The sequence below is a fragment of the Mobula birostris genome, unplaced genomic scaffold, assembly GCF_030028105.1.
Source record: "Mobula birostris isolate sMobBir1 unplaced genomic scaffold, sMobBir1.hap1 scaffold_2013, whole genome shotgun sequence".
NCBI classification, from domain to species: Eukaryota; Metazoa; Chordata; class Chondrichthyes; order Myliobatiformes; family Myliobatidae; genus Mobula; species Mobula birostris.
In genome coordinates, this window is record NW_027275061.1 from 1 (window position 1) to 69411 (window position 69411).

At 51.8% G+C, this 69411-nt stretch overlaps 1 protein-coding gene across 1 annotated transcript; it reads right to left on the reverse strand.

The window, feature by feature from the left end:
- Nucleotides 1-18362: 18362 nt before the first annotated feature.
- Nucleotides 18363-53897, reverse strand: LOC140192651 (uncharacterized). Its single transcript, XM_072250182.1, has 8 exons — nt 53795-53897; nt 49960-50193; nt 31586-31691; nt 30524-30783; nt 30191-30366; nt 22486-22539; nt 21789-21845; nt 18363-18374 (listed from the first exon to the last, which is right to left on the reverse strand). The coding sequence occupies exons 1-8, from the start codon at nt 53895-53897 to the stop codon at nt 18363-18365; spliced, it is 1002 nt and encodes a 333-aa protein (XP_072106283.1).
- Nucleotides 53898-69411: the final 15514 nt, after the last annotated feature.

The following is a 69411-nucleotide window of genomic DNA, read 5'->3' on the forward strand; positions in this document are numbered from 1 at the left end:
GAGGGGAAGGGGAACGGTTAGACAGAGGTGATGGGAACGGTCAGTCAGAGAGTGAGAGGACACGGTCGGTCAGAGGGAGAGGGGAACGGTCAGTCAGAGAGGGAGAGAGGAATGGTCAGTCAGAGGGTGAGGGGAACGGTCAGTCAGAGGGAGACGGGAACGGTCAGTCAGAGGGAGAGAAACGGTCAGTCAGGGGAAGGGGACGGTTAGACAGAGGTGAGGGGAACGGTCAGTCAGAGAGTGAGAGGAACGGTCGGTCAGAGGTGGAGGGGAAAGTTCAGTCAGAGGTGAGGGGAACGGTCAGTCAGAGGGGTGAGAGGAATGGTCAGTCAGAGGGTGAGAGGAACGTTCAGTCCGAGGGGAGAGGAACGGTTAGTCAGAGGGGGAGGGAAGCAGTCAGTCAGAGGGGGAGGGGAACGGTCAGTCACAGGGTGAGAGGAACAGACAGTCAGAGGGTGAGTGGAACGGTCAGTCAGATGTTGACAGGAATGGTCAGTCAGAGGGGGAGGGAACCCTCAGTCAGAGGGGGAGGGGAACGTTCAATCCGAGGGGGAGGGGAACGGTCAGTCCGAGGGGGAGAGGAATGGTCAGTCAGAGGCGCGAGAGGAACAGTCAGTCAGAGGGTGAGGGGAACGGTCAGTCAGAAGGGGAGAGACACATTCAGTCAGAGGGTGAGGGGAATGGTCAGTCAGAGGGGGAGAGGAGCTGTCAGTCAGCGGGAGAGTGGAACGGTCATTCAGAGGGTGAGAGGAACGGTCAGTCAGAGGGGGAGGGGAATGGTCTGTCAGAGGTGAGGGGAACGGTCAGTCGGAGTGTGAGAGAAACGGTCATTCATAGTCTGAGGGGATCGGTCAGTCAGAGGGTGAGAGGAATGGTCAGTCAGACAGCGAAGGGAACGGTCAGTCAGAGGGAGAGAGGAACGGTCCAAATCAGAGGGGCTGGGGAATGGTCAGTCTGAGGGGGAGAGGAACTGTCTGTAAGAGGGGTGGGAGGAATGGTCAGTCAGAGGGTGAGGGGAACGGTCAGTCAGAGGAGGAGAGAGGAAGGTAGGTCAGTCAAGTCGAGAGAAACGATCAGTCAGAGGGGGTGGGGAACGGTCAGCCAGAGCGGGAGAGGAACAGTCAGTCAGAGGGTGAGGGGAACGGTCAGTCAGAGAGGGAGAGGAACGGTCAGTCAGAGGGTGAGGGGAACGGTCAGTCAGAGGGGGAGAGGAACGGTCAGTCAGAGGGAGAGGAGAACGGTCAGTTAGAGGGTGAGAGGAACAGTCAGTCAGAGGGTGAGGGGAATGGTCAGACGGAAGGGGAGAGGAACGGTCAGTCTGAGGGGGAGAGGAACAGTCAGCTGAGGGGGAGAGGTACGGTCACTCAGAGGTTGAGAGGAGAGAGGAACTGTCAGGCAGAGGGGGGTGAGAGGAACGGTCTTTCAGAGGGGAGGGGAACGGTCAGTCAGAGGGGGAGAGGAGCAGTCAGTCAGACGGTGAGGGGAATGGTCAGTCAGAGGGTGAGGGGAACAGTCATTCAGAGGGTGAGAGGAATGGTCAGTCCGAGGGGGAAAGGAACGGTCAGTCAGATGGGGAGAGGAACCGTCAATCAGATGGTGAGAGAAACCGTCAGTCAGAGGGTGAGGGGAACAGTCAGTCAGAGGTTGACTGAACGGTCAGTCAGAGGGGGAGGGGAACCATCACTCAGAGGGGGAGGGGAACGGTCAGTCAGAGGGGGAGGGGAATGGTCAGTCAGAGGGGGAGGGGAACGGTCAGTCAGAGGGTGAGAGGAATGGTCAGTCAGAGGGTGAGAGAAATGGTCAGTCAGAGGGTGAGGGGAACAGACAGTCAGAGGGGGAGAGGAACGCTCAGTCAGAGGGAGAGGGGAATGGTCATTCAGTGGGTGAGAGGAACGGTTGGTCAGATGGCGATGGGAATTGTCAGTCAGAGGGTGAGGGGAATGGTCAGTCAGAGGGGTGAGAGAAATGGTCAGTCAGAGGGTGAGAGGAACGGTCAGTCTGAGGGGAGAGGAACGGCCAGTCAGAGGGGGAGGGGAACAGTCAGTCAGAGGGGGAGGGGAACGGTCAGTCAGAGGGTGAGAAGAACGGTCAGTCAGAGGGTGAGTGGAACGGTCAGTCAGAGGGAGAGGGGAACGGTCAGTCAGAGGGAGAGAAACGGTCAGTCAGAGGGTGAGGGGAATGGTCAGTCGGAGAGGGGAACGGTCAGTCAGAGGGAGAGAGGAACGGACAGTCAGAGGGAGATGGGAACGGTCAGTCTGAAGGAGAGAAACGGTCAGTCAGAGGGGAAGGGGAACGGTTAGACAGAGGTGAGGGGAACGGTCAGTCAGAGAGTGAGAGGAACGGTCGGTCAGAGGGAGAGGGGAACGGTCAGTCAGAGGGGGAGAGAGGAATGGTCAGTCAGAGGGTGAGGGGAACGGTCAGTCAGAGGGAGACGGGAACGGTCAGTCAGAGGGAGAGAAACGGTCAGTCAGGGGAAGGGGACGGTTAGACAGAGGTGAGGGGAACGGTCAGTCAGAGGGAGAGGGGAATGGTCATTCAGTGGGTGAGAGGAACGGTCGGTCAGATGGCGATGGGAATTGTCAGTCAGAGGGTGAGGGGAATGGTCAGTCAGAGGGGTGAGAGAAATGGTCAGTCAGAGGGTGAGAGGAACGGTCAGTCTGAGGGGGAGAGGAACGGCCAGTCAGAGGGGGAGGGGAACAGTCAGTCAGAGGGGGAGGGGAACGGTCAGTCAGAGGGTGAGAAGAACGGTCAGTCAGAGGGTGAGTGGAACGGTCAGTCAGAGGGAGAGGGGAACGGTCAGTCAGAGGGAGAGAAACGGTCAGTCAGAGGGTGAGGGGAATGGTCAGTCGGAGAGGGGAACGGTCAGTCAGGGGGAGAGAGGAACGGACAGTCAGAGGGAGATGGGAACGGTCAGTCTGAAGGAGAGAAACGGTCAGTCAGAGGGGAAGGGGAATGGTTAGACAGAGGTGAGGGAACGGTCAGTCAGAGAGTGAGAGGAACGGTCGGTCAGAGGGAGAGGGGAACGGTCAGTCAGAGGGGGAGAGAGGAATGGTCAGTCAGAGGGTGAGGGGAACGGTCAGTCAGAGGGAGACGGGAACGGTCAGTCAGAGGGAGAGAAACGGTCAGTCAGGGGAAGGGGACGGTTAGACAGAGGTGAGGGGAACGGTCAGTCAGAGAGTGAGAGGAACGGTCGGTCAGAGATGGAGGGGAAAGTTCAGTCAGAGGTGAGGGGAACGGTCAGTCAGAGGGGTGAGAGGAATGGTCAGTCAGAGGGTGAGAGGAACGTTCAGTCCGAGGGGGAGAGGAACGGTTAGTCAGAGGGGAGGGAGCAGTCAGTCAGAGGGGGAGGGGAACGGTCAGTCACAGGGTGAGAGGAACAGACAGTCAGAGGGTGAGTGGAACGGTCAGTCAGATGTTGACAGGAATGGTCAGTCAGAGGGGGAGGGGAACCCTCAGACAGAGGGGGAGGGGAACGTTCAATCCGAGGGGGAGAGGAATGGTCAGTCAGAGGCGCGAGAGGAACAGTCAGTCAGAGGGTGAGGGGAACGGTCAGTCAGAAGGGGAGAGACACATTCAGTCAGAGGGTGAGGGGAATGGTCAGTCAGAGGGGGAGAGGAGCTGTCAGTCAACGGGAGAGTGAACGGTCATTCAGAGGGTGAGAGGAACGGTCAGTCAGAGGGGGAGGGGAATGGTCTGTCAGAGGTGAGGGAACGGTCAGTCGGAGTGTGAGAGAAACGGTCATTCATAGTCTGAGGGATCGGTCAGTCAGAGGGTGAGAGGAATGGTCAGTCAGACAGCGAAGGGAACGGTCAGTCAGAGGGAGAGAGGAACGGTCAATCAGAGGGGCTGGGGAATGGTCAGTCTGAGGGGGAGAGGAACTGTCTGTAAGAGGGGTGGGAGGAATGGTCAGTCAGAGGGTGAGGGGAACGGTCAGTCAGAGGAGGAGAGGAAAGGTCAGTCAGAAGTCGAGAGAAACGATCAGTCAGAGGGGGTGGGGAACGGTCAGCCAGAGCGGGAGAGGAACAGTCAGTCAGAGGGTGAGGGGAACGGTCAGTCAGAGAGGGAGAGGAACGGTCAGTCAGAGGGTGAGGGGAACGGTCAGTCAGAGGGTGAGGGGAACGGTCAGTCAGAGGGGGAGAGGAACGGTCAGTCAGAGGGAGAGGGGAATGGTCAGACGGAAGGGGAGAGGAACGGTCAGTCTGAGGGGGAGAGGAACAGTCAGGCTGAGAGGGAGAGGTACGGTCACTCAGAGGTTGAGAGGAACTGTCAGGCAGAGGGGGGTGAGAGGAACGGTCTTTCAGAGGGAGGGAACGGTCAGTCAGAGGTGGAGAGGAGCAGTCAGTCAGACGGTGAGGGGAATGGTCAGTCAGAGGGTGAGGGGAACAGTCATTCAGAGGGTGAGAGAAATGGTCAGTCCGAGGGGGAAAGGAACGGTCAGTCAGATGGGGAGAGGAACCGTCAATCAGACGGTGAGAGAAACCGTCAGTCAGAGGGTGAGGGAACAGTCAGTCAGAGGTTGACTGGAACGGTCAGTCAGAGGGGGAGGGGAACCGTCACTCAGAGGGGGAGGGGAACGGTCAGTCAGAGGGGGAGGGGAACAGTCAGTCAGAGGGTGAGAGGAATGGTCAGTCAGAGGGTGAGGGGAACAGACAGTCAGAGGGGGAGAGGAACGCTCAGTCAGAGGGAGAGGGGAATGGTCATTCAGTGGGTGAGAGGAACGGTCGGTCAGAGGGGAGGGGAATGGTCAGTCAGAGTGTGAGAGGAACGGTCAGTCAGAGGGTGAGAGAAATGGTCAGTCAGAGGGTGAGGGGAACAGACAGTCAGAGGGGGAGAGGAACGCTCAGTCAGAGGGAGAGGGGAATGGTCATTCAGTGGGTGAGAGGAACGGTCGGTCAGATGGCGATGGGAAATGTCAGTCAGAGGGTGAGGGAATGGTCAGTCAGAGGGGTGAGAGAAATGGTCAGTCAGAGGGTGAGAGGAACGGTCAGTCTGAGGGGGAGAGGAACGGCCAGTCAGAGGGGGAGGGGAACAGTCAGTCAGAGGGGGAGGGGAACGGTCAGTCAGAGGGTGAGAAGAACGGTCAGTCAGAGGGTGAGTGGAACGGTCAGTCAGAGGGGGAGGGGAACCGTCAGTCAGAGGGGGAGGGGAACGTTCAATCCGAGGGGGAGGGGAACGGTCAGTCCGAGGGGGAGAGGAATGGTCAGTCAGGCGTGAGAGGAACGGTCAGTCAGAAGGGGAGAGACACATTCAGTCAGAGGGTGAGGGGAATGGTCAGTCAGAGGGGGAGAGGAGCTGTCAGTCAGCGGGAGAGTGGAACGGTCATTCAGAGGGTGAGGGGAACAGTCAGTCTGAGGGAGAGGGAAACAGTTAGTCAGAAGGTGAGAGGAACGGTCAGTCAGAGGGGGAGGGGAATGGTCCGTCAGAGGTGAGGGGAACGGTCAGTCGGAGTGTGAGAGAAACGGTCATTCATAGTCTGAGGGAACGGTCAGTCAGACAGCGAAGGGAACGGTCAGTCAGAGGGAGAGAGGAACGGTCAATCAGAGGGGCTGGGGAACGGTCAGTCTGAGGGGAGAGGAACTGTCTGTAAGAGGGGAAAGGTAATGTCTGGTACAGGAGGCAGGGATCTGTAGCACTGATAATGTTCTCAAACGATTCCATGAAGAATGCAATACAATCACACGATAAGCTGCCCAGGAAGACCCTATACTTGTCATAATCAGCTGTCCAGAGGATCTCCTGTTGCATTCTCAATAGAGTGGAATTGTTGACTGGTCTGTGAAAGAGTTGCTTTGCATATGTGACACGTGGCCAAGTGGTTAAGCTTCGGTCTGGTGATGTGAAGGTCGCTAGTTCGAGCCTTAGCTGATGCAACGTGTTGTGTCGTTGAGCAAGGCACTTAACCATACATTGCTCTGCGACGACAACAGTGCCAAGCTCTATGGGTCCTAATGCCCTTCCCTTGGACAACATAGGTGGTGTGGAGAGGGGAGACTTGCAGCATGGACAACTGCCAGTCTTCCATACAACCTTGCCCAGGCCTCAGTTATCATCGAAAATTGATGGACAGCCGAAGAGGAGAAGAAGATGATCAGGGACCACATGTGCAGGAAGATCTTCATCATTTTGAGTTTTGTTGAGAAATTGTTGGGCTTTCAGTTCTCTGGTGGGACACTGTGATCATCAGTTTGGGAGCTGTGTATTAATGTATTCATTTCTCTTTTTTATTAGCACTCTGCATTATTTAGATATTGCCCCCATCAAGCCAAGCCTCACTACCAGCTACATCCATGGTGCCACCAACATGCCGCTTGTCAGCAAGACGATCGGGCAATATTTTGATGAGACTGTGGACAAGCACCCTGATAAAGAGGCACTGGTGTTTGTGCGGGATGGAGTCAGGAAGACATTTGGGCAACTGAAACAGGAGGTGAGATCATGTCTTGTCAGTAATGGCCACTCCAATTTCCCTTTGCATGTTGAATGCTATTTGATCTGATGTTCTGATTGCATCTTCCTGTTGGGAAGAGGCTGGAATTTAGGGAAGCTACTGGGGAAAGAGTTGGTCTGTCTGGTTTGGAGATGAGACCAGTACATTTTGTAATTTGCATTAACAATCTGGGTTTAAAAATGGGAGGACGGAAAGCGCTATTTACAAGCAGAAGTGATTAATACTAAAGGGAACAGAGATTAATAATCATTAGAATCAGAATCAGAATCAGGTTTATTACCACCGGCATGTGACGTGAAATTTGTTAACTTAGCAGCAGCAGTTCAATGCAATACATAATCTAGCAGGGAGAGAGAAAAAAAATAAAACAATAATAAATAAACAAATAAATGAATTACGTATATTGGATATTAAAAATGTGCAAAAACAGAAATACTGTATATTAAAAAAACTGAGGTAGTGTCCAAAGCTTCAAAGTCCATTCAGGAATTGGAGGGGAAGAAGCTGTTCCTGAATCACTGAGTGTGTGCCTTCAGGCTTCTGTACCTCCTACCTGATGGTAACAGTGAGAAAAGTGCATGTCCTGAGTGCTAGAGGTCTTTAATAATGGACGCTGCCTTTCTGAGACACCGCTCCCTAAAGATGTCCTGGGTACTTTGTAGGCTAGTACTCAAGATGGAGCTGACTAGATTTACAACCCTCTGTAGCTTCTTTCGGTCCTGTGCAGTAGCCCCTCCATACCAGACAGTGATGCAGCCTGTCAGAATGCTCTCCACAGTACAACTATAGAAGTTTTTGAGTGTGTTTGTTGACATGCCAAATAAACTGCTAATGAAGTACTAGCATCAATGTGCTGGGACCAGGTTAGATCCTCAGAGATCTTGACACCCAGGAACTTGAAGCTGCTCACTGTCTCCACTTCTGATCTCTCTATGAGGATTGGTGTGTGTCCCTTCATCTCACCCTTCCTGAAGTCCACAATCAGCTCTTTCATCTTACTGACGTTGAGTGCCAGGTTGTTGCTACAGCACCACTCCACTAGTTGGCATATCTCACTCCTGTACGCCCTCTCATCACCACCTGAGATTCTACCAACAATGGTTGTATCATCAGCAAATTTGCGGATGGTATTTGAGCTATGCCTAGCCACAGTCATGTGTATAGAGAGTAGAGCAGTGGGCTAAGCTCACACCCCTGAGGTGCACCAGTGTTGATCATCAGCGAGGAGGAGATGTCATCACCAATCCGCACAGATTGTGGTCTTCCGGTTAGGAAGTCGAGGAACCAATTACAGAGGGAGGTACAGAGGCCCAGGTTCTACAACTTCTCAATCAGGATTGTGGGAATGATGGTGTTAGATACTGAGCTAGAGTTGATGAACAGCATCCTGACGTAGGTGTTTGTGTTGTCCAAGTGGTCTAAAGCCGTGTGGAGAGCCATTAAGATTGCATCTGCCATTGACCTGTTGTGGTGATGGGCAAATTGCAATGGGTCCAGCACTCTGCTGAAGCAGGAGTTCAGTCTGGTCATGACCAACCTCTCAAAGCATTTCATCACTGTCGACGTGAGTGCTACTGGGCAATAGTCATTAAGGCAGCTCACACTATTTTTCTTAGTTACAGGTATAATTGTTGCCTTTTTGAAGTAAGGAGGACTTCTGCCCTTAGCAGTGAGAGGTTGAAAATGCCCTTGAGTACTCTTGCTAGTTGGTTGGCACAGGTTTTCAGAGCCTGACCCGGTATCCAATCGAGACCTTCTGCCTTGTGAGGGTTCACTCTCTTTTGGCCTCTGAGACAGAGATCACAGGGTCATCAGGCGCAGCAGGGATTTTCACAGCTGTCATTGTGTTCTCCATTTCGAATTGTGCATAGAAGGCGTTGAGTTCATCTGTGTTGCCAAGAACGGGTGAACTCAAATGCAGGACACTGGCACGGAGATAGAGTTGGGGTGCAGACGAGGGCATGAGCGTGGCTGGAGCTGAACAGAAAGGCAGGCGGCAGGCAATACTCATCTTGACACGGAGAGACAGAGTTAACACAGGGAAACCACAGTGCTGAAACAAAACTTAGGATACACAATCCTAAGCGGCCGGGAACGTGAATTACCACACTTTCTGAAACAACAATCTGGCGACGAGTGGATGCAAAGCCGGGATATTTATGCTGCAGGTTTAGATGAGGATAGGGAGATGCAATCAAGGAGCCCGGGAGAACACGGGGAAAAGGGAATTAGGAGAATATGAGGAATCAACGGTCGGAACTGTGACAATCTGGTAGTGAAGCATCACCATTGGGTTTCACTTTGCAGGAAGTAATGTCTTGCAGACCCTGCCAGAGTTGCTGTGCATCTGATGTCGCCTCCAACCTCATTCGAAATTGTCCCTTCACCCTTGAAATAGCCCTCTGCAAATCATACCTGGTTTTCTGGTACAGGCCTGGGTTGCCAGACTTGAATGCCACAGATCTGGCCTTCAGCAGATGACATACCTCCTGGTTCATCCACGGCTTTTGGTTTGGGAATGTACTTTGTAGTTTTCGTAGGCACACACTCATCCACACAGGTTTTAATGAATTCAGTAACAACTGCAGCAAACTCATCCAGGTTCGAAGATGAATCTCTGAATACAGTCCAGTCCACTGATTCAAGGCAGTCCTGTAGGTGCTCCTGTGCTTCCCTTGTCCAAATCTTCTTGGTCCTTACTACTGGTGCTGCAGTCTTCAGTCTCTGCCTATACTCAGGGAGTAGAAGTACAGCCAGGTGATCAGACTTCCCGAAGTGAGGGCGTGGAATAGCACGGTAGGCATTCCTGATGGTGATGTACCAATGGTTCCAGTGTGTTGTTTCCTCTGGTATTGCAAGTGATCTATTGATGGTAGTTGCTTAGTGATTTTTTTCAGACTGGCCTGGCTAAAATCTCCCAAAACAATAGTGAAGGCGTTAGAGTGTGCTGTTTCATGCATGTTGATCCCATTGCTCAGATCATCTGAAGCCTGACTGACACTGGCCTGAGGTGGAATGTAAACTGCCACCAAAATGACCCCAGAGAACTCCCGTTGTAGATAAAAAGGACAACACTTTACTGCTAGATATTCCTGGTCTGGTGAGCAGAACTGGGACAGCACTGATATATTTGTGCACCAAGAAGAGTTGATCATGAGGCATACTCCTCCACCTCTGCTTTTGAGATACTCTATAGATCTCTCCTGACCATGTATAGTAAACCCGTTGATCTGAATCGCTGCATCCAGTATGGAAGGGGTTAACCAGGATTCTGTGAAACAAAGGACACACGCAGTCCTAATGTCCCTCTGATTCAGCACCCTGGCTCTGAGATCATCGATTTTATTCACCAGGCACTGCATTTTTGCCAGCAAGATAGTCGCTTTAGGGAGTTGTGACGAGAATACACGTAGATTAAGATGTTAGCTGTCCTGTGCTGGCACCAGTGGGATCAGCGGTTGGTCTGCCACCTGTCTTCAGGAGAAAGAGAGATAAGGAAAACAATGGAGCAGCATTTGGAGATGTTAATTAAGGGACGGAAGGAGAGCTGTCAAGAGCACCCCCCCCCCCTTTGAACCCTGAACTGTTTGAAGTGATGGACAGGTGATACCCCAGCAGGAGGATAAAAAGGGACAGGTTCGCTAAGGCAGGACACACACGACACCTGAGGTAACGAGACCCTGGAAGCGGTGCGCCTCCCACAAGTCGGTGGGAAGTTTGGACGGCTGATCGCGGGACCAAGCCATAGACGCACAGGGTGAAAGGTACAATCGGCGGGAACCTGGTGTGCGTCCACCCTTGCCTGGGTGCCAGGTTCACCGCAGAGAAACGATCGTATCTGGAAACGGTGGGGTCACGGTCGGTGACCTCAGAAAACATCACAAAGGGCTCGCCCGAAAGCTGACTGCGAAGAATATCAAAGGTCTGTGTGGAAGCCGTTTGAATATTCATTCGTTTTGCTCTCTCTCTCCTCCCCCCCACTGTCCATCTCCCACAGCAGTGATTACTGTGAACTGAACTGAACTAAATTGAACTGAACTTTGCGTCACTTTGAAACTGGTCATTTACCCCTAGACGACGATAGAGCTTGATTGATCCTGTTATCTTAATTCTGTGTACATGTGTGTTTATCATTACTGAACTGTTGCATTCATTATCCTTTTGATTAGAGTACTGTGTTGCTTGTTTCTTTAATAAAACTTTCTTAGTTCTAGTAATCCAGACTCCAACTGGGTGACCCATTTCTGCTGGTTTGGCAACCCAGTTACGGGGTACTTAACAGAGTTTAAAACCCCGTTTCCTTAAATGCACTTGTAATCCTGATCTTCGCCCACGCTTTCTCCAAGGTTTTCTCCGTGAGCACTTCTGACCACAGACTGTGTTGTTTCCATCGGTTTTAAGCAGCGATAGTTTGTTTAAATGCGTTAAGACATCTTTGTTGACTGTACTGACCTTGGAAGCAGTTGTGCTTTTTCGCTGTAACGGGCTGAAATGGGAGTATTGAATCGTATCCATTGAGAGTACTGCTGCTACTCGAGTCGCGCCTGGGCGCCCTGGAGGTAAAATGATCTAGAATATTAAGATGGTATACAGGTAAATGTCTCCCCCAGTGCTGTGACATGTAAGTAAGTGTGATGTGGTGGAGGGAGATGTAGTCCAGCTGTACCTTTGAAAACAATGGGTTACAAACAAACCTGTCAGTAAACCAGTTCCAGAGCCACAAAATGGAAGCGAAAAGTGTCGGGATAATTTGCAATTACACAGATTAGGAGAAAGGAGATTTGCTTATCAAGAATCTGTCTGAGTCTGCCAGCAACCCTGGATGAAGAATGTTCCAAAGATTCAGCACCCTCTAAAAGAAAAACAAATGCCTAATCTCTGATTTAACTGTGCATGCCCTTATGTTTAAACAGTGAAGTCAACATCATCTCCTCTTCCCCCTTAACTGCGCACTCCCTTATGTTTAAACAGCAATCTCTAGTCCTAGTTTCAAATGTTTTTATTGTGAAGCAACATCAGTTTAACCACAACCGACAATGTCCTAAAGTACAATGCTTCTTTGTTCTTATAACAACGTAATGAAAATCAAATGAATGTATGGATAGTAAACAAGCAAAAAGCAAAGGAAACCCTACCACCCCGTCTCCTTTCCCCTTCCCAGCCCTACCCTCCCCTCACCCCTCCCATATGTGCTGTTTAGGTCCTACCCCACCCCCCCACACACACACTCAGTTCAGCTGTTGGTCTCTTCTAAAAACAACAGTAATGGTTGCCAGATTTTTTTCAAATTCCTTGAGTCTGTTCTTGATAACGTATCTTATCCTCTCTAGATGCAGAGTATCCATTAATGCAGCCAGCCACTGTCTGAGTGATGGAGTTTCCTGTTTTTTCCAGAACATCAGTATGAGTTTCTTTCCATTAAGTATGCCGTAGGTCAGGAGTTGTTGCTGGGTAGCCTGGAATTTATTTGACCTCACAGAAATTCCAAAAATTATTAAAATGGGGTCTGGTATCTGAACCTTTAGTACCTTCGATAGGACCTCAAATATTTGCTTCCAATACTCCTGTATCCTGGGACATAAAGCATGACTATGTAACAAATTTGCCTCTGAGGACTTGCATTTCTCACACACTGGGGACAACTTTGGGAATATTTTATGAATCCTTACTTTTGAAAAATGTAGTCTATGTAGGATTTTAAATTGTATTAAACAATGCCTGGCATTGATGGAACAGGAGTTAACAAACTCCAAAGCCTCATTCCATATAACCTCCTCTATCTCTGTACCCAACTCCTTTTCCCACTCTCTTTTAATATTATCCATTGTTGTATGACACTTGTCTTGTATGGCATCATACAGATAGGCGATGATTGTGTTCTGTCCCTAAACATGATCTTAAGTGATTATCTAACTTATCAGGTTCTGCTGTCTCAAAACCAGAAAGATGTGACCTTATATAGTGCCTTAGCTGGAGATACCTGAAAAAATGACTCTTTTGCAATCTGAATTTGTCCTGGTGTCGACGGTGATCAATCCGACGTAATGAAACACGTTGATTCTTTTCCACCTTTATTAGTAACAAGCTACGAGAGAGAACCTTCCTTCTGCACTCACAGAGAGTCAGCCACAGAGGTCCCTCTGTCGAAGCACAGAGATACAGAGTTTTTTTATATCATCCTTGTCACGAAAGACTAGCAACAGTGATAGTCCGAGACAAAGGCCACGTACTCACCTAAAACAGAGGTAAACGTACTTGACAAAGAATACTTAATCACATCAGGCAGAGGTAAACAGAGAACAGAGTATAATTAATTCTCACATCCTGCATGTCCTTGTCTGGACACTCAGCATTTATATGTCAGCAGGACAGATTGATCCTTTAACACCTCAATACAAAAGAACTGTCAGATCAATGGATATTCCGGTTACTCAATAGAGCAGAACTTCATAATTTAGAGAAGAGACTCTACTGAAATTAAGAAAGGAATGTAAGGAAGGTCCTGCCTTATCTTCACCCTTTGTCGAAACCAAAAGGTGTGAAAAGCCAGGAGACATCCTCTTGTGGTTTTTTTTTGTGAGCTTTTAATCCTTATCTCACCCCAAAGGGCAGCTGCTCAGACATGCTGCAGCTATTCTCAAACCACACTACGCCGGATAATTTTGAAGACGAAGCTTTTTCTCTTCATTTTGCCCTCCCGTCCACACTGAGCCGGCGATTTCAGCCCCTGAAAACGGAGATTTTCGAAAACACTCTCCAGAGTGAATAAATCTGAAAACGATTAATATCCGGACCTAATCAGTTCCCCTCTACAACCACTTTGCTCCGTCTAGCGGAATTAGTCCTTACTCTTAATAATTTCTCCTTTGGCTCCTTCCACTTCCTCCAAACTAAAGGTGTAGCTATGGGCACCCGTATGGGTCCTAGCTATGCCTGCCTTTTTGTTGGCTTTGTGGAACAATCTATGTTCCGTGCCTATTCTGGTATCTGTCCCTCACTTTTCCTTCGCTACATCGACGACTGCATTGGCGCTGCTTCCTGCACGCATGCAGAACTCGTTGACGTTATTAACTTTGCCTCCAACTTTCACCCTGCCCTCAAGTTTACCTGGTCCATTTCCGACACCTCCCTCCGCTTTCTAGATCTTTCTGTCTCTGTCTCTGGAGACAGCTTATCCACTGATGTCTACTATAAGCCTACTGACTCTCACAGCTATCTGGACTATTCCTCTTCTCACCCTGTCTCTTGCAAAAGCGCCATCCCCTTCTCGCAATTCCTCCGTCTCCACCGCATCTGCTCTCAGGATGAGGCTTTTCATTCCAGGACGAGGGAGATGTCTTTTTTTTTAAAGAAAGGGGCTTCTCTTCCTCCACTATCAACTCTGCTCTTAAACGCATCTCCCCCATTTCACGTACATCTGCTCTCACTCCATCCTCCCGCCACCCCACCAGGAATAGGATTCCCCTGGTCCTCACCTACCACCCCACCAGCCTCCGAGTCCAACATATTATGCTCCGGAACTTCCGCCACCTCCAACGGGATCCCACCACTAAGCACATCTTTCCCTCCCCTCCTCTCTCTGCATTCCGCAGAGATCGCTCCCTACGCGACTCCCTTGTCCATTCGTCCCCCCCATCCCTCCCCACTGATCTCCCTCCTGGCACTTATCCGTGTAAGCGGAACAAGTGCTACACATGCCCTTACACTTCCTCCCTTACCACCATTCAGGGGCCCAAACAGTCCTTCCAGGTGAGGCAACACTTCACCTGTGAGTCGGCTGGGGTGATATACTGCGTCCGGTGCTCCCGATGTGGCCTTTTATATATTGGCAAGACCCGACGCAGACTGGGAGACCGCTTTACTGAACACCTACGCTCTGTCCGCCAGAGAAAGCAGGATCTCCCAGTGGCCACACATTTTAATTCCACATCCCATTCCCATTCTGACATGTCTATCCACGGCCTCCTCTACTGTAAAGATGAAGCCACACTCAGGTTGGAGGAACAACACCTTATATTCCGTCTGGGTAGCCTCCAACCTGATGGCATGAACATCGACTTCTCTAACTTCCACTAAGGCCCCACCTCCCCCTCGTATCCCATCTGTTACTCATTTTTATATACACATTCTTTCTCTCACTCTCCTTTTTCTCCCTCTGTCCCTCTGAATATACCCCTTGCCCATCCTCTGGGTCCCCCCCCCCTTGTCTTTCTTCCCGGACCTCCTGTCCCATGATCCTCTCATATCCCTTTTGCCAATCACCTGTCCAGCTCTTGGCTCCATCCCTCCCCCTCCTGTCTTCTCCTATCATTTTGGATCTCCCCCTCCCCCTCCCACTTTCAAATCCCTTACTCACTCCTCCTTCAGTTAGTCCTGACGAAGGGTCTCGGCCTGAAACGTCGACTGCACCTCTTCCTAGAGATGCTGCCTGGCCTGCTGCGTTCACCAGCAACTTTGATGTGTGTTGCTTTAATATCCGGCGTAGTGTGTGCGGGATAACCGGAGAGATTTAAAAACGCTGTCATGACACCACGACAACAATGCTTTTTTCTGCTTCTGCTTGGTACTGTGCAAGCTGTTATAACGCACAGTGGGTGTGAACGGCGTGAGAGTTAAATTGTAAAGTGAGCTTTTTTGACTATTTAAAAACGCTGTCATGACGTGCCGGAACAGATGTTCGTTGTTTTAACAACGAAGTGAAGAAGTGAATAAGTATACTCACTTCGCCCTGTTTTCTGTCCTTGCTTGTATGAAGGTGGTTTGCCTATTTATGCAAGTACTTCTCTGACAATAGATGTGTAACAGCCTGATGGAAATACAAGATAACACTGACGCAGTCATGTTTTATACATTTAACAAGGTGCTTTATTAATGCAACAGAGTTAGTCAGTTTTTCAATGTTCGTCGTCAGCCGGTCATACTGTCCGTGAACTCCCTGTCCGTTGCCTCCATACGCTCCAGCATTTGTTGTTTATAGTTTTAAGTCCTCCTGCGCGAGATCCAAGATCAATTCCTTTTAAGTTTTTCTACTCTGTAACTGGACAAACGCGCACCAACTATACCGTTTCCTTTTCGCTTGTTTTCTGTGTGTCCTGTGCATGCCCAGTAGGAGGAGATTCGCCCAAATATCCGTCTAATGTGGACGGAGTCATTTTGAAAAACGCTTAGTGTGGACCCCCGTCTCAACCTTAACCATTATTTACAGGAATCTGAGAATCCCCTTCAAACTTTCTCACTGGAGCTGCCGAAACAACACGGAAATGCCTTGTATGTATAAGTCTCCAACGCTGCGTATCCCTAATTCTCGCCATGCGTCAAAGGCCCCGTCCATACATGAGGGGATAAAAGAGGGGTTCGCTGATATAGATACAAGAAAAGATAGTGTTCTGAGTTTCGAATGCTTCCCCATTTGCCTCCACATCTGTATGGTGCTATGGATAATGGGATTGCCTCGATAACAGGCTTTATTTAACTGAATAGGGGACATAATGATTGCCCCTATGGAATATGGTAGGCAGTCCTCCCGCTCCATCTCCAGCCATCCGGGAAGTACAACTGTATCCTCTATCCAGTATGCTATATGGCTGACGTTAGTAACCCAGTAATAAAAAATAAAGTCGGGCAGTGCCAGCCCCCCACTGGTTTTATTCTTGCAGAGATGCTCTTTCCTAATGTGATGGGCTTTATAATTCCGTATAAAAGGTAGAATTATCGAATCTAATCCTTTAAAAAAAGCTTGTGGTAAGATAGAGGGGCAGGTTCTGAAATAGACAGAGCAGTTGGGGAAGGAAGATCATCTTGACTGCATTTACTCTACCCACTAAAGAAATTGGGAGTGTCTTCCAAAATTCCATTTTCCTTTTAATCTTTGCAATTAGAGGGATAAATTTTACTTCAGATAGAGAACTATACTTTTTGGTTATTGCAATTCCAAGGTCAGTAAACTTCTCAAGGGTTATTTTGAATGAAAATTGTTTAAGCCTCTCCTGTTCTTCTACTCGGACCGGGAATAATTCACTTTTCCCCCAATTAATCTTATAACCCGACAAAGTGCCAAATAAATTGACTATTTCCAGCAAAACTGGAATAGTAATATATGGTTTCGTTACAAACAACAAAATATCAACCGCATAAAGGGAAATTTTGTTGATAGTATCTTCTGTATTGTACCCATAAATTTCAGGGTGAGAGTGTATAGTCTCCACCAGTGGTTCCAGGGCCAACGCAAACAATAAGGGACTTAATGCACAGCCCTGTCTTGTGCCCCTGTGCAAACTGAATGGTTCGGAGAGGGTCTGATTAGTTAGTATTTTAGCACTAGGGTTACAATACAGTAGTTTAATCCAAGCTATAAATTTGTCTCCCATTCCAAATTTTTTCAAAACCTCGTAGAGGTATTGCCATTCCACTTGGTCGGATGCTTTCTCAGCATCTAAACTTAATATTATAAGGTCTTCCTTAGGATGTCTTGGGGAAGGTATTATATTAAGAAGGCGCCTGATTTTATGGAAAGAATTCCTTTTAGGGATAAACCCTGTTTGATCTGAGTGTACCAATTTATTTATCTGCTGACTGAGTCTCCTTGCCAGCATTTTAGCCAAAATTTTCTGATCCAAATTTAGCAGTGAAATCAGCCTGTAAGATCCTACCTCCTCTGGGTCTTTGTCCTTCTTCGGAATAAGTGTGATAATGGCCTTGTTCAGGGTTTGGGGTAACCTGCCAGTTTCAAACGACTTTCTATACATCCTTACCAAACAAGGTGCTAATAAGTCACTAAACTTCCGAACCTGGACTCTTGCCATTTTTCAGGGACCTTATTGTTCTTACTATTTCGTCATTTGTAATCTCTGCTTCCAAAGCCTGACACTCCATCAGATTGAGTGAAGGTAGCCTACAAGCGTCCAGAAATGTGTGCACGCTTCCTGTCGGTACATTAGATTTGAGATGCATATAATTGTTCATAAGACTGACGGAATCTTTGATTAATGTCTTTCTGTGACATCGACGGAGCGCCCAAGTCTGATGTAATTTTATGAATGGCCCGATCACTTTCAAATTTGCGTAGCTGCCTTGCCAGCAATTTGTGCGGTCTATCACCAAATTCAAAGAAATTCTGTTTTGTAAACATAAAGGCTCGGCACGTCCTTTCTGAGAGTATTTGGTTAAGTTTGTATTTTAATGCTGAAATTCTTTTGTATTTTTCAGCGGATGGTTGTCACGCATTCTCCGTGTCTAGTTTACGTATTTGTTCTTCTAGTTCTATTTGTTCTGCTCTACTACGTTTCTTTAGGGAAGACTGAAAAGAAATTACACATCCTCTAACATAAGCTTTAAATGTTTCCCACAGTAGTCCTGGGGGTGTTTCACTATTATCACTTGTCTCAAAAAACAACAAAATTTGCGATTCTAAGTACTCACAAAATTTTGGGTTTGTAAGTAGCTGAGGATTAAACCTCCAATTTCTATGTATTTGCGTTGATTCACCCAGCTCCAGTGAAAAAGTAACAGGGCTGTGGTCCATATCTCACACAGATTCATATTGACTATATATGTTTTCAGCAGGTTCCTTGCCTTTGATGTTAATGCCCCCTGACAGGAAGATCTGTCTAAATATCTATCAAGTTCTAGATTCTTGTACTGAAGGAAACATCACCTCCTCTTCCACCTTGAAGATCTCGTATGTTTCCTCCCCCCTCTTGAACTCCATTGGGTAACAACCCAGCCTGTCTGATTTCTCCTTATCAAACACTCTGATATTCCTGCTAAATCTGCTAAATATTCCTGAACATCCAACACATTAGTATACTTACCTAAGTAAGGAACCAAAACTGTTCACAGTACTCCAGGTGTCGTCTCCCCAGTGCTCTAGGTAACTGGCTTGCATTGGATCCTTGTTAGATCATAGAGAACAAAGTCAAAATGGAGACTATTGGCATAAGCACGTGTACATGTATGCACAGGTGAAATGGAAAGTTTGCAGATTTGGAGACACACAGCCATGCACTCATAAGCAACGTAATTAGCATTAATTTGGAACACATAAATTAAACATAAAGTCTACACAATTTGTGAAGAAAGAACACAATTAGAACAAAAAAAGTAGTCCTTTGTTGTGCGAAGTGGTCTTAGTCTTGCGGGACTGAGGTCGTGATTGGGGTTGTGCCAGTTGGTTGAAGAACACAATGTTTCTGAACCTGGTGGTTATGGGATCTCAGACCTCTGGACCTCTTCCCAAATGGTAGCTGTGAAAGGAGGGCACGGCCCGGATGGTGAGGATCTTTGATGACAGATGTTGCCTCCCTGAGGAAGTACCGACGATGAGGAGGGATGTTCCAGTGATGTGTTGCGAACAGTCCAGCACTCTCTGCAGCTTCTTATTACTGCCCATTTGAATTAGGATGCCAGATCATGATGGAACCAGTCAGTGCATCTGCAGAGTGTTCACCCATGCTTTACCCTTGTGATAGCATCAGGACGGATATTCTCCAGTACCAATTCACCAATGCAGACTGATACATGTTCACCCTCCTTCCAGAGGAACAATCTGCTCTTTTGTTGTACTGACATTGAGCAAGAGTTGTTGTTGGATATGTGATTTGTCCAACAACAGAGCCGTTGTCAGCAAATGTGAAGAAGGATGTGGAGATGTGCTCTGCCATCCAGCTGTGGGTATGGCGAGTGGAGAAGTGGACTAAGCACACAGCTTTGAAGTGCATCTGTGCTGCAGAGCAGATATTATTTGGTGTAGGACAGGCCCTTCCAGTCCAACAAACCATGGAACGAGGTTAGCAAACTCACTATGCAAATCTGAATTAATCAAACCTTGCAACTTAGAACATGAATTCTACCAGAACTCACTAAGGCCACTTGTCTAATTTATAACAGGAGAACTCTGTTGTCTAAACGATGGACCCTTCTTCCCTCAGCCCCAGGCGTGGAGGTTCTTCCTCGTGATAGTGGGTCTCTTGATAGTTATCACTATCTTGTATCCAGAACCCCGTGCAATATTTTTTTCTTGAGGGCCGGGTGGTTGATCGTGTTGCTGCTTGTGAGATGAATTCTTGATGATTTTCTTTGAATGATTTCCATGGTTTTCTTTGATTCATGGAGAAAACAAATCTCACAGTTGTATACTGCCAATTAACCTACTAAACAGCACACTTGGATGGGGCGGGGGGGGGTTACTAAAACACCCGGGGAAACACACACGCTCGCAGGAAGTACGTACCAACTTCTTACAGAGCATGCCAGAATAGAAATCCAAACTCCGACGCCCCGAGCTGCAAGTGTGTCATTCGAACTGCTACACAACTGTGGTGCCTTATATTTATACCAATCCTCACTGATTAAGGTTTGCTGATGAAGTCGTCACGTGTTGAGTTTCAGAGGGAGGTACAGAGAGAGATTCAGAGGGAGGTACACAGGGAGTTTCAGAGGGAGTTTCAGAGGGGGGTACAGAGGGGGGTACAGAGGAAGGTACGGAGGGAGGTTCAGGGTGAGGTTCGGGGGAGGTTGAGAGGGAGGTTGAGAGGGAGGTTGAGAGGGAGGTACAGAGGGAGGTACAGAGGGAGGTACAGAGGGAGGTTGAGAGGGAGGTTCAGAAGGAGGTTGAGAGGGAGGTTGAGAGGAAGGTACAGAGGGAGGTTCAGAGGGAGGTTGAGCAGGAGGTACAGAGGGAGATTCAGAGGGAGATTCAGAGGGAGGTTGAGAGGGAGGTTGAGAGGGAGGTTCAGAGGGAGGTTGAGAGGGAGTTTCAGAGGGAGTTTCAGAGGGAGGTTGAGAGGAAGGTACAGAGGGAGGTTGAGAGGGAGGTTCAGAGGGAGGTTGAGAGGGAGGTTCAGAGGGAGGTTCAGAGGGAGGTTGAGAGGAAGGTACAGGGGGAGGTTCAGAGGGAGGTTGAGAGGAAGGTACAGAGGGAGTTTGAGAGGGAGGTACAGATGGAGGATGAGAGGGAGGTACAGATGGAGGTTGAGAGGGAGGTTGAGAGGGAGGTTGAGAGGGAGATTCAGAAGGAGGTTGAGAGGGAGGTTGAGAGGGAGGTTGAGAGGAAGGTACAGAGGGAGATTCAGAGGGAGGTTGAGAGGGAGGTACAGATGGAGGTTGAGAGGGAGGTTGAGAGGGAGGTACAGAGGGAGGTTCAGAGGGAGGTTGAGAGGGAGTTTGAGAGGGAGGTAAGAGGGGGGTACGGGGGTGGTACAGGGAGGTTCGGGGGAGTTTCAGAGGGATGTACAGAGGGAGGTTGAGAGGGAGGTTGAGAGGAAGGTACAGGGGGAGGTTCAGAGGGAGGTTGAGCAGGAGGTACAGAGGGAGGTTGAGAGTGAGGTTGAGAGTGAGGTTGAGAGGGAGGTTGAGAGGGAGGTTGAGAGGGAGGTTGAGAGGGATGTACAGGGGGAGGTTCAGAGGGAGGTTGAGAGGGAGGTTGAGAGGAAGGTACAGAGGGAGATTCAGAGGGAGGTTGAGAGGGATGTACAGGGGGAGGTTCAGAGGGAGGTTCAGAGGGAGGTTGAGAGGGAGGTAAGAGGGGGGTACGGGGGGGGTACAGAGGGAGGTTCAGAGGGAGGTTGAGAGGGAGTTTCAGAGGGAGGTAAGAGGGGGGTACGGGGGGGTACAGAGGGAGGTTCGGGGGAGTTTCAGAGGGATGTACAGAGGGATGTACAGAGGGAGGTTGAGAGGGAGGTTGAGAGGGAGGTTGAGGGGGAGGTACAGAGAGAGGTTGAGAGGGAGGTTCAGAGGAAGGTTGAGAGGGAGGTTGAGGGGGAGGTACAGAGGGATGTACAGAGGAATGTACAGAGGGAGGTTGAGAGGGAGGTACAGAAGGAGATTGAGATGGAGGTACAGAGGGAGGTTGAGGGGGAGGTTGAGGGGGAGGTTCAGAGTGAGGTTCAGAGTGAGGTTCACAGTGAGGTTCAGAGGGAGTTTCAGAGGGAGGTTGAGAGGGAGGTACAGAGGGAGGTACAGAGGGAGGTTGAGAGTGAGGTACAGAGTGAGGTTGAGAGTGAGGTTGAGAGTGAGGTTGGGAGTGAGGTTGGGAGTGAGGTTGAGAGTGAGGTACAGAGGGAGGTACAGAGGGAGGTTGAGAGGGAGGTTGAGAGGGAGGTTCAGAGGGAGGTTGAGAGGAAGGTACAGGGGGAGGTTCAGAGGGAGGTTCAGAGGAAGGTTGAGAGGGAGGTTGAGAGGGATGTACAGAGGGATGTACAGAGGGAGGTTGAGAGGGAGGTACAGAGGGAGGTTGAGGGGGAGGTTGAGGGGGAGGATGAGGGGGAGGTTCAGAGTGAGGTTCAGAGTGAGGTTCAGATGGAGTTTCAGAGGGAGGTTGAGAGGGAGGTTGAGAGGGAGGTACAGAGGGAGGTACAGAGGGAGGTACAGAGGGAGGTACAGAGGGAGGTTGAGAGGGAGGTACAGAGGGAGGTTGAGAGGGAGGTTGAGAGGGAGGTTGAGAGGGAGGTACAGAGGGAGGTTGAGAGGGAGGTTGAGAGGGAGGTTGAGAGGAAGGTACAGAGGGAGGTACAGAGGGGGGTACAGAGGGAGGTTCAGGGGGAGGTTCGGGGGAGGTTCAGAGGGAGGTACAGAGGGAGGTACAGAGGGGGGTACAGAGGGGGGTACAGAGAGAGGTACAGGGGGAGGTTCGGGGGATGTACAGAGGGATGTACAGAGGGAGGTTGAGAGGGAGGTACAGAGGGAGGTTCAGAGAAAGGTTGAGAGGCAGGTACAGAGGGAGGTTGAGAGGGAGGTACAGAAGGAGGTTGAGAGGGAGGTTGAGAGGGAGGTTCAGAGTAAGGTTCAGAGTGAGGTTCAGAGTGAGTTTCAGAGGGAGGTTCAGAGGGAGGTACAGAGGAAGGTTCAGAGGGAGTTTGAGAGGGAGGTGCAGAGGGATGTACAGAGGGATGTACAGAGGGAGGTTGAGAGGGATGTACAGAGGGAGGTTGAGAGGGAGGTTGAGAGGGAGGTTGAGAGTGAGGTACAGTGGGAGGTACAGAGGGAGGTACAGAGGGTGGTTCAGAGGGAGTTTCAGAGGGAGGTTCAGAGGGAAGTTCAGAGGGAGGTACAGAGGGAGGTACAGAAGGAGTTTCAGAGGGAGGTTGAGAGGGAGGTTGAGAGGGATGTACAGAGGGAGGTTCAGGGGGAGGTTCAGAGGGAGGTTCAGAGGGAGGTTCAGAGGGAGGTTCAGAGGGAGGTACAGAGGGGGGTACAGAGGGAGGTTCAGGGGGAGGTTCGGGGGAGGTACAGAGGGATGTACAGAGGGAGGTTGAGAGGGAGGTTGAGAGGGAGGTTCAGAGAAAGGTTGAGAGGCAGGTACAGAAGGAGGTTGAGAGGGAGGTACAGAAGGAGGTTGAGAGGGAGGTTCAGAGGGAGGTTCAGAGGGAGGTTCAGAGGGAGGTACAGAGGGAGGTACAGAGGGAGGTACAGAGGGAGGTTGAGAGTGAGGTTGAGAGTGAGGTACAGAGGGAGGTACAGAGGGTGGTTCAGAGGGAGTTTCAGAGGGAGTTTCAGAGGGAGGTTCAGAGGGAGGTAGAGAGGGAAGTTCAGAGGGAGGTACAGAAGGAGGTACAGAAGGAGGCTCGGAGGGAGGTACAGAGGGAGTTTCAGAGGGAGGTTGAGAGGGAGGTTGAGAGGGATGTACAGAGGGAGGTTCAGGGGGAGGTTGAGGTGGAGGTACAGAGGGAGGTTGAGAGGGAGGTTGAGAGGGAGGTTCAGAGGAAGGTTGAGAGGGAGGTTGAGGGGGAGGTACAGAGGGATGTACAGAGGGATGTACAGAGGGAGGTTGAGAGGGAGGTACAGAAGGAGGTTGAGAGGGAGGTACAGAGGGAGGTTGAGGGGGAGGTTGAGGGGGAGGTTCAGAGTGAGGTTCAGAGTGAGGTTCAGCGGCAGTTTCAGAGGGAGTTTCAGAGGGAGGTTGAGAGGGAGGTTGAGAGGGAGGTTGAGAGGGAGGTTGAGAGGGAGGTTGAGGGGGAGGTTGAGAGGGAGGTTGAGAGGGAGGTTGAGAGGGAGGTTGAGGGGGAGGTACAGAGGGATGTACAGAGGGAAGTACAGAGGGAGGTTGAGAGGGAGGTACAGAAGGAGGTTGAGAGGGAGGTACAGAGGGAGGTTGAGGGGGAGGTTGAGGGGGAGGTTGAGGGGGAGGTTCAGAGTGAGGTTCAGAGTGAGGTTCAGAGGGAGGTACAGAGGGAGGTACAGAGGGAGGTACAGAGGGAGGTACAGAGGGAGGTTGAGAGGGAGGTTGAGAGGGAGGTACAGAGGGATGTACAGAGGGAGGTTGAGAGGGAGGTTGAGAGGGAGGTACAGAAGGAGGTTGAGAGGGAGGTTCAGAGTAAGGTTCAGAGTGAGGTTCAGAGTGAGTTTCAGAGGGAGGTTGAGAGGGAGGTTCAGAGGGATGTACAGAGGAAGGTTCAGAGGGAGTTTGAGAGGGAGGTACAGAGGGATGTACAGAGGGAGGTTGAGAGGGAGGTTGAGAGTGAGGTTGAGAGTGAGGTTGAGAGGGAGGTTGAGAGGGAGGTTCAGAGGGAGGTTGAGAGTGAGGTTGAGAGTGAGGTTGAGAGTGATGTACAGTGGGAGGTACAGAGAGAGGTACAGAGGGTGGTTCAGAGGGAGTTTCAGAGGGAGGTTCAGAGAGAAGTTCAGAGGGAGGTACAGAGGGAGGTACAGAAGGAGTTTCAGAGGGAGGTTGAGAGGGAGGTTGAGAGGGATGTACAGAGGGAGGTTCAGGGGGAGGTTCAGAGGGATGTACAGAGGGAGGTTCAGAGGGAGGTACAGAGGGGGGTACAGAGGGAGGTTCAGGGGGAGGTTCGGGGGAGGTACAGAGGGATGTACAGAGGGAGGTTGAGAGGGAGGTTGAGAGGGAGGTTCAGAGAAAGGTTGAGAGGCAGGTACAGAGGGAGGTTGAGAGGGAGGTACAGAAGGAGGTTGAGAGTGAGGTTGAGAGTGAGGTTGAGAGTGAGGTTGAGAGTGAGGTTCAGAGGGAGGTTCAGAGGGAGGTACAGAGGGAGGTACAGAGGGAGGTACAGAGGGAGGTTAAGAGGGAGGTACAGAGGGAGGTACAGAGGGAGTTTGAGAGGGAGGTACAGAGGGAGGTACAGAGTGAGGTTGAGAGTGAGGTTGAGAGTGAGGTTGAGAGTGAGGTGGAGTGTGAGGTTGAGAGGGAGGTTCAGAGTGAGGTTCAGAGTGAGGTACAGAGGGAGGTACAGTGGGAGGTACAGAGGGAGGTACAGAGGGAGGTTCAGAGGGAGTTTCAGAGGGAGGTTCAGAGGGAAGTTCAGAGGGAGGTTCAGGGGGAGGTTGGGAGGGAGGTTGAGGTGGAGGTACAGAGGGAGGTTGAGAGGGAGGTTGAGAGGGAGGTACAGAGGGAGGTTGAGAGGGAGGTTGAGAGGGAGGTTGAGAGGGAGGTTGAGAGGGAGTTTCGGGGGAGGTTCAGAGGGAGGTACAGAGGGATGTACAGAGGGAGGTTCAGAGGGAGGTACAGAGAAAGGTTGAGAAGGAGTTTCAGAGGGAGGTTGAGAGGGAGGTACAGAGGGAGGTTGAGGGGGAGGTTCAGAGTGAGGTTCAGAGGGAGTTTAAGAGGGAGGTACAGAGGGAGGTACAGAGGGAGGTTCAGGGGGAGGTTCGGGGGAGGTTCGGGGGAGGTTCAGAGGGAGGTACAGAGGGAGGTACAGAGGGAGGTACAGAGGGAGGTACAGGGGGAGGTTCGGGGGAGGTACAGAGGGATGTACAGAGGGAGGTTGAGAGGGAGGTTGAGAGGGAGGTACAGAGGGAGGTACAGAGGGAGGTTGAGAGGGAGGTTGAGGGGGAGGTACAGAGGGAGGTTGAGAGGGAGGTACAGAGAGAGGTTGAGAGGGAGGTTCAGAGGGAGGTTGAGAGGGAGGTTGAGGGGTAGGTACAGAGGGATGTACAGAGGGATGTACAGAGGGAGGTTGAGAGGGAGGTACAGAAGGAGGTTGAGAGGGAGTTACAGAGGGAGGTTGAGGGGGAGGTTGAGGGGGATGTTCAGAGTGAGTGTCAGAGTGAGGTTCAGAGGGAGTTTCAGAGGGAGGTTCAGAGAAAGGTTGAGAGGCAGGTACAGAGGGAGGTTGAGAGGGAGGTACAGAAGGAGGTTGAGAGGGAGGTTGAGAGGGAGGTTCAGAGTAAGGTTCAGAGTGAGGTTCAGAGTGAGTTTCAGAGGGAGGTTGAGAGGGAGGTTCAGAGGGAGGTACAGAGGAAGTTTCAGAGGGAGTTTGAGAGGGAGGTACAGAGGGATGTACAGAGGGATGTACAGAGGGAGGTTGAGAGGGAGGTTGAGAGGAAGGTACAGAGGGAGGTACAGAGGGAGGTACAGAGGGAGGTACAGAGGGAGGTTCAGGGGGAGGTTCAGAGGGAGGTACAGAGGGAGGTACAGAGGGGGGTACAGAGGGAGGTTCAGGGGGAGGTTCAGGGGGAGGTTCGGGGGAGGTACAGAGGGAGTTTGAGAGGGAGGTTGAGAGGGAGGTTGAGAGGGAGGTACAGAGGGAGGTTCAGAGAAAGGTTGAGAGGCAGGTACAGAGGGAGGTTGAGAGGGAGGTACAGAAGGAGGTTGAGAGGGAGGTTGAGAGGGAGGTTCAGAGTAAGGTTCAGAGTGAGGTTCAGAGGGAGGTTGAGAGGGAGGTTGAGAGGGAGGTTCAGAGGGAGGTACAGAGGAAGTTTCAGAGGGAGTTTGAGAGGGAGGTACAGAGGGATGTACAGAGGGATGTACAGAGGGAGGTTGAGAGGGAGGTACAGAAGGAGGTTGAGAGGGAGGTACAGAGGGAGGTTGAGGGGGAGGTTGAAGGGGAGTTTGAGAGGGAGGTTGAGAGGGAGGTTGAGAGGGAGGTTGAGGGGGAGGTACAGAGGAAGGTACAGAGAGAGGTTGAGAGAGAGGTTGAGAGGGAGGTTGAGAGGGAGGTTGAGAGGGAGGTTCAGAGGAAGGTTGAGAGGGAGGTTGAGAGGGAGGTTGAGGGGGAGGTACAGAGGGATGTACAGAGGGATGTACAGAGGGAGGTTGAGAGGGAGGTACAGAAGGAGGTTGAGAGGGAGGTACAGAGGGAGGTTGAGGGGGAGGTTGAAGGGGAGGTTGAGGGGGAGGTTCAGAGTGAGGTTCAGAGTGAGGTTCAGAGTGAGTTTCAGAGGGAGTTTCAGAGGGAGGTTGAGAGGGAGGTACAGAGGGAGGTTGAGGGGGAGGTTCAGAGTGAGGTTCAGAGGGAGTTTAAGAGGGAGGTACAGAGGGAGGTTCAGGGGGAGGTTCGGGGGAGGTTCGGGGGAGGTTCAGAGGGAGGTACAGAGGGAGGTACAGAGGGAGGTTCAGAGGAAGGTTGAGAGGGAGGTTGAGAGGGAGGTTGAGGGGGAGGTACAGAGGGATGTACAGAGGGATGTACAGAGGGAGGTTGAGAGGGAGGTACAGAAGGAGGTTGAGAGGGAGGTACAGAGGGAGGTTGAGGGGGAGGTTGAAGGGGAGGTTGAGGGGGAGGTTCAGAGTGAGGTTCAGAGTGAGGTTCAGAGTGAGTTTCAGAGGGAGTTTCAGAGGGAGGTTGAGAGGGAGGTACAGAGGGAGGTTGAGGGGGAGGTTCAGAGTGAGGTTCAGAGGGAGTTTAAGAGGGAGGTACAGAGGGAGGTTCAGGGGGAGGTTCGGGGGAGGTTCGGGGGAGGTACAGAGGGAGGTACAGAGGGAGGTACAGGGGGAGGTTCGGGGGAGGTACAGAGGGAGGTTGAGAGGGAGGTTGAGAGGGAGGTTGAGAGGGAGGTTGAGAGGGAGGTTGAGACTGAGGTTGAGAGTGAGGTACAGTGGGAGGTACAGAGGGAGGTACAGAGGGAGGTACAGAGGGTGGTTCAGAGGGAGTTTTAGAGGGAGGTTCAGAGGGAAGTTCAGAGGGAGGTACAGAAGGAGTTTCAGAGGGAGGTTGAGAGGGAGGTTGAGAGGGATGTACAGGGGGAGGTTCAGGGGGAGGTTCAGGGGGAGGTTCAGAGGGAGGTTCAGAGGGAGGTACAGAGGGGGGTACAGAGGGAGGTTCAGGGGGAGGTTCGGGGGAGGTACAGAGGGATGTACAGAGGGAGGTTGAGAGGGAGGTTGAGAGGGAGGTTCAGAGAAAGGTTGAGAGGCAGGTACAGAGGGAGGTTGAGAGGGAGGTACAGAAGGAGGTTGAGAGGGAGGTTCAGAGTGAGGTTCAGAGTGAGGTTCAGAGGGAGGTACAGAGGGAGGTTGAGAGGGAGGTACGGAGGGAGGTACAGAGGGAGTTTGAGAGGGAGTTTGAGAGGGAGTTTGAGAGGGAGGTACAGAGGGAGGTACAGAGGGAGGTACAGAGGGAGATACAGACGGAGGTTGAGAGTGAGGTTGAGAGTAAGGTTCAGAGGGACGTACAGTGGGAGGTACAGAGGGAGGTACAGAGGGTGGTTCAGAGGGAGTTTCAGAGGGAGGTTCAGAGGGAGGTAGAGAGGAAAGTTCAGAGGGAGGTACAGAAGGAGGTACAGAAGGAGGTTCGGAGGGAGGTACAGAGGGATGTACAGAGGGATGTACAGAGGGAGGTTCAGGGGGAGGTTGAGGTGGAGGTACAGAGGGAGGTTGAGAGGGAGGTACAGAGAGAGGTTGAGAGGGAGGTTGAGAGGGAGTTTTGGGGGAGGTTCAGAGGGATGTACAGAGGGATGTACAGAGGGCGGTTGAGAGGGAGGAACAGAGAAAGGTTTAGAGGGAGGTACAGAGGGAGGTTGAGAGGGAGGTACAGAAGGAGGTTGAGAGGGAGGTACAGAGGGAGGTTGAGGGGGAGGTTCAGAGTGAGGTTCAGAGTGAGGTTCAGAGTGAGGTTCAGAGGGAGTTTCAGAGGGAGGTACAGAGGGAGTTTGAGAGGGAGTTTGAGAGGGAGGTTGAGAGGGAGGTTGAGAGGGAGGTTGAGAGGGAGGTTGAGAGGGAGGTTGAGGGGGAGGTACAGAGGAAGGTACAGAGGGAGGTACAGAGAGAGGTTGAGAGAGAGGTTGAGAGGGAGGTTGAGAGGGAGGTTGAGAGGGAGGTTCAGAGGAAGGTTGAGAGGGAGGTTGAGAGGGAGGTTGAGGGGGAGGTACAGAGGGATGTACAGAGGGATGTACAGAGGGAGGTTGAGAGGGAGGTACAGAAGGAGGTTGAGAGGGAGGTACAGAGGGAGGTTGAGGGGGAGGTTGAAGGGGAGGTTGAGGGGGAGGTTCAGAGTGAGGTTCAGAGTGAGGTTCAGAGTGAGTTTCAGAGGGAGTTTCAGAGGGAGGTTGAGAGGGAGGTACAGAGGGAGGTTGAGGGGGAGGTTCAGAGTGAGGTTCAGAGGGAGTTTAAGAGGGAGGTACAGAGGGAGGTACAGAGGGAGGTTCAGGGGGAGGTTCGGGGGAGGTTCGGGGGAGGTTCAGAGGGAGGTACAGAGGGAGGTACAGAGGGAGGTACAGAGGGAGGTACAGGGGGAGGTTCGGGGGAGGTACAGAGGGATGTACAGAGGGAGGTACAGAAGGGGGTTCGGAGGGAGGTACAGAGGGAGGTTGAGAGGGAGGTTGATAGGGATGTATAGAGGGAGGTTCAGGGGGAGGTTCAGAGGGATGTACAGAGGGAGGTTCAGAGGGAGGTACAGAGGGGGGTACAGAGGGAGGTGTAGGGGGAGGTTCGGGGGAGGTACAGAGGGATGTACAGAGGGAGGTTGAGAGGGAGGTTGAGAGGGAGGTTCAGAGAAAGGTTGAGAGGCAGGTACAGAGGGAGGTTGAGAGGGAGGTACAGAAGGAGGTTGAGAGGGAGGTTCAGAGTGAGGTTCAGAGGGAGGTACAGAGGGAGGTTGAGAGGGAGGTACAGAGGGAGTTTCAGAGGGAGTTTGAGAGGGAGGTACAGAGGGAGGTACAGAGGGAATTTGAGAGTGAGGTTGAGAGTGAGGTTGAGAGTGAGGTTGAGAGTGAGGTTGAGAGTGAGGTACAGTGGGAGGTACAGTGGGAGGTACAGAGGGAGGTAAAGAGGGAGGTACAGAGGGAGTTTCAGAGGGAGGTTGAGAGGGAGGTTGAGAGGGATGTACAGAGGGAGGTTAAGGGGGAGGTTGAGAGGGAGGTTGAGGTGGAGGTACAGAGGGAGGTTGAGAGGGAGGTTGAGAGGAAGGTACAAAGAGAGGTTGAGAGGGAGGTTGAGAGGGAGGTTGAGAGGGAGGTTCGGGGGAGGTTCAGAGGGATATACAGAGGGATGTACAGAGGGAGGTTGAGAGGGAGGTACAGAGAAAGGTTGAGAGGGAGGTACAGAGGGCGGTTGAGAGGGAGGTACAGAAGGAGGTTGAGAGGGAGGTTGAGAGGGAGGTTCAGAGTAAGGTTCAGAGTGAGGTTCAGAGTGAGTTTCAGAGGGAGGTTGAGAGGGAGGTTGAGAGGGAGGTACAGAGGAAGGTTCAGAGGGAGTTTGAGAGGGAGGTACAGAGGGATGTACAGAGGGATGTACAGAGGGAGGTTGAGAGGGATGTACAGAGGGAGGTTGAGAGGGAGGTTGAGAGGGAGGTTCCGAGGGAGGTTGAGAGTCAGGTTGAGAGTGAGGTACAGTGGGAGGTACAGAGGGAGGTACAGAGGGAGGTACAGAGGGTGGTTCAGAGGGAGTTTCAGAGGGAGGTTCAGAGGGAAGTTCAGAGGGAGGTACAGAGGGAGGTACAGAAGGAGTTTCAGAGGGAGGTTGAGAGGGAGGTTCAGGGGGAGGTTCAGAGGGAGGTTCAGAGGGAGGTTCAGAGGGAGGTACAGAGAGGGGTACAGAGGGAGGTTCAGGGGGAGGTTCGGGGGAGGTACAGAGGGATGTACAGAGGGAGGTTGAGAGGGAGGTTGAGAGGGAGGTTCAGAGAAAGGTTGAGAGGCAGGTACAGAGGGAGGTTGAGAGGGAGGTACAGAAGGAGGTTGAGAGTGAGGTTGAGAGTGAGGTTCAGAGGGAGGTTCAGAGGGAGGTTCAGAGGGAGGTACAGAGGGAGGTTGAGAGGGAGGTTCAGAGTAAGGTTTGAGAGTGAGGTTCAGAGTGAGTTTCAGAGGGAGGTTGAGAGGGAGGTTCAGAGGGAGGTACAGAGGAAGTTTCAGAGGGAGTTTGAGAGGGAGGTACAGAGAAATGTACAGAGGGATGTAAAGAGGGAGGTTGAGAGGGATGTACAGAGGGAGGTTGAGAGGGAGGTACAGAGGGAGGTTGAGAGGGAGGTTGAGAGGGAGGTTCAGAGGGAGGTTGAGAGGGAGGTACAGAGGGTGGTTCAGAGGGAATTTCAGAGGGAGGTTCAGAGGGAAGTTCAGAGGGAGGTACAGAAGGAGGTACAGAGGGAGGTACAGAAGGGGATTCGGAGGGAGGTACAGAGGGAGGTTGAGAGGGAGGTTGAGAGGGATCTACAGAGGGAGGTTCAGTGGGAGGTTCAGAGAGATGTACAGAGGGAGGTTCAGAGGGAGGTACAGAGGGGGGTACAGAGGGAGGTGTAGGGGGAGGTTCGGGGGAGGTACAGAGGCAGGTACAGAGGGAGGTTGAGAGGGAGGTACAGAGGGAGGTACAGAGGGAGGTTGAGAGGGAATTTGAGAGTGAGGTTGAGAGTGAGGTTGAGAGGGAGGTTCAGAGTGAGGTACAGAGGGAGGTACAGAGGGAGGTACAGAGGGAGGTACAGAGGGTGGTTCAGAGGGAGTTTCAGAGGGAGGTTGAGAGGGAGGTTGAGAGGGATGTACAGAGGGAGGTTCAGGGGGAGGTTGAGAGGGAGGTTGAGGTGGAGGTACAGAGGGAGGTTGAGAGGGAGGTTGAGAGGGATGTACAGAGGGAGGTTGAGAGGGAGGTACAGAGAAAGGTTGAGAGGGAGATACAGAGGGAGGTTGAGAGGGAGGTACAGAAGGAGGTTGAGAGGGACGTTGAGAGGGAGGTTCAGAGTAAGGTTCAGAGTGAGGTTCAGAGTGAGTTTCAGAGCGAGTTTGAGAGGGAGGTACAGAGGAAGGTTCAGAGGGAGGTTGAGAGGGATGTACAGAGGGAGGTTGAGAGGGAGGTTGAGAGGGAGGTTCAGAGGGAGGTTGAGACTGAGGTTGAGAGTGAGGTACAGTGGGAGGTACAGAGGGAGGTACAGAGGGAGGTACAGAGGGTGGTTCAGAGGGAGTTTCAGAGGGAGGTTCAGAGGGAAGTTCAGAGGAGGTACAGAAGGAGTTTCAGAGGGAGGTTGAGAGGGAGGTTGAGAGGGATGTACAGGGGGAGGTTCAGGGGGAGGTTCAGGGGGAGGTTCAGGGGGAGGTTCAGAGGGAGGTTCAGAGGGAGGTACAGAGGGGGGTACAGAGGGAGGTTCAGGGGGAGGTTCGGGGGAGGTACAGAGGGATGTACAGAGGGAGGTTGAGAGGGAGGTTGAGAGGGAGGTTCAGAGAAAGGTTGAGAGGCAGGTACAGAGGGAGGTTGAGAGGGAGGTACAGAAGGAGGTTGAGAGGGAGGTTCAGAGTGAGGTTCAGAGTGAGGTTCAGAGGGAGGTACAGAGGGAGGTTGAGAGGGAGGTACGGAGGGAGGTACAGAGGGAGTTTGAGAGGGAGTTTGAGAGGGAGTTTGAGAGGGAGGTACAGAGGGAGGTACAGAGGGAGGTACAGACGGAGGTTGAGAGTGAGGTTGAGAGTAAGGTTCAGAGGGACGTACAGTGGGAGGTACAGAGGGAGGTACAGAGGGAGGTACAGAGGGTGGTTCAGAGGGAGTTTCAGAGGGAGGTTCAGAGGGAGGTAGAGAGGAAAGTTCAGAGGGAGGTACAGAAGGAGGTACAGAAGGAGGTTCGGAGGGATGTACAGAGGGATGTACAGAGGGATGTACAGAGGGAGGTTCAGGGGGAGGTTGAGGTGGAGGTACAGAGGGAGGTTGAGAGGGAGGTACAGAGAGAGGTTGAGAGGGAGGTTGAGAGGGAGTTTTGGGGGAGGTTCAGAGGGATGTACAGAGGGATGTACAGAGGGAGGTTGAGAGGGAGGAACAGAGAAAGGTTTAGAGGGAGGTACAGAGGGAGGTTGAGAGGGAGGTACAGAAGGAGGTTGAGAGGGAGGTACAGAGGGAGGTTGAGGGGGAGGTTCAGAGTGAGGTTCAGAGTGAGGTTCAGAGTGAGGTTCAGAGGGAGTTTCAGAGGGAGGTACAGAGGGAGTTTGAGAGGGAGTTTGAGAGGGAGGTTGAGAGGGAGGTTGAGAGGGAGGTTGAGGGGGAGGTACAGAGGAAGGTACAGAGGGAGGTACAGAGAGAGGTTGAGAGAGAGGTTGAGAGGGAGGTTGAGAGGGAGGTTGAGAGGGAGGTTCAGAGGAAGGTTGAGAGGGAGGTTGAGAGGGAGGAGGTTGAGGGGGAGGTACAGAGGGATGTACAGAGGGATGTACAGAGGGAGGTTGAGAGGGAGGTACAGAAGGAGGTTGAGAGGGAGGTACAGAGGGAGGTTGAGGGGAGGTTTAAGGGGAGGTTGAGGGGGAGGTTCAGAGTGAGGTTCAGAGTGAGGTTCAGAGTGAGTTTCAGAGGGAGTTTCAGAGGGAGGTTGAGAGGGAGGTACAGAGGGAGGTACAGAGGGAGGTACAGAGGGAGGTTGAGAGGGAGGTACAGAGGGATGTACAGAGGGATGTACAGAGGGAGGTTGAGAGGGAGGTTGAGAGGGAGGTACAGAGGGAGGTTCAGAGAAAGGTTGAGAGGCAGGTACAGAGGGAGGTTGAGAGGGAGGTACAGAAGGAGGTTGAGAGGGAGGTTCAGAGTAAGGTTCAGAGTGAGGTTCAGAGTGAGTTTCAGAGGGAGGTTGAGAGGGAGGTTCAGAGGGAGGTACAGAGGAAGGTTCAGAGGGAGTTTGAGCGGGAGGTGCAGAGGGATGTACAGAGGGATGTACAGAGGGAGGTTGAGAGGGATGTACAGAGGGAGGTTGAGAGGGAGGTTGAGAGGGAGGTTGAGAGGGAGGTTGAGAGGGAGGTTGAGAGTGAGGTACAGTGGGAGGTACAGAGGGAGGTACAGAGGGTGGTTCAGACGGAGTTTCAGAGGGAGGTTCAGAGGGAGGTACAGAGGGAGGTACAGAAGGAGTTTCAGAGGGAGGTTGAGAGGGAGGTTGAGAGGTATGTACAGAGGGAGGTTCAGGGAGGTTCAGAGGGATGTACAGAGGGAGGTTCAGAGGGAGGTACAGAGGGGGGTACAGAGGGAGGTTCCAGGGGGAGGTTCGGGGGAGGTACAGAGGGATGTACAGAGGGAGGTTGAGAGGGAGGTTGAGAGGGAGGTTCAGAGAAAGGTTGAGAGGCAGGTACAGAGGAGGTTGAGAGGGAGGTACAGAGGAGGTTGAGGGGGAGGTTCAGAGTGAGGTTCAGAGTGAGGTTCAGAGTGAGGTTCAGAGGGAGGTACTGAGGGAGGTTGAGAGGGAGGTACAGAGGGAGGTACAGAGGGAGGTTCAGAGGGAGTTTGAGAGGGAGGTACAGAGGGAGGTACAGAGGGAGGTACAGAGTGAGGTTGAGAGTGAGGTTGAGAGGGAGGTTGAGAGGGAGGTTCAGAGTGAGGTACAGTGGGAGGTACAGTGGGAGGTACAGAGGGTGGTTCAGAGGAGTTTCAGAGGGAGTTTCAGAGGGAGGTTCAGAGGGAGGTAGAGAGGGAGTTCAGAGGGAGGTTCAGGGGGAGGTTGAGAGGGAGGTTGAGGTGGAGGTACAGAGGGAGGTTGAGAGGGAGGTACAGAGAGAGGTTGAGAGGGAGGTTGAGAGGGAGTTTCGGGGAGGTTCAGAGGGATGTACAGAGGGAGGTTGAGAGGGAGGTACAGAGGGAGGTTGAGGGGGAGGTTCAGAGTGAGGTTCAGAGTGAGGTTCAGAGGGAGTTTCAGAGGGAGGTACAGAGGGAGGTAGAGAGGGAGGTACAGAGGGAGTTTGAGAGGGAGGTTGAGAGGGAGGTTGAGAGGGAGGTTGAGGGGGAGGTACAGAGGGAGGTACAGAGGGAGGTACAGAGAGAGGTTGAGAGGGAGGTACAGAGAGAGGTTGAGAGGGAGGTACAGAGGGAGGTTGAGAGGGAGGTACAGAAGGAGGTTGAGAGGGAGGTACAGAGGGAGGTTGAGGGGGAGGTTCAGAGTGAGGTTCAGAGGGAGTTTCAGAGGGAGGTACAGAGGGAGGTACAGATGGAATTTGAGAGGGAGGTTGAGAGGGAGGTTGAGAGGGAGGTTGAGAGGGAGGTACAGAGGGAGGTACAGAAGGAGGTACAGGGGGAGGTTCGGGGGAGGTACAGAGGGATGTACAGAGGGAGGTTCAGAGGGAGGTAGAGAGGGAGTTCAGAGGGAGGTTCAGGGGGAGGTTGAGAGGGAGGTTGAGGTGGAGGTACAGAGGGAGGTTGAGAGGGAGGTACAGAGAGAGGTTGAGAGGGAGGTTGAGAGGGAGTTTCGGGGGAGGTTCAGAGGGATGTACAGAGGGAGGTTGAGAGGGAGGTACAGAAGGAGGTTGAGAGGGAGGTACAGAGGGAGGTTGAGGGGGAGGTTCAGAGTGAGGTTCAGAGTGAGGTTCAGAGGGAGTTTCAGAGGGAGGTACAGAGGGAGGTACAGAGGGAGGTACAGAGGGAGTTTGAGAGGGAGGTTGAGAGGGAGGTTGAGAGGGAGGTTGAGGGGGAGGTACAGAGGGAGGTACAGAGGGAGGTACAGAGAGAGGTTGAGAGGGAGGTACAGAGGGAGGTTGAGAGGGAGGTACAGAAGGAGGTTGAGAGGGAGGTACAGAGGGAGGTTGAGGGGGAGGTTCAGAGTGAGGTTCAGAGGGAGTTTCAGAGGGAGGTACAGAGGGAGGTACAGATGGAATTTGAGAGGGAGGTTTAGAGGGAGGTTGAGAGGGAGGTTCGGGGGAGGTTCAGAGGGAGGTACAGAGGGAGGTACAGAAGGAGGTACAGGGGGAGGTTCGGGGGAGGTACAGAGGGATGTACAGAGGGAGGTTGAGAGGGAGGTTGAGAGGGAGGTACAGGGGAGGTACAGAGGGAGGTACAGAGGGAGGTACAGAGGGAGGTACAGAGGGAATTTGAGAGGGAGGTTGAGAGGGAGGTTGAGGGGGAGGTTCGGGGGAGGTTCAGAGGGAGATACAGAGGGAGGTTGAGAGGGAGGTACAGGGGGAGGTTCAGAGGGAGGTACAGGGGGAGGTACAGGGGGAGGTACCGGGGGAGGTTCGGGGGAGGTACAGAGGGATGTTCAGAGGGAGGTTGAGAGGGAGGTTGAGAGGGAGGTACAGAGGGAGGTTCAGAGGGAGTTTGAGAGGGAGGTACAGAGGGAGGTACAGAGGGAGGTTGAGAGGGAGGTTGAGAGGGAGGTTGAGAGTGAGGTTGAGAGGGAGGTTCAGAGTGAGGTACAGAGGGAGGTACAGTGGGAGGTACAGAGGGAGGTACAGAGGGAGTTTCAGAGGGAGGTTCAGAGGGAGGTAGAGAGGGAAGTTCAGAGGGAGGTTCAGGGGGAGGTTGAGAGGGAGGTTGAGGTGGAGGTACAGAGGGAGGTTGAGAGGGAGGTTGAGAGGAAGGTACAAAGAGAGGTTGAGAGGGAGGTTGAGAGGGAGGTTGAGAGGGAGTTTCGGGGGAGGTTCAGAGGGATGTACAGAGGGATGTACAGAGGGAGGTTGAGAGGGAGGTACAGAGAAAGGTTGAGAGGGAGGTACAGAGGGAGGTTGAGAGGGAGGTACAGAAGGAGGTTGAGAGGGAGGTACAGAAGGAGGTTGAGAGGGAGGTACAGAGAGAGGTTGAGAGGGAGGTTGAGAGGGAGGTCGAGAGGGAGGTTGAGAGGAAGGTACAGAGGGGGCACAGAGGGAGGTTCAGGGGGAGGTTCGGGGGAGGTTCAGAGGGAGGTACAGAGGGAGGTACAGAGGGAGGTACAGGGGGAGGTTCGGGGAGGTTCGGGGGAGGTACAGAGGGATGTACAGAGGGAGGTTGAGAGGGAGGTACAGGGGGAGGTTCAGAGGGAGGTTGAGCAGGAGGTTCAGAGGGAGGATGAGAGGGAGGTACAGATGGAGGTTGAGAGGGAGGTTGAGAGGGAGGTACAGAGGGAGGTTGAGAGGGAGTTTCAGAGGGAGGTAAGAGGGGGGTACGGGGGGTACAGAGGGAGGTTCGGGGGAGTTTCAGAGGGATGTAGAGAGGGATGTACAGAGGGAGGTACAGAGGGATGTACAGAGGGAGGTTGAGAGGGAGGTTGAGAGGGAGGTACAGAGGGAGGTTGAGAGGGAGGTTGAGAGGGAGGTACAGTGGGAGGTACAGAGGGAGGTTGAGAGGGAGGTACAGAGGGAGGTTGAGAGGGAGGTACAGAGAGAGGTTGAGAGGGAGGTTGAGAGGGAGGTACAGGGGGAGGTTCAGAGAAAGGTTGAGAGGCAGGTACAGAGGGAGGTTGAGAGGGAGGTACAGAAGTAGGTTGAGAGGGAGGTTGAGAGGGAGGTTCAGAGTAAGGTTCAGAGTGAGGTTCAGAGTGAGTTTCAGAGGGAGGTTGAGAGGGAGGTTCAGAGGGAGGTACAGAGGAAGGTTCAGAGGGAGGTTGAGAGGGAGGTCCATAGGGATGTACAGAGGGATGTACAGAGGGAGGTTGAGAGGGATGTACAGAGGGAGGTTGAGAGGGAGGTTCAGAGGGAGGTTGAGAGTGAGTTTGAGAGTGACGTACAGTGGGAGGTATAGAGGGAGGTGCAGAGGGTGGCTCAGAGGGAGTTTCAGAGGTAGGTTCAGAGGGAAGTTCAGAGGGAGGTACAGAGGAAGGTACAGAATGAGTTTCAGAGGGAGGTTGAGAGGGAGGTTGAGACGGATGTACAGAGGGAGGTTCAGGGGGAGGTTCAGAGGGATGTACAGAGGGAGGTTCAGAGGGAGGTACAGAGGGGGGTACAGAGGGAGGTTCAGGGGGAGGTTCGGGGGAGGTACAGAGGGATGTACAGAGGGAGGTTGAGAGGGAGGTTGAGAGGGAGGTTCAGAGAAAGGTTGAGAGGCAGGTACAGCGGGAGGTTGAGAGGGAGGTACAGAAGGAGGTTGAGAGGGAGGTTCAGAGTGAGGTAAAGAGTGAGGTTCAGAGGGAGGTTCAGAGGGAGGTTCAGAGGGAGGTTGAGAGGGAGGTTGAGAGGGAGGTTGAGAGGGAGGTACAGGGGGGGTTCAAGAGGGAGGTTGAGCAGGAGGTTCAGAGGGAGGATGAGAGGGAGGTACAGATGGAGGTTGAGAGGGATGTTGAGAGGGAGGTTGAGAGGGAGGTACAGAGGGAGGTTGAGAGGGAGTTTCAGAGGGAGGTAAGAGGGGGGTACGGGGGGGTACAGAGGGAGGTTCGGGGGAGTTTCAGAGGGATGTACAGAGGGATGTACAGAGGGAGGTACAGAGGGATGTACAGAGGGAGGTTGAGAGGGAGGTTGAGAGGGAGGTTGAGAGGGAGGTTGAGAGGGAGGTACAGAGGGAGGTTGAGAGGGAGGTTGAGAGGGAGGTTGAGAGGGAGGTACAGAGGGAGGTTGAGAGGGAGGTACAGAGGGAGGTTGAGAGGGAGGTACAGAGAGAGGTTGAGAGGGAGGTTGAGAGGGAGGTACAGGGGAAGGTTCAGAGAAAGGTTGAGAGGCAGGTACAGAGGGAGGTTGAGAGGGAGGTACAGAAGTAGGTTGAGAGGGAGGTTGAGAGGGAGGTTCAGAGTAAGGTTCAGAGTGAGGTTCAGAGTGAGTTTCAGAGGGAGGTTGAGAGGGAGGTTCAGAGGGAGGTACAGAGGAAGGTTCAGAGGGAGGTTGAGAGGGAGGTCCAGAGGGAGGTTGAGAGGGATGTACAGAGGGAGGTTGAGAGGGATGTACAGAGGGAGGTTGAGAGGGAGGTTCAGAGGGAGGTTGAGAGTGAGTTTGAGAGTGACGTACAGTGGGAGGTATAGAGGGAGGTGCAGAGGGTGGCTCAGAGGGAGTTTCAGAGGTAGGTTCAGAGGGAAGTTCAGAGGGAGGTACAGAGGAAGGTACAGAATGAGTTTCAGAGGGAGGTTGAGAGGGAGTTTGAGACGGATGTACAGAGGAGGTTCAGGGGGAGGTTCAGAGGGATGTACAGAGGGGGGTACAGAGGGAGGTTCAGGGGAGGTTCGGGGGAGGTACAGAGGGATGTACAGAGGGAGGTTGAGAGGGAGGTTGAGAGGGAGGTTCAGAGAAAGGTTGAGAGGCAGGTACAGCGGGAGGTTGAGAGGGAGGTACAGAAGGAGGTTGAGAGGGAGGTTCAGAGTGAGGTAAAGAGTGAGGTTCAGAGGGAGTTTCAGAGGGAGGTAAGAGGGGGGTACGGGGGGGTACAGAGGGAGGTTCGGGGGAGTTTCAGAGGGATGTACAGAGGGATGTACAGAGGGAGGTACAGAGGGATGTACAGAGGGAGGTTGAGAGGGAGGTTGAGAGGGAGGTTGAGAGGGAGGTTGAGAGGGAGGTACAGAGGGAGGTTGAGAGGGAGGTTGAGAGGGAGGTACAGAGGAAGGTTGAGAGGGAGGTACAGAGGGAGGTTGAGAGGGAGGTACAGAGAGAGGTTGAGAGGGAGGTACAGAAGTAGGTTGAGAGGGAGGTTGAGAGGGAGGTTCAGAGTAAGGTTCAGAGTGAGGTTCAGAGTGAGTTTCAGAGGGAGGTTGAGAGGGCAGTTCAGAGGGAGGTACAGAGGAAGGTTCAGAGGGAGGTTGAGAGGGAGGTACAGAGGGATGTACAGAGGGATGTACAGAGGGAGGTTGAGAGGGATGTACAGAGGGAGGTTGAGAGGGAGGTTGAGAGGGAGGTTCAGAGGGAGGTTGAGAGTGAGTTTGAGAGTGACGTACAGTGGGAGGTACAGAGGGAGGTACAGAATGAGTTTCAGAGGGAGGTTGAGAGGGAGGTTGAGACGGATGTACAGAGGGAGGTTCAGGGGAGGTTCAGAGGGATGTACAGTGGCAGGTTCAGAGGAGGTACAGAGGGGGGTACAGAGGGAGGTTCAGGGGGAGGTTCGGGGGAGGTACAGAGGGATGTACAGAGGGAGGTTGAGAGGGAGGTTGAGAGGGAGGTTCAGAGAAAGGTTGAGAGGCAGGTACAGAGGGAGGTTGAGAGGGAGGTACAGAAGGAGGTTGAGAGGGAGGTTCAGAGTGAGGTTCAGAGTGAGGTTCAGAGTGAGGTTCAGAGGGAGGTTCAGAGGGAGGTTCAGAGGGAGGTACAGAGGGAGGTTGAGAGGGAGGTACGGAGGGAGGTACAGAGGGAGGTTCAGAGGGTGTTTGAGAGGGAGGTACAGAGGGATGTACAGAGGGAGGTACAGAGGGAGGTTGAGAGTTAGGTTGAGAGGTAGGTTGAGAGGTAGGTTGAGAGTGAGGTTGAGTGTGAGGTTGAGAGTGAGGTACAGAGGGAGGTACAGTGGGAGGTACAGTGGGAGTTACAGAGCGAGGTACAGAGGGTGGTTCAGAGGGAGTTTCAGAGGGAGTTTCAGAGGGAGGTAGAGAGGGAAGTTCAGAGGGAGGTTCAGGGGGAGGTTGAGAGGGAGGTTGAGGTGGAGGTACAGTGGGAGGTTGAGAGGGAGGTACAGAGAGAGGTTGAGAGGGAGGTTGAGAGGGAGGTTGAAAGGGAGGTACAGAAGGAGGTTGAGAGGGAGGTACAGAGAGAGGTTGAGAGGGAGGTTGAGAGGGAGGTTGAGAGGAAGGTACAGAGGGGGTACAGAGGGAGGTTCAGGGGGAGGTTCGGGGGAGGTTCAGAGGGAGGTACAGAGGGAGGTACAGAGGGAGGTTCAGGGGGAGGTTGAGAGGGAGGTTGAGGGGAGGTACAGAGGGTGGTACAGAGGGGGTACAGAGGGAGGTACAGGGGGAGGTACAGGGGGAGATACCGGGGGAGGTTCGGGGGAGGTACAGAGGGATGTACAGAGGGAGGTTGAGAGGGAGGTACAGGGGGAGGTTCAGAGGGAGGTTGAGCAGGAGCTCCAGAGGGAGGATGAGAGGGAGGTACAGATGCAGGTTGAGAGGGAGGTTGAGAGGGAGGTTGAGAGGGAGGTACAGAGGGAGGTTGAGAGGGAGTTTCAGAGGGGGTACGGGGGGGTACAGAGGGTGGTTCGGGGAGTTTCAGAGGGATGTACAGAGGGAGGTACAGAGGATGTACAGAGGGAGGTTGAGAGGGAGGTTGAGAGGGAGGTTGAGAGGGAGGTACAGAGGGAGGTACAGAGGGAGGTACAGAGGGAGGTACAGAGGGAGGTACAGAGGGAGGTTGAGAGGGAGGTTGAGGGGGAGGTACAGAGGGAGGTTGAGAGGGAGGTACAGAAGGAGGTTGAGAGGGAGGTACAGAAGGAGGTTGAGGGGGAGGTTGAGAGGAAGGTATAGAGGGAGGTACAGAGGGAGGTTCAGGGGGAGGTTCGGGGGAGGTTCAGAGGGAGTTACAGAGGGAGGTTGAGAGGGAGGTTGAGAGGGAGGTTGAGAGGGATGTACAGAGGGAGGTTGAGAGGGAGGTACAGAGGGAGGTACAGAGGGATGTACAGAGGGATGTACAGAGGGAGGTTTAGAGGGATGTACAGAGGGAGGTTGAGAGGGAGGTACAGAGGGAGGTTGAGAGGGAGGTTGAGAGGCAGGTACAGAGGGAGGTTGAGAGGGAGGTACAGAGGGTGGTTCAGAGGGAGTTTCAGAGGGAGGTTCAGAGGGAAGTTCAGAGGGAGGTACAGAAGGAGGTACAGAGGGAGGTACAGAAGGGGGTTCGGAGGGAGGTACAGAGGGAGGTTGAGAGGGAGGTTGAGAGGGATGTACAGAGGGAGGTTCAGAGGGAGGTACAGAGGGGGGTACAGAGGGAGGTGTAGGGGGAGGTTCGGGGAGGTACAGAGGGATGTACAGAGGGAGGTTGAGAGGGAGGTTGAGAGGGAGGTTGAGGGTGAGGTTGAGAGTGAGGTTGAGAGTGAGGTTGAGAGGGAGGTTCAGAGTGAGGTACAGAGGGAGGTACAGAGGGAGGTACAGAGGGAGGTACAGAGGGAGTTTCAGAGGGAGGTTGAGAGGGAGGTTCAGAGGGATGTACAGAGGGATGTACAGAGGGAGGTTGAGAGGGAGGTTGAGAGGGAGGTACAGAGGGAGGTACAGAGGGAGGTACAGAGGGGGTATAGAGGGAGGTTCAGGGGGAGGTTCGGGGGAGGTTCAGAGAAAGGTTGAGAGGCAGGTACAGAGGGAGGTTGAGAGGGAGATACAGAAGGAGGTTGAGAGGGAGGTTGAGAGGGAGGTTCAGAGTAAGGTTCAGAGTGAGGTTCAGAGTGAGTTTCAGAGGGAGGTTGAGAGGGAGGTTCAGAGGGAGGTACAGAGGAAGTTTCAGAGGGAGTTTGAGAGGGAGGTACAGAGGGATGTACAGAGGGATGTACAGAGGGAGGTTGAGAGGGATGTACAGAGGGAGGTTGAGAGGGAGGTACAGAGGGAGGTTGAGAGGGAGGTTGAGAGGGAGGTTGAGAGGCAGGTACAGAGGGAGGTTGAGAGGGAGGTACAGAGGGTGGTTCAGAGGGAGTTTCAGAGGAGGTTCAGAGGGAAGTTCAGAGGGAGGTACAGAAGGAGGTACAGAGGGAGGTACAGAGGGAGGTTCAGAGGGTGTTTGAGAGGGAGGTACAGAGGGATGTACAGAGGGAGGTACAGAGGGAGGTTGAGAGGTAGGTTGAGAGGTAGGTTGAGAGTGAGGTTGAGAGTGAGGTTGAGTGTGAGGTTGAGAGTGAGGTACAGAGGGAGGTACAGTGGGAGGTACAGTGGGAGTTACAGAGCGAGGTACAGAGGGTGGTTCAGAGGGAGTTTCAGAGGGAGTTTCAGAGGGAGGTAGAGAGGGAAGTTCAGAGGGAGGTTCAGGGGGAGGTTGAGAGGGAGGTTGAGCTGGAGGTACAGTGGGAGGTTGAGAGGGAGGTACAGAGAGAGGTTGAGAGGGAGGTTGAGAGGGAGGTTGAAAGGGAGGTACCGAAGGAGGTTGAGAGGGAGGTACAGAGAGAGGTTGAGAGGGAGGTTGAGAGGGAGGTTGAGAGGAAGGTACAGAGGGGGTACAGAGGGAGGTTCAGGGGGAGGTTCGGGGGAGGTTCAGAGGGAGGTTCAGAGGGAGGTACAGAGGGAGGTACAGAGGGAGGTACAGAGGGAGGTTCAGGGGGAGGTTGAGGGGGAGGTTGAGGGGGAGGTACAGAGGGTGGTACAGAGGGGGTACAGAGGGAGGTACAGGGGGAGGTACAGGGGGAGATACCGGGGGAGGTTCGGGGGAGGTACAGAGGGATGTACAGAGGGAGGTTGAGAGGGAGGTTGAGAGGGAGGTACAGGGGGAGGTTCAGAGGGAGGTTGAGCAGGAGGTTCAGAGGGAGGATGAGAGGGAGGTACAGATGCAGGTTGAGAGGGAGGTTGAGAGGGAGGTTGAGAGGGAGGTTGAGAGGGAGGTACAGAGGGAGGTTGAGAGGGAGTTTCAGAGGGGGGTACGGGGGGGTACAGAGGGTGGTTCGGGGGAGTTTCAGAGGGATGTACAGAGGGGGTACAGAGGGATGTACAGAGGGAGGTTGAGAGGGAGGTTGAGAGGGAGGTTGAGAGGGAGGTTGAGAGGGAGGTACAGAGGGAGGTACAGAGGGAGGTTGAGAGGGAGGTTGAGGGGGAGGTACAGAGGGAGGTTGAGAGGGAGGTACAGAAGGAGGTTGAGAGGGAGGTACAGAAGGAGGTTGAGGGGAGGTTGAGAGGGAGGTTGAGAGGAAGGTACAGAGGGAGGTACAGAGGGAGGTTCAGGGGGAGGTTCGGGGGAGGTTCAGAGGGAGTTACAGAGGGAGGTTGAGAGGGAGGTTGAGGGGGAGGTACAGAGGGAGGTACAGAGGGAGGTTGAGAGGGAGGTTGAGAGGGAGGTAAAGAGAGAGGTTGAGAGGGAGGTTCAGAGTAAGGTTCAGAGTGAGGTTCAGAGTGAGTTTCAGAGGGAGGTTGAGAGGGAGGTTCAGAGGGAGGTACAGAGGAAGTTTCAGAGGGAGTTTGAGAGGGAGGTACAGAGGGATGTACAGAGGGATGTACAGAGGCAGGTTGAGAGGGAGGTTGAGAGGGAGGTTCAGAGGGAGGTACAGAATGAGGTTGAGAGGGAGGTACAGAGGGAGGTACAGAGGGAGGTTCAGAGGGAGTTTGAGAGGGAGGTACAGAGGGAGGTTGAGAGGGAGGTTGAGAGGGAGGTTGAGAGGGAGGTTGAGAGTGAGGTTGAGAGGGAGGTTCAGAGTGAGGTACAGAGGGAGGTACAGAGGGAGGTACAGAGGGTGGTTCAGAGGGAGTTTCAGAGGGAGGTTGAGAGGGAGGTTGAGAGGGAGGTTGAGAGGGATGTACAGAGGGAGGTTGAGAGGGAGGTTGAGAGGGAGGTACAGAGGGAGGTACAGAGGTAGGTACAGAGGGAAGTACAGAGGGGGTACAGAGGGAGGTTCAGGGGGAGGTTCGGGGGAGGTTCAGAGAAAGGTTGAGAGGCAGGTACAGAGGGAGGTTGAGAGGGAGGTACAGAAGGAGGTTGAGAGGGAGGTTGAGAGGGAGGTTCAGAGTAAGGTTCAGAGTGAGGTTCAGAGTGAGTTTCAGAGGGAGGTTGAGAGGGAGGTTGAGAGGCAGGTACAGAGGGAGGTTGAGAGGGAGGTACAGAGGGTGGTTCAGAGGGAGTTTCAGAGGGAGGTTCAGAGGAAAGTTCAGAGGGAGGTACAGAAGGAGGTACAGAGGGAGGTACAGTAGGGGGTTCGGAGGGAGGTACAGAGGGAGGTTGAGAGGGAGGTTGAGAGGGATGTACAGAGGGAGGTTCAGGGTGTGGTTCAGAGGGATGTACAGAGGGAGGTTCAGAGGGAGGTACAGAGGGGGGTACAGAGGGAGGTGTAGGGGGAGGTTCGGGGGAGGTACAGAGGGATGTAAAGAGGGAGGTTGAGAGGGAGGTTGAGAGGGAGGTTGAGAGTGAGGTTGAGAGTGAGGTTGAGAGTGAGGTTGAGAGGGAGGTTCAGAGTGAGGTACAGAGGGAGGTACAGAGGGAGGTACAGAGGGAGTTTCAGAGGGAGGTTGAGAGGGAGGTTGAGAGGGATGTACAGAGGGATGTACAGAGGGATGTACAGAGGGAGGTTGAGAGGGAGGTACAGAGGGAGGTACAGAGGGAGGTTGAGAGGGATGTACAGAGGGAGGTTGAGAGGGAGGTTGAGAGGGAGGTTCAGAGTGAGTTTCAGAGGGAGGTTGAGAGGGAGGTTGAGAGGGAGGTACAGAGGAAGTTTCAGAGGGAGTTTGAGAGGGAGGTACAGAGGGATGTACAGAGGGAGGTTGAGAGGGATGTACAGAGGGAGGTTGAGAGGGAGGTACAGAGGGAGGTTGAGAGGGAGGTTGAGAGGCAGGTACAGAGGGAGGTTGAGAGGGAGGTACAGAGGGTGGTTCAGAGGGAGTTTCAGAGGGAGGTTCAGAGGGAAGTTCAGAGGGAGGTACAGAAGGAGGTACAGAGGGAGGTACAGAAGGGGGTTCGGAGGGAGGTACAGAGGGAGGTTGAGAGGGAGGTTGAGAGGGATGTACAGAGGGAGGTTCAGGGTGTGGTTCAGAGGGATGTACAGAGGGAGGTTGAGAGGGAGGTTGAGAGGGAGGTTCAGAGTAAGGTTCAGAGTGAGGTTCAGAGTGAGTTTCAGAGGGAGGTTGAGAGGGAGGTTGAGAGGGAGGTACAGAGGAAGTTTCAGAGGGAGTTTGAGAGGGAGGTACAGAGGGATGTACAGAGGGATGTACAGAGGGAGGTTGAGAGGGATGTACAGAGGGAGGTTGAGAGGGAGGTACAGAGGGAGGTTGAGAGGGAGGTTGAGAGGGAGGTTGAGAGGCAGGTACAGAGGGAGGTTGAGAGGGAGGTACAGAGGGTGGTTCAGAGGGAGTTTCAGAGGGAGGTTCAGAGGGAAGTTCAGAGGGAGGTACAGAAGGAGGTACAGAGGGAGGTACAGAAGGGGGTTCGGAGGGAGGTACAGAGGGAGGTTGAGAGGGAGGTTGAGAGGGATGTACAGAGGGAGGTTCAGGGTGTGGTTCAGAGGGATGTACAGAGGGAGGTTCAGAGGGAGGTACAGAGGGGGGTACAGAGGGAGGTGTAGGGGGAGGTTCGGGTGAGGTACCGAGGGATGTACAGAGGGAGGTTGAGAAGGAGGTTGAGAGGGAGGTACAGAATGAGGTTGAGAGGGAGGTTCAGAGTGAGGTTCAGAGGGAGGTACAGAGGGAGGTTCAGAGGGAGTTTCAGAGGGAGTTTGAGAGGGAGGTACAGAGGGAGGTTGAGAGGGAGGTTGAGAGGGAGGTTGAGAGGGAGGTTGAGAGTGAGGTTGAGAGTGAGGTTGAGAGGGAGGTTCAGAGTGAGGTACAGAGGGAGGTACAGAGGGAGGTACAGAGGGTGGTTCAGAGGGAGTTTCAGAGGGAGGTTGAGAGGGAGGTTGAGAGGGATGTACAGAGGGAGGTTCAGGGGGAGGTTGAGAGGGAGGTTGAGGTGGAGGTACAGAGGGAGGTAGAGAGGGATGTTGAGAGGGAGGTACAGAGAGAGGTTGAGAGGGAGGTTGAGAGGGAGGTTGAGAGGGAGGTTCAGAGGGAGGTTGAGAGTGAGTTTGAGAGTGACGTACAGTGGGAGGTACAGAGGGAGGTACAGAGGGTGGTTCAGAGGGAGTTTCAGAGGGAGGTTCAGAGTGGAAGTTCAGAGGGAGGTACAGAAGGAGTTCAGAGGGAGGTTGAGAGGGAGGTTGAGAGGGATGTACAGAGGGAGGTTCAGGGGGAGGTTCAGAGGGATGTACAGAGGGAGGTTCAGAGGGAGGTACAGAGGGGGGTACAGAGGGAGGTTCAGGGGGAGGTTCGGGGGAGGTACAGAGGGATGTACAGAGGGAGGTTGAGAGGGAGGTTGAGAAGGAGATTCAGAGAAAGGTTGAGAGGCAGGTACAGAGGGAGGTTGAGAGGGAGGTACAGAAGGAGGTTGAGAGGGAGATTGAGAGGGAGGTTCGGGGGAGGTTCAGAGGGATGTACAGAGGGATGTACAGAGGGAGGTTGAGAGGGAGGTACAGAGAAAGGTTGAGAGGGAGGTACAGAGGGAGGTTGAGAGGGAGGTACAGAAGGAGGTTGAGAGGGAGGTACAGAAGGAGGTTGAGAGGGAGGTACAGAGGGAGGTTGAGGCGGAGGTTCAGAGTGAGGTTCAGAGGGAGTTTCAGAGGGAGGTACAGAGGGAGGTACAGAGGGAGGTACAGAGGGAGTTTGAGAGGGAGTTTGAGAGGGAGGTTGAGAGGGAGGTTGAGGGGGAGGTTGAGGGGGAGGTACAGAGGGAGGTACAGAGGGAGGTTGAGAGGGAGGTTGAGAGGGAGGTTGAGAGGAGGTAAAGAGAGAGGTTGAGAGGGAGGTTCAGAGTAAGGTTCAGAGTGAGGTTCAGAGTGAGTTTCAGAGGGAGGTTGAGAGGGAGGTTCAGAGGGAGGTACAGAGGGAGGTACAGAGGAAGGTTCAGAGGGAGGTACAGAGGGATGTACAGAGGGAGGTTGAGAGGGATGTACAGAGGGAGGTTGAGAGGGAGGTTGAGAGGGAGGTTGAGAGGGAGGTTGAGAGGGAGGTTGAGAGTGAGGTACAGTGGGAGGTACAGAGGGAGGTACAGAGGGTGGTTCAGAGGGAGTTTCAGAGGGAGGTTCAGAGGGAAGTTCAGAGGGAGGTACAGAGGGAGGTACAGAAGGAGTTTCAGAGGGCGGTTGAGAGGGAGGTTGAGAGGGATGTACAGAGGGAGGTTCAGGGGGAGGTTCAGAGGGATGTACAGAGGGAGGTTCAGAGGGAGGTACAGAGGGGGGTACAGAGGGAGGTTCAGGGGGAGGTTTGGGGGAGGTACAGAGGGATGTACAGAGGGAGGTTGAGAGGGAGGTTGAGAGGGAGGTTCAGAGAAACGTTGAGAGGCAAGTACAGAGGGAGGTTGAGAGGGAGGTCCAGAAGGAGGTTGAGAGGGAGGTTCAGAGTGAGGTTCAGAGTGAGGTTCAGAGGGAGGTTCAGAGGGAGGTACAGAGGGAGGTACAGAGGGAGGTACAGAGGGAGGTTGAGAGGGAGGTACAGAGGGAGGTTCAGAGGGAGTTTGAGAGGGAGGTACAGAGGGAGGTACAGAGGGAGGTACAGAGGGAGGTTGAGAGTGAGGTTGAGAGTGAGGTTGAGAGTGAGGTTGAGTGTGAGGTTGAGAGGGAGGTTCTGAGTGAGGTACAGAGGGAGGTACAGTGGGAGGTACAGAGGGAGGTACAGAGGGTGGTTCAGAGGGAGTTTCAGAGGGAGTTTCAGAGGGAGGTTCAGAGGGAGGTAGAGAGGGAAGTTCAGAGGGAGGTTCAGGGGGAGGTTGAGAGGGAGGTTGAGGTGGAGGTACAGAGGGAGGTTGAGAGGGAGGTTGAGAGGGAGGTACAGAGAGAGGTTGAGAGGGAGGTTGAGAGGGAGGTTGAGAGGGAAGTACAGAAGGAGGTTGAGAGGGAGGTACAGAGGGAGGTTGAGAGGGAGGTTGAGAGGAAGGTACAGAGGGGGTACAGAGGGAGGTTCAGGGGGAGGTTCGGGGGAGGTTCAGAGGGAGGTACAGAGGGAGGTACAGGGGGAGGTACAGGGGGAGGTACCGGGGGAGGATCGGGGGAGGTACAGAGGGATGTACAGAGGGAGGTTGAGAGGGAGGTTGAGAGGGAGGTACAGGGGGAGGTTCAGAGGGAGGTTGAGCAGGAGGTTCAGAGGGAGGATGAGAGGGAGGTACAGAGGGAGGTAAGAGGGGGGTACGGGGGGGTACAGATGGAGGTCCGGGGGAGTTTCAGAGGGATGTACAGAGGGATGTACAGAGGGAGGTACAGAGGGAGGTTGAGAGGGAGGTTGAGAGGGAGGTTGAGAGGGAGGTACAGAGGGAGGTACAGAGGGAGGTACAGAGGGAGGTTGAGAGGGAGGTTGACAGGGAGGTAGAGAGGGAGGTACAGAGGGAGGTTGAGAGGGAGGTACAGAGGGAGGTTGAGAGGGAGGTACAGAGAGAGGTTGAGAGGGAGGTTCAGAGGAAGGTTGAGAGGGAGGTTGAGAGGGAGGTTGAGGGGGAGGTACAGAGGGATGTACAGAGGGATGTACAGAGGGAGGTTGAGAGGGAGGTACAGAAGGAGGTTGAGAGGGAGGTACAGAGGGAGGTTGAGGGGGAGGTTGAGGGGGAGGTTCAGAGTGAGGTTGAGAGTGAGGTTCAGAGGGAGTTTCAGAGGGAGTTTCAGAGGGAGGTTGAGAGGGAGGTACAGAGGGAGGTACAGAGGGAGGTTGAGAGGGAGGTTGAGAGGGAGGTACAGAGGGAGGTACAGAGGGAGGTACAGAGGGAGGTACAGAGGGAGGTTCAGGGGGAGGTTCGGGGGAGGTTCAGAGGGAGTTACAGAGGGAGGTACAGAGGGGGGTACAGAGGGAGGTTCAGGGGGATGTTCGGGGGAGGTACAGAGGGATGTAGAGAGGGAGGTTGAGAGGGAGGTACAGAGGGAGGTTGAGAGGGAGGTACAGAAGGAGGTTGAGAGGGAGGTAGAGAGGGAGGTTGAGGCGGAGGTTCAGAGTGAGGTTCAGAGTGAGTTTCAGAGGGAGGTACAGAGGGAGGTACAGAGGGAGGTACAGAGGGAGTTTGAGAGGGAGTTTGAGAGGGAGGTTGAGAGGATGGTTGAGAGGGAGGTTGAGAGGGAGGTTGAGGGGGAGGTACAGAGGGAGGTACAGAGGGAGGTTGAGAGGGAGGTTGAGAGGGAGGTACAGAGAGAGGTTGAGAGGGAGGTTGAGAGGGAGGTTGAGAGGGAGGTACAGAGGGAGGTTCAGAGAAAGGTTGAGAGGCAGGTACAGAGGGAGGTTGAGAGGGAGGTTGAGAGGGAGGTTGAGAGGGAGGTTCAGAGTGAGGTTCAGAGTGAGGTTCAGAGTGAGTTTCAGAGGGAGGTTGAGAGGGAGGTACAGAGGGAGGTGCAGAGGGAGGTTCAGAGGGAGGTTCAGAGGGAGTTTGAGAGGGATGTACAGAGGGATGTACGGAGGGAGGTGGAGAGGGAGGTGGAGAGGGAGGTTGAGAGGGAGGTTGAGAGGGAGGTACAGAGAGAGGTTGAGAGGGTGGTTCAGAGGGAGGTTGAGAGGGAGGTTGAGAGGAAGGTTCAGAGGGGGTAGAGAGGGAGGTTCAGGGGGAGGTTCAGAGGGAGGTACAGAGGGAGGTACAGAGGGAGGTACAGAGGGGGGTACAGAGGGAGGTTCAGGGGGAGGTTCGGGGGGTACAGAGGGATGTACAGAGAAAGGTTGAGAGGCAGGTACAGAGGGAGGTTGAGAGGGAGGTACAGAAGGAGGTTGAGAGGGAGGTTGAGAGGGAGGTTGAGAGGCAGGTTCAGAGTGAGGTTCAGAGTGATTTTCAGAGGGAGGTTCAGAGGGAGGTACAGAGGAAGGTTCAGAGGGAGTTTGAGAGGGAGGTACAGCGGGAGGTTGAGAGGGAGGTACAGAGTGAGGTTGAGAGTGAGGTTGAGAGGGAGGTTGAGAGGGAGGTACAGTGGGAGGTACAGTGGGAGGTACAGAGGGAGGTACAGAGGGTGGTTCAGAGGGAGTTTCAGAGGGAGGTACAGAGGGAGGTTCAGGGGGAGGTTCGGGGGAGGTTCGCGGGAGGTACAGAGGGATGTACAGAGGGAGGTTGAGAGGGAGGTTGAGAGGGAGGTTCAGAGAAAGGTTGAGAGGCAGGTACAGAGGGAGGTTGAGAGGGAGGTGCAGAAGGAGGTTGAGAGTGAGGTTGAGAGTGAGGTTGAGAGTGAGTTTCAGAGGGAGGTTGAGAGGGAGGTTGAGAGGGAGGTTCAGAGGGAGGTTCAGAGGAAGGTTCAGAGGAAGGTTCAGAGGGAGTTTGAGAGGGAGGTTGAGAGGGAGGTTGAGAGGGAGGTTGAGAGGGAGGTTGAGAGGGAGGTTGAGAGGTAGGTTGAGAGGGAGGTACAGAAGGAGGTACAGAAGGAGGTTCGGAGGGAGGTTGAGAGGGAGGTTGAGAGGGAGGTTGAGAGGGAGGTTGAGAGGGATGTACAGAGGGAGGTACAGAGGGAGGTTCAGGGGGAGGTACAGGGGGAAGTTCAGAGGGAGGTTGTGAGGGAGGTTGAGAGGGAGGTTGAGAGGGAGGTTGAGAGGGAGGTACAGAGGGAGGTACAGAGGGAGGTACAGGGGGAGGTTGACAGGGAAGTTCAGAGAGAGGTACAGAGGGAGGTTCAGAGGGAGGTATCATCAGCAAATTTATAGATGGTATTTGAGCTATGCCTAGCCAGACAGTCTTGTGTGTGGAGAGAGTAGAGCAGTGGGCTAAGCACACATCCCTGCAGTGTGCCAGTATCGATTGCCAGTCAGGTGAATATTTTAATTTCGATCCGCACAGATTGTGGTCTTCCAGTTAGGAAGTAGAGGATCCAATTGAAGAGGGAGGTACAGAGGCCCTTGTTCTGGAGCTTTTCAATCAGAACTGCAGGAATGATGTGTCAAATGCTGAGCTGTAGTTAATAAATGACATCCTCACATAGGTATTTGCATTGTCCAGCTGATCTGAGGCCACGTGAAGAGCCACTGAGATTGAATCCCTTGTAGATCTGTTGTGACGATAGACAAATTGCAGTGGGTCCAGGTCCTTGCTGAGTCAGGAGTTCATTCTCACCATTACCGACCTCTCCAGGCATTTCATCACTGTAGATGTGAGTGCTACTGGACAGTAGTTGTCAAGACAGCTCACCCTGATCATCTTGGGAATGGTATAATTGTTGCCCTTTTGAAGAAGGTGGGATCTTCTAACCATAGTAGTGAGTGATTGAAGACATCTTTGAACACCCCTGCCACTTGTTTGGCACAAGTTTTCAGAGCTCCACCAGGTGCTCCATTGGTTCCTGTCGCCCTGTGAGTTTTCCCCTTTTTGAAAGACATCCTGATGTCGGCTTCTGAGACAGAGATCACAGGGTCACCGGGGCTGCAGGAATCCTCATAGCTGTAGTTACATTCTTCCTTTAAAGATGGGCATAAAAGGCATTGAGCTCACCTGGGAGTGAAACATCACTGCCATTATGATCTCTTACTAGCTCTTCCTTCAGTTAGTCCTGACGAAGGGTCTCGGCCCGAAATGTCGACTGTACCTCTTCTTAGAGATGCTGCCTGGCCTGCTGCATTCACCAGCAACTTTCATGTGTGTTGCTGCCATTATGATGTTGGGTTTCACTTTGGCAGGGTTTGCAGGACATTACTTCCTACAGAGTTGATGTGCATCTGATGTCACCTCCAACCTGCTTGGGATTGTTCCTTAGTTCTTGAACTAGCCCTCTGCAGGTCGTATCTGGTTTTCAGGTACAGGCCTGGGTTGCCGGTCTTGAGTGCCACAGATGCAGCCCTCAGCAGAATACGAATCTCTTGGTTTATCCATGGTTTTTGATTTGGGTATGTACAGTAAGTTCTCGTAGGCACATACTCATCCACGCAGGTTTTAATGAAGTCGGTAACAAATGCAGCACACTCATCCAGATTTGAAGATAAATCCTTGAATATAGTCTAGTCCGTTGATTCAAAGCAATCCACTTAGTGCTCCTGCACCTCCTTTGTTCATACTTTTTTGGTCCTCACTACTGGTGCTGCAGTCTTCAGTTACAGTGGTGTAACCGTGGTTCAGTGTGTCGGTTGCTCTGGTACTACACGCGATTAGTTGGTAATAGTAATTTAGAGAGTTTTTCAAGCTGGCCTGGTTAGAATCCCCCCAAAGTGATGGGGAAGGCATCAGAATGTGCTGTTTCATGCCTGTTGATCACATCACTCGGTACGTTGAGAGCTTGTTTTACACTAGCCTGAGGTGGGACTTAGATGATGACTGAAATCGTCTGCAGCAGATCAAATGAATGGCACTTGATCAGGAGTTGTCCCATTGGTGGTGAACAGAGCCGGACAGAACCGCCACGTTTGTACATCAGGAGGAGTTTATCATAAAGCGCACTCACTCCACCCCTCAGACTTTGAAACGTTCAGTAGTTCTATCTTGGTGGTATATTGTGAACCTGTCAGGCTGTATCGATGCGTCTGGAACGGAAAGGGTTAACCAAGATCCTGTAAACAAAACACGCAACTGGGTCCTATTGTTCCTCTGGTATAGCACTGTGGCTCTGAGATCTTCAGTTTCCTTTACCAGAGGCTGTAAGTTTGCCAGCAAGATGCTTGGTATTGGAAGTTGAAAGCCACACTTTCTGAGATGAACTTTTAACCTGGCTCAGCATCCTCTCTTCCACTGTCTTAAAAGGGAACCATGCCAGCCACCAGGGTCTATTCAAGTCCCATCCATTTTAAGTCGCGATAGATTTTTAAAATCACATTAAAACAATGTTAATAACTGTACAGACCTCAGTTGTGGTTCTCAGCTGTAGCAGGCTGAAACGGGAGTATTTGATAGTTTCAATTAGAGCTGCTCGCACAAGGAGCCTTCTTGATGGCGGCATGGAAGGAGAGAGCTGGGGCTGAGCATGCATCCATGAACCAGAGACCCCGGCAGTCCCTCATGTCCTTCCGGCACAGCATGGTACTCCAAGTCTTCTATATTGTTGTCCAATGTCTGCATGTTCACCTGCAGGGTACCTGAGAGGGGCAGTCCCAAGCATCGATGTTTCAGTTTTACCCGAAGTCCCTCCTGATGATCACATTTTTGGACACGGAAGCAGCCTCCAAGTGCTGTACTCAGCTTCTGGGTTGTCAGTTCGGCTGATTTTGTCTGAATGGGTCACTGACTCTGTCAAGACTGGCTTAGGTGAGTGTGTGCCCACTAAAACATACTGGGTCTTCGCAAACCAGAGACCCCAGATAAAGCAGGACATTCGTGGTCTCCTGAGACCGGAACTATGATGTTCAGAACTGCTAATCCAGAGACCTACAAGAAGTTCAGGTACAATTTGTGGAAGGCCATCGCAAAGGGACGATGTGGACAAAGCTGGGGGCACAAGCTGTCCTGAGGCAGATTTGGCAAAGCTTGTCTGGCGTTACCTCCAACAAGGTGAGAATGACACGCTCCTTGATGGGTTTAATGCCTTTTATTTGCACTTTGAGAAAGAGAACAACGACACACATGCCCACGTCAGTCAGCCTTGTGATGTCTGTCTCACATGCCAACGTCAGACTGTCCTTCGGGGTTGGGGGGAGGGGCTGGTGAATCGTTACAGGCCCCAGGTCCTAACAGAAAACCTGGCTGAGTGCTTAAAAACCTGAGCTGACCAATTGGCTGGAATATTTACGGACATCTTCAACCTCTCAATTCTTGCTCTGTCTCTCATTTGCTTTAAAAAGGCATGTACTGTACCAGAGCTCATTCAGAGCTGAAGGACTTTCCTCAATGACCACTATCTGGTAGTATTTGCAGAAGTCAGTTATGGCTTGAATCTTCTCCTGCCTCAGCAAGGACCTGGGCCTGCTTCAATCCACCTATTGGCACAGTCGGTTTACAGTAGATGCCATCTCACTGGCTCTCCACTCTGCGCTGTAACACCCGGACAACCTGAACACAAATATCATGATAACTCTTTGTGGTGCCTGGATGCAGTGGTCTTGCTGTACTCTTGTCCCCCCGATCTGGAACATCTAATGATTAAATACTGACTATTCTACTTACCACAGAATTCTCTGTAAGCCTGACCACAGTTTCCATTCTGCCGAGGGCCAGCATCGAACAGGTACTTGAGATACTGAGTACTGCCATTGCAGACGCGAAACATCTTACCCTGACGCCTTTGGATAATTTTCAAGGACTTCAATCAGGATTGTTGGAAGAAATCTCTGCCCAATTATCATCAACATATCACCTGCAGCACCAGGGGTCTCAACACAGTCAACTACTGGTTGGCATCCATCTGTCTCGAAGGACGATGGCTGACGATGATCATCACAAGCCTGGGTGGAAGATATGGAGATCCTCAGATGCCCAGTTGTCACGATTCCTCTCGACCTCATCAGTGTAGTCCAAAGAAATCGTATGAAGCAGTATGGTTGGCATCGGCTTGGCTGCAGGAGCTTCTGGAAGGATGTTCAGTGACATCCAGCCACATTGGGGACTCCATTCCAGATTTACTGTCTGGGTTTACTCCCGAAGCCATTGTCTCTCCCAAGGCTGCCCACAGGCAGTGGGGCTATTTACCCGTAGCTGGGGATCTTGTTCACGAGCACCAGGGCGTGTCTACACACAGGTGGGTCTGCGTGCTACGTGAGCAGTGGCCAGATCTCCTCCCTGTCCTCTGTAGTACTGCCGGAATCTGAAAGGAGTTCAGTTTCTGTATCACTAGCGAGGAGGCACTACATGAGGCTTGCTGTTGGACAGGCAGGGAGAGACTTACACATTCAGCTCTCCTTTTCGTAAGACAGCTAGCCGGCGGTGAAATCTGAAAGTGAGGTCAACAAGCACTACCCACTACACTACCACACTAGACGCCTCACAACAACCATTTTGACACCACTCAACCTCTCCCAAACTACAATGAGGATTCCTACTGTTTCCTGCTTAGACCACATTTTGGGAAATCTAAGCACTTGGCTGTCCTTCTCCTATCTGTATACAGACAGAAGAATAAAGAGCAAATCTCCAGAGATAAGAGCAACAAAGAGGTGCTTGCAGGAGGCAGTGGGATTTCTTCAAGTCAGTGTGACTGGGTTGAGTTCAAGGACATGTCAGAGGATCTGAATGTATACACCACGATAGTCATAAACTTTATAAAAACAGATGTAAAATCATTCCCACAGAATCATTCAGTCATCCCCAAGCAGAAGCTCTGGCTGAACCAGGAGATCTGCACACTGCTGAGGGCCAGATCAGAGGCACTCAGGTTTGCTACCCAAGTAAGACACAAGAGGTCCACATACGATCTCTGGAAAACCATCTTCTGTGTGAATTTACAAATCCGGTCCAAACTTGAATTACTGAAGGGTGTTCAGCAGCTGTGACAAGGCTTCAATACTACGAACTCTTACAAAGTGAAACCAAGTGATATTGGTGACGAGTTTTGCTCTCAGGTGAGAATGCCATCTATGCTCACTTTGACCTTCAGTGCACAGAGGAACCTTCACATACTCCCACAGTCCCCAATGACCCTGTGATCTCAGACTCTGAGGCCAATGTGAGATCATGCTTCTGGAGGGCGAACCCATGAAAAGCATCCGGCCCAGACAGGTACCTGACCAGTGCTGATCAACTGGCTGTAGTGTTCACCAATATCTTTATCCTCTCACTTTGGCAGTGCGTGGTACCCACCTGCTTCAAGCAAACTTCAATTATACCAGTGCCTAAGGAGAAATGTGTAGCCTGTCTCAGTGACTGTTATCCCGTAGCACCCACATCCACTGTGATTTAGTGTTTTGAGGGTTGGTGCTTACATCAACTCCTTCCTGAGAAGTGACTTGGATCCACTCCAATTTGCCCACCAGAGCAACCACTCCACAGCAGATGACATCTGATTGGCTCTTAACTCAACCCTGGAACATTTGGGCAGCAAAGATGCAGACATCAGGATGCTATTTATTGGCTACAGCTCTGTATGCAATACCATCATCCCCTCAAAACTTATCAATGAGACTGAAGACCTTGTCCTCAATAACTCCTTGTGCAATTGGATCTGCAATTTCCTCACTTGCAGACCCCAGTCAGTTTGATTGGTGAAAACATCTTCTCCACAATCTCCATCAGCAAAGGTACACCACAGGACTGTGTGCTTAGCCCCCTGCTCTGCTTGCTTTAAACTTGTACCATTCCAATGCCGTATTTAACTTTGCTGATAGCACCATTGTCGTTGGCTGCATCACAGGTGGAGATGAATCAGTATATTGGAGGGAGATTGAAAATCTAGTTGGGTGGAGCCACAAGAACAACCTCTTTCTCAATGCAGCAGGATCAAGAAGCAGATTATTGACTTCAGGAGGAGGAAACCAAAGGTTCATGAGCCAGTCCTCATCGGCGGAATCAGGGGAGATGGAGGATCTGTCCTGGGTCCAGCGTATAAGTGCCATGATGAAGAAAGCACTGTGCCTTAGAAATTTGCAAAGGTTCAGCATAACATCTAAAACTTTTACCATCTTCTGTGGATGTGTGGTGGAGAATATATTGACTGGTTGCATCACAGCTTGGTATGGAAATACACAGCCCTGGAATGGAAAATCCTACAAAAGGTAGAGGATATGGCCCAGTCCATCACAGGTAAAACACTCCCCAGCACGGAGCACATCCTCATGGAGCGCTGTTGCAGGAAAGCGGCATCCATCATCAAGTACATCTCTCTTCTCCTCACTGCCGTCAGGAAGAAGGTACAGGAACTTCAGGACTCACACTACCTGGTTCAGGAACAGCTATTACCCCTCAACCATCAGGCACTTGAACCAGAAGGGTTAACCTCACTCAACTTCAAAGTTCAAAGTAAATTTATTATCAAAGTACATATATGTCACCATATACAAACCTGAAATTCATTTACTTGTGGGCATACACAGTAAATCCACAATAGAATCAATGAAAGATTGCACCAATGTGGGCGTTCAATCCGTGTTCAAAAGACAACAAGCTGTGCAATTACAAAAGGAAAGCGGTAATAATAATAAGTAAATAAGCAATAAATATTAAGAACATGAGATGAAGAGTCCTTGAAAGTGAGGCCATTGGTTGTGGTAACATTTTAATGATGGGGCGAGTGCAGCTGATTGAAGTTATTCCCTGACGGCTGAGGGGTAATAACTGTTTCTGAACCTGGTGCTGTGAGTCCTAAGGCTTCCTGACGTCAGCAGCGAGATGAGCACACAGCCTGGGTGACAGGGGTCCCTGATGATGGATGCTGCTTTCCTGCAACCACGCTCCATGGAGATGTACTCAATGATGAGGAGGGCTTTACCTGTGATGGACTGGGCCGTGTCCACCACTTTTTGTAGGATCTTCCGTTCAAGGACATTAATGTTTCCATACTGGCTTGTGCTGGAGCCGGTCGATATGCTCTCCACCTTACATCCGTAGAAGGTGGTCAAGGATTCAGCTGTCACGCTGAATCTTCACTAATCCTTAACGCAGCAGAGGTGCTGCCTGCCTTCTTCATAACCGCATCTCTTCCACTTGATGCACGTCTGCTCTTACCCCATCCTCCCACCACCCTATTAGGGATAGGGCTCCTCTTGTCCTCATCTACCGCCAGCCTCCGTGACCAGCACATGATTCTCTAACTTCCACCATCTCCAACGGGATCCCACCACCAAGCACATTTTCCCTTCTGCCCCCCCCCCCACTTTCTGCTTTTCACAGGGGTCGCTCATCACTCCCTACACAACCCCCTTGTCTATTTGTCCCTCCCCACTGATCTCCCTCCTGGCACTTATCCTTGCGAGTGGAACAAGGGCAGCACCTCCTCCTTCACTACCACTTAGGGCCCCAAACAGTCCTTCCAGGTGAGGTGACACTTCATCTGTGAGTCTGTTGGGGTCATCGACTGTGTCCAGTGCTCCTGGTGTAGCCTGCTTGTGTATCAGTGAGACCTGGCGTAGATTGGGAGACTGCTTTGCCGAGCAGGTACACCAGGAAAAGTGGGATCTCTCAGTGGCCACCCATTTTCATCCCGCTTCCCATTCCCATTCTGATATGTTTATCTACAGCCTCCTCCACTGTTGCGATGTGGCCACACTCAGGCCGGAGGAACAACATCTTATATTCCTTCTGGTCAGCCTCCAACCCGATGGCATGAACATCAATTTTACGAACTTCCTGTAATGTTCCCCCCCTTTCACCATTCCACATCCCTTTTACCCTGTCTCACTTTATCTCCTTGCCTGTCCATCACCTCCCTCTGGTTCTCCTCCACCCTTTTCTTTCTTCAAAACATCCACCATTGCCCCTGTACCTAAAAAGACCAAGGTAACGTGTCTGAACGACTGGCGTCCTGTCACACTCACCTCAATAATAAGCAAATGCTTTGAGAGGCTGGTCCAGGACTACATCTGCAGCTTGCTACCACCCAAACTGGACCCCCTACAATTCGCCTACCAACACAACCAATCGACAGATGATGCAATAGCCACTGCTCTACACACCGTCCTTACATATCTGGAGAAGAGGGATGCTTACGTGAGAGTGCTGTTCTTGGACTGCAGTTCAGCATTCAACACCATAATTCCATCCAGACTTGACAAGAAGCTCAGACACCTCGGCCTTTACCCTGCCTTGTGAAACTGGGTCCTGGACTTCCTGTCAGATCGCCAGCAGGTGGTAAGAGTGGGCTCCCTCACCTCTGCCCCTCTGACCTTCAATACAGGTGCCCCTCAGGGCTGTGTCCTAAGCCCCCTCCTTTACTCTCTGTATACCCATGATTGTGTCACCACCCACAGCTCTTATCTGCTAATTAAATTTGCTGACAATACTACATTGATTGGCCTAACCTCAAATAATAACAAGGCAGTCTACAGAGAGGAAGTCATCACCCTGACACAGTGATGTCAAGAAAACAACCTCTCCCTCAAAGTTGCAAAAACAAAGGAGCAGGTTGTGGATGCTGGAGGAATGGAGGTGGGCTAACCCCTATCGACATCAATGGATCTGGGGTTGAGAGGGTGAACAGCTTTAATTTCCACGACATACACTTCACTGAGGATCTCATGTGGTTTGTACACGCCAGCTGTGTGGTGAAAAAGACACAACAGCCCCTCATTCACCTCAGACAGCTGAAGTTTGGTATGAGTCCCCAAATCCTAAGGACTTTTTACAGGGGCACAATTGAGGGCATCCTGACTGGCTGCATCATAGCCTGGTACGGGAACTGTACTTTCCTCAATTGCAAGACTCTGCAGAGAGTGGTGCAGACAGCCCAACGCATCTGTAGATGTGATCTTCCCACTACTCAGGACATTTACAGAGACAGGTGCATAAAAAGGGCCTGAAGGATTATTGGGGACCCCAGTCACCCCAACCACAATCTGTTCCAGCTGCTACCATCTGGGGAATGGTACTACAGCAGAAAAGCCAGGACCAACAGGTTCCGGGACACACGGAGCAGAACACCCCTGTGGCCATTCCCCTCAAAAACAAGTAAACTGCTTTGGATACTTTTGTGAGGGATGACCTCCCGGGAGAATGCCACGGCGACTGGGTTACAGGCGCTGAGCCTGGGTCTGTGGTGTAGAAGGGAAAGAGAGAACAGGAGGGTGTGGTAGTGATAGGGGAACAGATAGGAACAGACAGGAGATTTTGTGGATGTGAATGGGACACCCGGATGGTATGTGGCCTCCCAGCTGCCAGGGTCAGGGGTGTCTCAGGTCACGTCCACATCTGTTTGGAGAGGGAGGGGGAGCAGCCAGATGTCTTGGTACATATTGGCCCCAGTGACAAAGAAAGGAAAAGCAATGAGGTCCTAAAAAGAGAATTGAGAGAGCTAGGTAGAAAGCTGAGAAGCAGGACCTCCCGGGTAGTAATTTTGGATTGCTGCCTGTGCCATGCGCCTGTGAGGGTAGAAACAGGATGATCTGGCAGATAAACGTGTGGCTGAGAAGCTGGGGCAGGGGGCAGGGATTCAGGTTCATGGATGATTGGGATCTCTTCTGGGGGAGGTATGACCTGTACAAAAGTGACAGGTTGCACCTGAACCCGAGGGGGACCAATATTCTCGTGGGCAGGTTTGTTAGAGCTGTTGGGGAGGGTTTAAACTAACTTGGCAGCGGGGTGGGAACTGGAGTGAAGGGACTCAGGATAGGACGGATGGTAGAAAAGTAAAGATAGCGTGCAGTCAGACTGTCAGGAAGGGAGGCAGGTGATGGGACTTATTTGCAGCCAACAGGCTGAGTATCAAATCATTAGGGATGCAGAGTCAGAAAGGATAGTAAATACGGTACTCAAGGTGTTGTATCTAAATTCGTGTAGTATAAGAAATAAAGTGGATGATCTTGTTGCAATATTACAGATTGCCAGGTATGATGTTGTGGCTGAAGGATGGTTGTAGTTGGGAGCTGAATGTCCAAGGTTACACGTATCGGAGGGATAGGAAGGTAGGCAGAGTGGGTGGTGTGGCTCTACTGGTAAAGAATGGCTTCAAATCAGTAGAGAGATATGACATAGGATCAGAAGATGTTGAATCCTTGTGGGTTGAGTTAAGAAACTGCAAGGGTAAAAGGACGTCGATGGCAGATATATACAGGCCTCCCAACAGTGGCTGGGAGGTGGGTCACAGGTTACAACAGGAAATAGGAAAGGCGAGTCAAAGGGCAATGTTATGATAGTCATGGGAGATTTCAACATGCAGGTCGATTGGGGAAAATCAGGTTGGTAATGGATCTCAAGAGAGTGAGTTTGTTGAATGCCTACGAGATGGCTTTTTCGAGCAGTTTGTTGTTGAGCCTACTAGGGGATCAGCTATACTGGATTGGGTGTTATGTAATGAACCGGAGGCGATTACGGAGCTTAAGGTAAAAAAAAAACCCTCAGGAACCAGTGATCACAATACGATTGTGTTCAACTTGAAATTTGAGAGGGAGAAAGTAAAGTTTGACGTAGCAGTATTTCAGTGGAGTAAGGGAAATGACAGTGGTATGAGAGAGGAGTCAGCCAAAGTAAATTGGAAGGAGCTGCTGGCAGGATGTCAGCACAACAGCAATGGTGTGTGTTTCTGGAAAAAATGAAGAAGGTGCAGGACATGTGTCTTCCAAAGATGAAGAAATACTCAATTGGTAAAATAGTACAACCATGGCTGACAAGGGAAGTCAAAGCTATTGTAAAAGCAAAAGAAAGGGCATACAATAAAGCAAAAATTAGTGGGAAGATAGAAACACAGAAAACCTACAGCTCAGTACAGACCCTTCGGCCCACAAAGCTGTGCTGAACGTGTCCTTAACTTAGAAATTACTTAGGGTTACCCATAGCCCTCTATAGAAACATAGAAAACCTGGAGAGGATTGGGAAGTCTTTTGAAACCTACAGAGAGCAACTAAAAAATGATTAGAAGGGAAAAGATGAACTATGAAAGCAAGCTAGCAAATAATATCAAAGTGGATAGTAAAAGTTTTTCCAAGTATGTTAAAAATAAAAGAGAAATGAGAGTGGACATAGGACCGCTAGAAAATGAGGCAGGAGAAATAATAACAGGGGACAAGGAGATGGCTGATGAACTAAATGAGTATTTTGCGTCAGTCTTCACTGTGGAAGACACTAGCAGTTTGCTTGATGTTGTAGTGTGTGAAGGAAGAGAAGTGGGTGCAGTTACTGTTACAAGAGAGAAGGTGCTCAAAAAGCTGAAAGACCTAAAGGTACATAAGTCACTCGGACCAGATGAACTGCACTCTAGGGGTCTGAAAGAGGTAGCGTTAGAGATTGTGGTGGCATTAGAAATGATATTTCAAAAATCATTGGACTCTGGCATGGTGCCAGAGGACTGGAAAATTGCAAATGTTACTCCACTCTTTAAAAAGGGAGGAAGGCAGCAGAAAGGAAATTATAAACCAATTAGCCTGACCTCAGTGGTTGGGAAAATATTGGAATCAATTGTTAAGGGTGAGGTGATGGAGTACTTGGTGACACAGGACAAGATGGTACAATGTCAGCATGGTTTCCTTCAGGGAAAATCCTGCCTGACGAACCTGTTGTAATTCTTTGAGGAGATTACAAGTAGAATAGATAAAGGGGATGTATTGGATGTTGTATATTTGGACTTTCAGAAGGCCTTTGACAAGGGGTCACACATGAGGATGCTTACCAAGTTAAGAGCCCATGGTATTACAGGAAAGTTACTAACGTGGTTAGAGCATTGGCTGATTGGTAGGAGGCAGTGAGTGGGAATAAAAGGATCCTTTACTGGTTGGCTGCCAGTGACTAGCGGTGTTCTGCAGGGGTTGGTGTTGGGACCACTTCTTTTTATGCTGCATTAAATGATTTAGATTGGGGTCAACAACCTTTTTGCCTCTGTGGGCCAGATTGCATATTAATGAGCGGACGGTGGGCCAGATAAATGCCATAAAAAATTTGAAATATGGGAATTATCCATTTAAATACATCCAGTTATGTTTTGCCTCAAATTAATGAATAACATGCTAGAAAATCATTTGTGCTTAACCAAGGATGCCAATTAGTAATCAAAGAACTCAGTTCAGTTTTTCTGTCCCATCATTGCTGGTGCCCCGTTAGTTGTGATGCCAATTAGCTTCGACACATTAAGTTTCATTTCTGACATCATTTTCAGCAAAGCTTCAAAAACGTCTGCTCCAGTAACCGTGTCCTTCACAAGGAATTAATTGAATAAACTCTTCAAAAATTTGAAAAGTTGGGGTCACTCCTCGCACAATCACTGCAAGCTGAGCAGCGTCTCTCAAGTCTGTACTCTCATCAAGCACAATTGAAAAACAATGCCATTCGTTGCAGGCATCCCTTAAACAACTTTTAACATCTGCTGACATTTCTTCAACTCGCCGTGTGATCGTTCTTGCTGACAGGCTGATAGATGCAAATAAAGATTTCTTTTCAGGACAAACAATATCCACCACTGCCAGTAAACATTCTTTGACAAACTCTCCATTTGTAAAAGGCTTCATCTTTCCTGCAATATGTTTTGAGACTTCATAGCTGGCACAGGTAATTCCTTCATTTTCACTGCTTTTTTGACACTCAGCATCTACCTTCCTGCGTTTTGCATTCATTGCCATTGGATATTTTTTCTTCGATTTTATTTCGAAATGCAAGTTATTCAACAAGTATCGTAGCACATGCAAATATCTGGATTTTTAGCATGGATTTCTTGTTAAACACAGTGACGCTGTTTCTGTTTACAAATTTGAATGATCCCACCTGAAAACATGTGCGTGCACGGAGAGTATCTAATACATATTAATAAGGTAGTCTGCCATCCTGTCATTCGTATGTACCAGTGTTTGGTTTGGAACAAAACGGAACCTGGGGCCGGTGTAACAAGACACCATGCATGTCCATCAGTGTGGTCGCGTGAAACACTCAGAATAAAGAAAAATCGCTTGCAGGCCAGATAAGCATAGTATCCAATATTCGCTCGCGGGCCGGTCAAAATACCTTCGCGGGCTGTAGGTGTTGCACGGGGCGACTGAGGAGAACCCAAGTGCAGGACACCGGCACGTCGACTGAGTTGGGGATGCTGGCGTAGACGTGAACGTAGAACAGCAAACCGGAGGAATCTTGACAAGAAGACGGGATCTACAGGGACTATTTGGAAACTAGAGCAGAACTTGGAACTAAACTTAGAACTAACGATTCTAAGCAGACAAGAGAAGAGAAGTATCACACAAGAATAGACCAACAAACTGGCGACCTGTGTAGTGACACCATCGTACTTATTTCACGGTCTCTGATGCAAACCAGGTGTACCGTCATTAAGTAAACTAGCAGCAATTGGAAATCTAATGGCTGTATTTAGGGCATAATCAGGGAGAAAGGTGCGTTAAAGGGGAACAACCAAACAGAACTATGACAGTAGGTTGCCTACCCCTGATTTAGTTGATAGAATAGATGACTTTGTTGCCAAGTTTGCAGATGATACAAATATTGGTGGAGGGGCAGGTAATGTTGAGAAAACAGTTAGGATGCAGAGGGGCTCAGACAGATTAGGAGAATGGGCAAGAAAGTGGCAAATGAAATACAATGTTGGAAAATGCATGGTCATGCACTTTGGTAGTAAAAATAGACATGCAGACTATTTTCGAAACGGGGCAAAAATCCAAAAATCTGGGATGCAAAGGGCCTTGGGAGTCCTTGTGCTGAATGCCCTAAAGGTTAACTTGCAGGTCGAGTCAGTGATGAGGAAGGCAAATGCCATGTTAGTATTCATTTCATCAGGTCTAGTATACAAGAGCAAGGATGTGATGCTGAGGCGCTATAAGGCACAGGTGAGGCCTCATCTGAACAATTTTGGGCCCCTCATCTTAGAACAGATGTGCTGACATTGGAGAGGGTCCAGAGGAGGTTCACAAGGATGATTCCAGGAATGAAAGGGTTATTACAAGAGGAACGTTTGATGGCTCTGGGTCTGTACTCGCTGGAATTCAGAAGGATGAGGGGGATCTCATTGAAACCTTTTGAATGCTGAAAGGCCTAGACAGAGTAGATGTGGAAAGGATGTTTCCCATGGTGGAAGAGTCTAGGACAAGAGGGCACAGCCTCAGGATTGAGGGGCATCCATTCAAAACAGAGATATGGAGAAATTTCTTTAGCCAGAGGGTGGTGAATTTGTTGCCACAGGCAGCTGTGGAGGTCTGGTCGCTGGGTGTATTTAAGGCAGAGATTGATAGGTTCTTGATTGGACATGGCATCACAGGTTACGAATGAGAAGGAACCAGGGTTGAGGAGGAGAAAAAAAGGATCAGCTATGATTGAATGGTGGAGCAGATTCGATGGGCCAGATGGCTTAATTCTGGTCCTTGATCTTATGGTCTTATGGGACAGCTTCTTCCACCAGGCCATCAGACTGATTAATTCACACTGATACAATTGTATTTATATGCTATATTGACCGTCCTGTTGCACATACTATTTATTATAAATTGCTATAAATTGCACATTGCTCATTCAGACAGAAAAGTAACGTAAACATTGAGTCCTGACGAAGGGTCTCGGCCTGAAACGTCGACTGCACCTCTTCCTAGAGATGCTGCCTGGCACTTTTATGTGTGTTGCTTGAATTTCCAGCATCTGCAGAATTCCTGTTGTAAACATTTTTACTCCTCATTTATGTGAAGGATGTAAGAAACAATGTCAATTCAATGCCATGGGCTTCTGTCCTCTCCTATCGGACTCCCCCTTCTCCAGCCTGGTATCTCTTTCACCAATGAACCTCCCAGCCCTTTACTTCATTCCCCGCCCCCCTCCTCGATTTCACCTATCACCTGGTGTTCCTCTCTCCCCTTCCCCCAACTTCTAAATCTAGTCCTCAGCTTTTATTTCTCCAGTCCTGCCGAAGGGTCTCGGCCCGAAAGGTCGACTGTACTCTTTTTCATAGATGCTGCCTGGCCTGCTGAGTTCCTCCAGCATTTTATGTGTATTGCCTGGATTTCCAGATCTGCAGATTCTCTCTTGTTTCCATTTGGTAGGTTACTCGGTGATTGTAGATTGTCCGTGATTAGGCGAGGGTTAAATTGGGGGTTGTTGGCAGTGTGACTCAAAGCCAGGAAAGGCCCACTCTGACTCTCTCTCAAAAGCAGATGTCCCTGTAATAATGCAACACCACTCGGCATGGACATCCAGCCAGAATAAGTCCCATCTACCGTTACTCAGTCTCCTATGGCAAGCCAATTCTGAATCGTAACAGTCAGGTCACTGTCGATCCCATGCATCTTAATCTTCTGGATGAGCCTCCCGTGAGGGACCTTGTCAAACTCCGGACTGATATCCACGTGGACAATATTCACAATTATACCTTCATAAATCACCTTCATTACCTCTTCATAAAAATCCAATTTAGTAAGACATGACTTGCCCTACACGAAGCCATACTGACACACCCTAATGACGTCATCATTTATAAATCACTATCACTAAGAACTCCCTTTACCAGCTTCCTCATGACTGATGTGTGACTCACGTATTTATATTTATTCAGATACAACATGGCACAGGCTCTCGCATCCCTTTGAGCCGCACCACCCAGAAACCTGCCCATTTCATCCGAGCCAAATCACGAGACAATTTACAATGACCAATTAACCTACCAACCTGCATGTCTTTAGACTGTGGGAGGAAACCGGAGCACCCGGAGGAAACCCACATGATCACGGGGAGAATGTACAACCTCCTTCCAGTCGGTGGAGAGAATCGAACCTGTGTCACTGGTACTGTGAAGCGTTGTGCTAAGCACCATACTATCATGCCACCCCATTGTCCCCGTGATTATCCTGATTTCCTTCTTCAGCATCGATCAACATTATCTTCTCTCTTGTAGCTAGAGGACTCAAAGGTCTTGGTCAAGGCCTCCACAATCTTATCCTTTGCTTAGGGCATACGTATGTCTTCAGGCCCTGGGGACTTGTTCACCTCTACGTTCGTGAAGAGATCCAATACTACCTTTCTGTACCTCAAGACTCTAGCATATTAACACAATCCACACTGAGTTCACTCTCCGCCACATCCTTCTCCCTGTTAAATACTTGTACATCCTATTCTTTTCATTCTATTTGCAACCAAGGGTTCTTAAACGTGACTCCTGGCTGTCATAATTCCTTTCACAACTTTGACTTACCTTGCAGAACTGAGCAAGCAGGGTCCCAGGAGTGTTACAGAACAGAGGTGTCTAAGAGATCTAACCAGAGGGATCAGGTAGATGAAGTGGTGAAGAAGCTGTTTGGCAGGCTCCCCTCCATCAGTCAAGGAATATTGAAGTTGATAGTTATGCTGCAGTTATATAAAGCATTGGAGAGGTTGCACGTGAAGTTTATACAGTTTTGGTGACTATGATATAGGAAAGATGTTAGTAAACTAGAAATGGTGCAGAAAAGATCTACCAGGATATTGCCAAGACTTGCAATCTTGCGTAACAAGAAAAGATTCTGTAGACTAGGACTTCACACTCTGGAACAGAAGAAATTATAGGGGTAGATAAAATGATGAAGGGCGTAGACAGTTAAAGGTACTTAGTTTTGTTTTAACCAGAGAAGACGTGCCAAGAGCAAGAGGGCAGAGGCTTAAGATCAGAGATGAAAGATTTAAAAGGGACATCGCTGGCAGCTTCTTCATGCAAATAGTGGTGCGTATTTGAAATAAAGTGCCAGAAGCTGGTTGAGGCAAAGTTGAAAAACCACTGAGATCAGAAGATGGCCAGGAGCTGGTTAAAGGGCTAAGGGGCAAATGTGCCTAGCTGACTGAGCAACATGGAACGAACGAGTTGGGCCAGATGCATTCCATGGTGGATCTATTAACATCAGTGGAGAATGCTGAATTACGTCAGCCACTTGAGGGGGTAACGGTGACAGCGACTCTTCTTGGTCGTGGTATCTGCATGTATAACGAGGACAGACTATTGATGGTTACAACGATCTCCACATTACAAATGTCGCTGTCCCATGACCCCGCCTTCCTAATGTCAATGACGTACCTTACCCCAACATCTGTCCCCCCCCACCCACCCATCCTCCCCTTTCATCTGTCCCCACACCCACCTACTCTCTCCTTTCATCTGTCCCCCCCACCTACTCTCCCCTTTCATCTGTCCCCCCCACCCACCTACTCTCCCCTTTCATCTGTCCCACCACCCACCTACTCTCCCCTTTCATCTTTCCCCAAACCCACCTACTCTCCCCTTTCATCTGTCCCCCCCACCCACCTACTCTCCCCTTTCATCTGTCCCACCACCCACCTACTCTCCCCTTTCATCTTTTCCCCAAACCCACATACTCTCCCCTTTCATGTGTCCCCCCCCACCTACTCTCCCCCTTTAATCTGTCCCCCCCCCCACCCACCTACTTTCCCCTTTCGTCTGTACCCACCCACCTACTCTCCCCTTTCACCTGTCCCCCCCACCCACCTATCCCCCTTTCATCTGTCAACCCAACCTATTCTCCCCTTTCATCCGTCCCCTCCACCTACTCTCCCCTTTCATCTCTCACCCACACCTACCTACTCTCCCCCTTTCATCAGTCCCCCACCCCACCCACCTACTCTCCCCTTTCCTCTGCCCCCCCAACTACTCTCCCCTTTCATCTCTCCCTCCCACCTACCTACTCTCCCCTTTCCTCTCTGCCATCCACCTACTCTCCACTTTCATCTCTTCCCCCCCACCTACTCTTCCTTTCCATCTGTTCCCCCCACCTACTCTCCCCTTTCATCTGTCCCCCCCACCCACCTATCCCCTTTCATCGTCCCCCCCAACCTATTCTCCCCTTTCATCTGTCCCCCCACCTACTCTCCCCTTTTCATCTGTCCCACCCCCCACCCACCTACTCTCCCCTTTCATCTCTCACCCCACCTACTCTCCCCTTTCATCTGTCCCCCCCACCCACCTACTCTCCCCTTTCATCTGTCCCCCCCACCCACCTACTCTCCCCTTTCATTTGTCCCCCCACCTACTCTCCCCTTTCATTGTCCCCCCCCCACCTACTCTCCCCTTTCATCTGTCCCCCCATCTACTCTCCCCTTTCATCTGTCCCCCCGCCTTACTCTCCCCTTTCATCTGTCCACCCCACCCACCTACTCTCCCCCTTTCATCTGTCCCCCCACCCACCTACTCTCCCCTTTCATCTGTCCCCCCACCCACCTACTCTCCCCTTTCATCTGTCCCCCCACCCACCTACTCTCCCCTTTCAATCTGTCCCCCCCACCCACCTACTCTCCCCTTTCATCTGTCCCCCCCCACCCACCTACTCTCCCCTTTCATCTGTCCCCCCACCTACTCTCCCATTTCATATGTCCCCCCCACCCACTCTCCCATTTTCATCTGTCCCCCCCCACCCACCTACTCTCCGCTTTCGTCTGTCCCCCCCCACCCACCTACTCTCCCCTTTCACCTGTCCACCCACCTACTCTCCCCTTTCATCTCTCCCCCAACTCACCTACTCTCCCCTTTCATCCTTCCCCCCACCTACTCTCCCCTTTCCTCTCTCTCCCCCCCACCTACCTACACTCCCCTTTCCTCTCTCCCCCCCACCTACCTACTCTCCCCTTTCCTCTCTCCCCCTACCTACTCTCCCCTTTCATCTGTCCCCTCCCACCCACCTACTCTCCCCTTTTTATCTGTCCCTCCCACCCACCTACTCTCCCCCTTTCATCTGTTCCCCCCCCCACCTACCCTCCCTGTTCATCTGTCCCCCCACCCACCTACTCTCCCCTTTCATCTCTTCCCCCCCACCTACTCTCCCCTTTCATCTGTTCCCCCCACCATCTCTGCCATTTCATCTGTCCCCCCACCTACTCTCCCCTTTCCTCTCTCCCCCCCACCTACCTACTCTCCCCTTTCTTCTCTCCCCCACCTACTCTCCCCTTTCATCTCTCCCTCCCACCTACCTAGTCTCCCCTTTCCTCTCTGCCCCTCACCTACTCTCCCCTTTCATCTCTTCCCACCACCTACTCTTCCCCTTTCATCTGTCCCCCCCAACTACTCTCCCGTTTTCATCTGTCCCCCCCTACCTACGCTCCCCTTTCCTCTCTCCCTCCCACCTACCTAGTCTCCCCTTTCCTCTCTCCCCCGACCTACTCTCCCCTTTCAATGGTCCCCCCTCACCCAACCTACTCTCCCCTTCCTCTCTGCCCCCTACCTACTCTCCCCTTTCATCTGTCCCCCCCCCACC

Bases quoted from the DNA above. Each gene is read 5' to 3' on its own strand.
- LOC140192651 (XM_072250182.1), bottom strand. From the start codon at position 53,897: ATGTTTCGCGTCTGCAATGGCAGTACTCAGTATCTCAAGTACCTGTTC. The intron at 50,194-53,794 runs GTAAGTAGAATA...ATCCCTCTCAAC, and splicing joins GGCTTACAGAGAATTCTGTG to CTCCCTCTCAACCTCCCTCT. The intron at 30,367-30,523 runs ATCCCTCTCAAC...CTTACTCTGAAC, and splicing joins CTCTCAACCTCCCTCTGTAC to CTCCCTCTCAACCTCCCTCT.